The sequence below is a fragment of the Triticum aestivum genome, chromosome 2B, assembly GCF_018294505.1.
Source record: "Triticum aestivum cultivar Chinese Spring chromosome 2B, IWGSC CS RefSeq v2.1, whole genome shotgun sequence".
NCBI classification, from domain to species: Eukaryota; Viridiplantae; Streptophyta; class Magnoliopsida; order Poales; family Poaceae; genus Triticum; species Triticum aestivum.
The window spans coordinates 18,078,107-18,149,943 of NC_057798.1; the positions used below are offsets into that span (position 1 = coordinate 18,078,107).

The following is a 71,837-nucleotide window of genomic DNA, read 5'->3' on the forward strand; positions in this document are numbered from 1 at the left end:
TGGCGAGGTGGGCGACATGCGATAGCGCGGGCGTCGAAGGGCGACCTGCTATGGAAAGTGATCTGGGTGGCGCGGCTGTTAGCCATTATTTTCTCTGTACCGTGATGTTTCTTCCTTTGGCAGTTTTTCTACAGCATGCAAGCAATATAGCACCTGCATGAGCCCGTGATTTTCTCTGTGAGGGCCTCGCCGTGATTAGAGGATCAAATTGAACGTGGAGTTGATCGTCAAATGGCGCCGTGACTTTCGGATCAGATCCTTTTTCTCTCTTACTTTCTATTTTCTGTTCGACTGAAACGGCAGCACGGGATTGATGGCGCGTGATAATAGGAAGAGGGCCCTAGTATTAAATCTTGGGCCTTCCAAAACAATACTTTCCTGATTTATTGGATGTGAAAATCATGACCGAGTATTTCCCCCATGATTCGAAAATCACGAGAGAGTGTTTCTCCCACGATTCGACTGGGCTGAAACGGCTGCTATGGCACTTCGTCTGCACTGCAAAAAGGGTTGCCATGGCAGGAATTGCTGCCACGGTTGGGTCGACGACATGGTCGAGAACTTGAGATCGGCGGCAGTGCACGCATGGCAGCGATGGCGAGCGGCAGCAAAAGGCTACGTCGCAAGGGTACGAGAGGAAGGAAGAAGAGGGGAAGCTCATGGACATGGTGGTTCATCCAGGGGCTGCCGGTGGCCGCGATGGCGAGGAACGGTGACTGCGGTGATCGCGTTTTCTCGGTCCGCTCGGTCGGACCGGTTAAAGACCGGACCGGACCGAGATTTTTTCGGGCCGAATATGGCAGCCCGGACCGACCCTTTTCGCTAGCGGGCCAGGACTGAGCGGGCCAAGACCGAGCGGGCCACGAGCGGGCCAGAAAGACCGCTCGTTACGTCCACCCTGACCCGCATCCTTGACGTACATATAATCACGTCAGTTAGAGACTCGCTTCATTACCCCACGTGGCCACATATACCATTCATGTCTAGAAGAATCATGCCTCGTGCACTTTCAATGCATTTCGGAGAGTTCACCTTCTTTTGGTTAGTAGGAAAATTAATTGATATAGAGCAAATCAAGTGAATGTTGGCAAAAAAATATGCAGCTCTCAGTTGGACATCTTCATGAGCTCTTCCAAATGCCATTGTCAGAGAAGGCCTTTGCTGAGCTAGCTCATATGGAGTAGAGTATTTCCTTCTAACTTTGGCAGCCTATGACTAGAAGGAATCTTGCAAGTTTTATGGAAATTCTTCTCAGATCAGAGTGTCCCAGGCATATAAACTCCGCTCGTAGATTTTTTTTTTGCCGAATATGAGGGAACACCCCCGGCCTCTATATCGGTTGATGCACACAGACGTCTCCTGTTTGACAGTCAATTACATTTGCCCTGGTAAAGATGCCCTCTATATAAACTCCTCCTGTTTTACAGTAGTCCTCGAAGTTGACTGGGTAACAGTAAAAATGCCCTAAAATGTGTGTTATTCATGGCTCCTGGTTGGCGTCTCTTGGTCCAGATGACAGTTCGGTCTTGCTTTGGAATCTTGTACGTTCACTGTCCGGAGCCATTCTCCTCCACACACACGCGCGCAATAGCTGCAGGTAGCACATGATGCACGAGTGTCGCTGTTCCGGTCTATATCTAGTCTCAGTACTGCTTCCATGAGCGTGCGGAAGATCACTGTTGACGAGTTATTACACATGCATATTGCTCGCTAATTGACATCCACGCAAACATAGCTCGTGTGATACGTGAGTTCAGGGCAGAGAACCAGAATCCAATTACCCTTTCTCTTATAGTACTATCGATCATTCTGACGTCCACCTTCTAGAAGGAACATAGCTATAGTTCGTTTTCTATGGGAATTCTTTTTACTGCATTCCGCCTCTCCATCCACCGGTACACACATCTAGAAAAGGTTTGTTACCCTCAGAGATAGAGAAAAACAAATTTGGTTCAAACGAACAATTGCTTGCTTTGTATTTCAATCCACGTTGTTATCTATATATCACTTCTTCTTCGATGCAACCCCCTAAACACAACGACGGCTCAGATCACTCCGATCGCCCGTCCATGTGACTACCTCGTCAGCCCATGTCGCCCCGTCAACCCGTGTGGCGTCGGTTCCCGAGGCCCCCTATCGTCTCCCGAGGCCGCCGCCATTACTGAGAGAGTAACACCGGCCGGCCGGCCGCCTACCAGCACTGTCGCCTGGTGGGCTATAAAAGGCCCCGTCGTCCTCACCCCGCCGTCCACACCCAACGCTCTCCAAGCCCCCATCGTCCTCACCCCGCCACCCACACCCCGACGCTCTCCAAGCCCCTCTCCCGATGATGCGTTCTACGACGGCGGCGGCAGCTCCGGTGGCGGAGGGGACGGAGACAACCGCAGCTCCTGGTCGTCGAGCCTCGGCAAGACAGAGACGGAGGACCGGTTTGGCCTCCTCGTGCCGCCAGGGTGCCACCTCCCCCACAACCGGTTTGGCTCAAATCACTCCGGCTGCCCGTGCACGTACCTACCTCGTCAGCCCGCGTGGCGTCGGTTCCCGAGGCCCCCTGTCAGGCCGTCGCCATTACTACGGAGTAACACCGGCCGCCCGTCCGCCTACCTGCACTGTCGCCCGGTGGGCTCTAAAAGGCCCTGTCGTCCTCACCCCGCCGTCCACACCCAACGCTCTCCAAGCCCCTCTCCTGATGATGCGTTCTACGACGGCAGCAGCAGCTTCAGTGGGGGAGGCGACGGAGACAACCGCATCTCTTGATCGTCGAGCCACCGCAAGACAGAGACGGAGGAGCTCTATCGGTTTGGCCTCCTCGTGCCGCCATGGTGCCACCTCCCCCACAACTGCAGGATCGACAAGGACGGCTACCCGATGTTGGTCCCCGGCGCCACGACGGAGGAGCACCGCACCCACCCGGGCGGTCGGTGCAACATTATCGGCCATCAGTAGTTTCGGGACGACAAGAGCTACGAGGACGTCGTTGGCCAGTTACGAAGGGCGGCGGCCAACACCGCCCTCATGTCCAGCGGAGCGTAGCGCGCGGCGTGGAAGTGCCTGATGCACCAACGGCACCAGGGCCGCCTGCCCCGCATGCCCTGTCGAAGCTGATCCTCCCGCCGGAGCAGCTCGTCCGCCAAGAGGACGATGACCTTGAAGACACGTCGGGGTACCTTGTCGCTCTCCGGACATCGTAGGCAGCAGCGGCAGTGGAAGAGGAGGGCGCGGTATAGAGGCCTCCCATTGGTCCGCGGACGCGTCCGCTTCTGATTTATCATCCTCTCTCGGCCCGTCTCTGGTGACCGGTCATACAAGAACACGAAAATCATGGTACTTGGGGAAATCATACATTTCTAATCAACACGATGATGCTTCAAGCGTCGTCGGAGGGCGTGTAGATCGGCGTTTTGTCTTTCGGTGGATCCATCCGGTCTTCGTTCTATGTGTCTTTGATCTATGCTTGTCTTGATCGGCGACGGTTGCTTTTCTGGTGCGCTGGTCCTATGCGGCCTTAGCACGACGGCTGCTCCTCTTTTTCAAACCAAACGCACTCCTCCTCCCACGATTGATTCCCCAACCACCACCGCTCTCCCCCTCTGCCCCGCCGCCGCCCCAACCCCAACTCCGGCGGCCTCCTCTCCCTCCAGCGCCGCCGCTCCACCCTCACCTTCTCTCCTCTCCTCTCCTCTCCTCTCCTCTCCTCTCCTCTCCCAAGGGAGGGGAGGAGAGGGGATGGGATGGGATGGGAGGGGAGGGGAGGGGAGGGACGGCTCCAGATCGAGCGACGCGCAGATCCAAAGCGGCACCGGCGCGATGTCCTACACCCATGGATGTCCTCGAGGTCGGCCATGAAGGTCCGACCCGACCCATGGATGGATGGACGGATGGGGGCAGAACCCTAGCCCCACACCCACCCATGGATGGATGGGATGTGGTGGCCCTCGACGCCGGCGACGGGCTGCAGCACCTAGACGCCAGAGGTACGCCCTCCATCCTCCTCCCCTCTTCTTTTTCTTCTGGATTTTCTGCAGCCAGGCCATCACAATGGAAGGAGACCATCGCCATGGACGGCCCTTCCCTCTGTTCGACAAGGCAGGACAGCGGCCAGATCCAAGACCAAGCCCACCGGCCATGGCGGCGCGAGCGCCCAGATGCAGGACGGCTCCGAATCCTAACCGCAGCACCTCCGCCGGCCCACACCACCAAGGGGCTTCACCACAGGGACGCCTGCAGCAGCCTCCGCCCTTTCCTTGTGCTCTCTTTCTTGTCTTTCTTGGTGATGATGCAAATTCCTCTTCTTCTTCACCACTGCAACTCGAGTTGGCAGCAATCCTTCATTTACTCGTATGCAAGCATTAGAAACAGCCAAATTTGGCAGCCATTCCATTTGTTTTCTTCCAAGGTCAAACTTCAAAGCTTGTGGTCTGCTCACCTTCAACCGCAGCAGCATCCGCTTCTCCGGCTTCAACCTGTCTCTTCCGCTGCTACCACCGCTCCGCTCCATGCCTTTATCCTGCCAAGGAGCGCGGACGCCGCTCGGGGTGACGTGGCTGCTGTTGCGCCGAGCAGCAGAGGACGCTACTCTCCGTGCGCCCGGCAACATCCTCTTGCAGGCGGAAAGCACATCCTTGCTGCTAGCTAGTCATTGGATTATGCACTGTCGTCAATATGATGATGGATTCACCACCCACTATCATGTTTCCTTACCAACCGATGATACATGTGTGTGCGTGTGTAGAAAGAAAGAATAGTGCATGATTGCCTGACTTGGTGTAATGCCAGCCTTTATAATGTTCTATGCGATGGATTCGCCACCCACTATCATGTTTCGTTGGGTTTCTTCTTAGGAATTTCTTTTGTTGGCTCTGTACGAACGGGGTTCAGTCCTCAAGTTATCATGAATATGCCACGTGCCAGCCGACACAATGGAAGGTATCTCTCTTCTCTCACTTGTCCAATATTGCTTACTGCACGTGGCATACATGTAAACTTTATATTGAAATAATATGGCTCGTTTAGTTAACCAAATCATCGGTTTAACATAGTGTTAGACTTCTGAACCGCTGTTTTGTTCACTATAGTCAGCGGAGTAGAGCACGCTTGTGGACGGATAGGATAGGATTTCAGTGTGGTTGTGCGCATGCTATGTTTACGGGCGGGGCTCGTCTGCAGTGCCTTCACGCACGGCAGAACTGCCGTACGGGCCAAAATCAACCATTCATTCACTTTCCATCCCATCCAACGGACTTCTGCTGCTCACCAACAAACGAACAGGAGGGTCCAACGAACTTGCTTGTTTCTCTATACTCTGAATCTTCTCGCGCCAAAAATTGAGCTGCAGCAGTTTCGTCGCCGTCAAGCTGCCGCCGCCGTCATCACCGCCACGTTACGCCCAACGTTGCCGCCTCCGCGTCGTCACCGTCGAGCTGCAGCCGCTGCGTTACCGTTGAGCCACTGTCGCCGCCATGTCGGTTGATATGCCGCAATTGCATCGCATCCCATCCTCTATCTGGTCCTCTGAATTCTGAAGTGCCCCAAGTTTGCTAGTGGTCTTTAGGTACAGCCATGCAAGGAACCAAAATTTGCAGGTACAGCCGTGCCAAGCACAATCTGAATGTAGCAGTTTTCAGTTTTCTCAGGGAAACTGAAGTGCACTCTACTAACAGAGTACTGAAATTAGTGTACGCTGGGCATAAATAAATAACTTAAAAATAGAACTGTAGTATTTATACTGCATCTCACTCACGTATTCAGATTAGGGGATCGATGATGATTTTCGGTTTTTACCTATGGAGATCAAACGTGACTCCTTGTCTTAGATCGCAACGTGTACGTGTACGCGGCGGCGGCGGCTGCTCGACGGGCGAAGCGGCGGCCGCTGCTCGACGGGTGATGCAGCCGCCGCAGATCCGTTGAATTTGACGCGGCGGCAGCGGCAGGAGCTTAACACGAACTTGGTTCTACGCGGCGATGAGCAGCCCGCGTGGCGTCGGTTCCCGAGGCCCCCTATCGTCTCCCGAGGCCGCCGCCATTACTGAGGGAGTAACACCGGCTAGCCGGCCGCCTACCTGCATTGTCGCCCGGTGGGCTATAAAAGGCCCCGTCGTCCTCACCCCGCCGTCCACACTCGACGCTCTCCAAGCCCCCATCGCCCTCACCCCGGCACCCACACCCCGACGCTCTCCAACCCCCTCTCTCGATGATGCGTACTACGACGGCGGCAGTAGCTCCGGTGGCGGAGGGGGTGGAGACAACCAGAGCTCCTGGTCGTCAAGCCTCGGTAAGATAGAAACGGAGGACCGGTTTGGCCTCCTCGTGCGGCCAGGGTGCCACCTCCCCCACAACTACCACGGCGAAGGAGCACCGCACCCACCCGGGCGGCCGGTGCAGCATTATCGGCCATCAGTAGTTTTGGGACGGCAAGAGCTACGACGTCGTCAGCGACCAGTTTCGGAGGGCGGCAGCCGACACATCCCTCATGTCCAGTGGAGCGCAGCGGTGCGGAAGTGCCCGATGCATTTTCGGCAGGCGGCGACCGGCCGCACCAACGGCACCCGCGCCGCCCGCCCCGCATGCCCTGCCGAAGGTGATCCTCCCGCCGGAACAACTCGTCCTCCAAGAGGACGATGACCCTGAAGACACGTCGGGTTACCTCGTCGCTCTCCGGACATCGCAGGCGGCGGCGCGGCTGTGAGGGAGGCCGCAGAGGTAGCACCGACAGTGGAGGAGGAGGACGACGGGGTCGATTGACAACCTCGGCAACAGCAACGACGATGACGATGGAGCGGCAGGGGGCGGCGACGATGACGCTGCAGTGACCTCACGGCGAGTGAGCGACGAGGAGTAGTTTAGGATTTTTTTTTATGTTTAGTTTGCTGAAATATGTAAAATATCCTAATGTTTAAATTTTAGCGTTTATATTGAATGAAATTTCAATTATTTAAATTTATGTTTGAATGAAACTTCGGTCTTTCAGAATGGTTGAATTTTTTTAAGTGAAACAAAAAATCAAAGGAAAGAAACGGAAGAAAATAAAAAGGACATGAAATAAAGGGAATAAAATAAAAGAAAAATGAAAGAACGGAAAGTAATAGGAAATCCATAAAAAGGAAAAATAAAAATAAAATCAATAAAAGAAAAAAATGGACCGGCCTGCCGGTCGCTCGTCTGCAGTGCCTTCACGCACGGCAGAACTGCCGTACGGGCCAAAATCAACCATTCATTCACTTTCCATCCCATCCAACGGACTTCTGCTGCTCACCAACAAACGAACAGGAGGGTCCAACGAACTTGCTTGTTTCTCTATACTCTGAATCTTCTCGCGCCAAAAATTGAGCTGCAGCAGTTTCGTCGCCGTCAAGCTGCCGCCGCCGTCATCACCGCCACGTTACGCCCAACGTTGCCGCCTCCGCGTCGTCACCGTCGAGCTGCAGCCGCTGCGTTACCGTTGAGCCACTGTCGCCGCCATGTCGGTTGATATGCCGCAGTTGCATCGCATCCCATCCTCTATCTGGTCCTCTGAATTCTGAAGTGCCCCAAGTTTGCTAGTGGTCTCTAGGTACAGCCATGCAAGGAACCAAAATTTGCAGGTACAGCCGTGCCAAGCACAATCTGAATATAGCAGTTTTCAGTTTTCTCAGGGAAACTGAAGTACACTCTACTAACAGAGTACTGAAATTAGTGTACGCTGGGCATAAATAAATAACTTAAAAATAGAACTGTAGTATTTATACTGCATCTCACTCACGTATTCAGATTAGGGGATCGATGATGATTTTCGGTTTTTACCTATGGAGATCAAACGTGACTCCTTGTCTTAGATCGCAACGTGTACGTGTACGCGGCGGCGGCGGCTGCTCGACGAGCGAAGCGGCGGCCGCTGCTCGACGGGTGACGCCGCCGCCGCAGATCCGTTGAATTTGACGCGGCGGCAGCGGCAGGAGCTTAACACGAACTTGGTTCTACGCGGCGATGAGCAGCCCGCGTGGCGTCGGTTCCCGAGGCCCCCTATCGTCTCCCGAGGCCGCCGCCATTACTGAGGGAGTAACACCGGCTGGCCGGCCGCCTACCTGCATTGTCGCCTGGTGGGCTATAAAAGGCCCCGTCGTCCTCACCCCGCCGTCCACACTCGACGCTCTCCAAGCCCCCATCGTCCTCACCCCGCCACCCACACCCCGACGCTCTCCAAGCCCTCTCTCGATGATGCGTACTACGACGGCGGCAGTAGCTCCGGTGGCGGAGGGGGTGGAGACAACCAGAGCTCCTGGTCGTCAAGCCTCGGTAAGATAGAAACGGAGGAACGGTTTGGCCTCCTCGTGCCGCCAGGGTGCCACCTCCCCCACAACTGCCACGGCGAAGGAGCACCGCACCCACCCGGGCGGCCGATGCAGCATTATCGGCCATCAGTAGTTTTGGGACGGCAAGAGCTACGACGTCGTCAGCGACCAGTTTCGGAGGGCGGCAGCCGACACATCCCTCATGTCCAGTGGAGCGCAGCGGTGCGGAAGTGCCCGATGCATTTTCGGCAGGCGGCGACCGGCCGCACCAACGGCACCCGCGCCGCCCGCCCCGCATGCCCTGCTGAAGGTGATCCTCCCGCCGGAACAACTCGTCCTCCAAGAGGACGATGACCCTGAAGACACGTCGGGTTACCTCGTCGCTCTCCGGACATCGCAGGCGGCGGCGCGGCTGTGAGGGAGGCCGCAGAGGTAGCACCGACAGTGGAGGAGGAGGACGACGGGGTCGATTGACAACCTCGGCAACAGCAACGACGATGACGATGGAGCGGCAGGGGGCGGCGACGATGACGCTGCAGTGACCTCACGGCGAGTGAGCGACGAGGAGTAGTTTAGGATTTTTTTTTTATGTTTAGTTTGCTGAAATATGTAAAATATCCTAATGTTTAAATTTTAGCGTTTATATTGAATGAAATTTCAATTATTTAAATTTATGTTTGAATGAAACTTCGGTCTTTCAGAATGGTTGAATTTTTTTAAGTGAAACAAAAAATCAAAGGAAAGAAACGGAAGAAAATAAAAAGGACATGAAATAAAGGGAATAAAATAAAAGAAAAATGAAAGAACGGAAAGTAATAGGAAATCCATAAAAAGGAAAAATAAAAATAAAATCAATAAAAGAAAAAAATGGACCGGCCTGCCGTTTTGCCGACTGAGGCATCCGAGTGTGCGGGCGAGGGCCTGCTGTTGGGCCAGGCCAACACGCGCCCGATGACGCCGTAGTACTCAGCCAGTTGGGCCTACCCCATGTTTTTTTTGTCTTTATTTTTCAATTTATGAGCTATGCTTGTTTTTTCTAAACTGCAAAATTATAACTACTACTGTAGAAAACACTCTTGTTTTTTTAATTCTGAAATTTCAAACAAGATATCGTTTTTATATTTATGCTCACAATCTAATTAAATTCATCTTCGTAATAAATCGGATTTACTTTTATATTTATCTTTTGAATAGAAATGCTTTATATACTAAGCACATTTTAAATATGTTCAATTTTAAAAAATGCTTATAAATTTCTGAAAAAAGTTGATTTTTTGTATTTATATTTTTTGGATTTATGACTAATGTTTGTTTTCTTTAAGCAGAGTTATAACTATTAATTTAAAAAATGTTCTTGGTTTTTAAACAATATGAAATTTAAAATATGATATTGTTTTTTATAGTTGTGCTCACAATATAACTAAAGATCGTCTTGAATTGAAATTTGATTTTATTTTATATTTACCTTTGAAATAGAAATGCTATATATTCTATCCACATATTTAAATATGTTCAATATTGAAAAACGTTTATAATTATTGTAAATTTTGTTCTTTTTTATTTTTGTGCTCACATTTTAACTAAAGTTAGGGTTTAGGATAAATTTTAGCTATCCTCTTTAACAATATAGGTAATGCTCTGTCATTTGAGGACAGATCATGTCGTGCACCAGGTTATCCTCTTCCAAATTTATTAAAATTGTTGCCATGTTTTGAAACTCATGAATTTTTTTATCAGGAGCATTTTTTAATTGACATACTTTTTTTAATTCGTGAACATTTTTATATGTATGACATTTTTTGAATTAATAAAAAAAAATCTAATTCACAATCCTTCTCGTTTTTGGGAACATTTCTTGAATTTGCCAATATTTTGCCCAAATTCACAAACATTTTTTCAGTATATGAACATTTTTCTTAAAATCGTAAGCATTTTTTTATTCCACGAATATTTTGTGGGTTTTAGAACTATTTTTTAAATTCAAAACCTTCTGAAGTTTGGAATTTTGCAAAAATAGCAAAATATTTGAAAAAAAATGTAAAAACTAAAAAGTAAAAAAAAACATAATGGTAATAACAGGGCACATCCCACCCAGCATCGGATGGCCCAAAAGGGGCGCGCGCGGGAAGGGGGTGCGCCTTGCTTGATCATGAGCGCATAGCACGCAAAATAGATGTTCCGAAGAGAATAATAACAGGAAAAAAGACAATCACACGTCCGTTGCGTTTGTGACATTCTTCCTACACGACCCAAGCAGACGATTGTTTTTAACACAGTACAGACACAAGCGCTCATATACACGCGCATACACTCATTCTTATAAACGCACACACGCACACCCTACCCTTATTCGCACCTCCAAAAGACTGAGCTGGCATATTATCCTGAAATTTACGAAGTCACCGTGGGCACCTCGTCGTCAACGGGAATGTCTCCTCCCACTGAATGTGCATCGCCGGCAGTCCCTCTTACCATCCAACCACAAGTGGTTGGTTCGCAGCTGACGATTAATCAGAATATCAACTTCACACACAAAAAAAATAACTAAAATATTATATTTTGGGTTTAAGTCATAAAATACCTCGAAATCACACGTTAGAGTTACCCTTTGCAAAGATCACTCCCCACATTTTCAGACGCTGACAAGTGATGCACTATTTGTCATAACCTGAGAATTTTCCCTTTTCCCGTTAATTTGTTTATTCAAAATGTTTTATCTCTTGAACCGTGCATCCAAATCCCGAACAGTTTTCACTTTTGGATTTCTCGCATCGAGATCTTCAAAACTAAATCTCGTATTAATAGGTTTCAACAAACTTTTTTACACAAAAAACCCTTGAAAAAACAGATACTGGAAAAACTGGAAACCCATAAAAGCAAATACCAAAACAAAATAAAGAACTAAAAAACAAAAAAAGACTAAATACGAAAAAACGAAAGAAAAACCGAAGCTCCAGAGCGTGGTTGCGCTTTTTAACCTTTTCCTATTTTCCGTATTTCTTGTGGAAGAACAGTTTTTTCGAGATACACAGGTGTGCTTCTCGTGGAAGCACATTTTTTTTTCAAGGCAAGTATGTGCTTCTCGTGGAATCATATTTTTTCCCGTTTTGAAGAAGCACAACTATGCTTCGCAAAAAAATCTCAAAACCTAGGGAAACCGGGTGAAAATCAAAAGGCCGATAAAAACCAAAAAAACAACTAATTCCCAAAAATGTGTAAAAAAAACAGGGGAAAATAAATTCAGAGGGAGCACTCAACACACGACATGCGGCAGCGGGAGTGACCTTTGCGGAGCCCGCAAGGGTTAAGAAGGTTTACCGGTACAGAAATAGGATCATAAGGAGGACCAAGCGAGATGTGGCGTCCTATACCTATTCTTTTTTGTTTTTAATATAGTACACCATGGCAATTTTCGTAAGACTACACCACGGCACTCCCGCTGCACCTTGCATGAAATTTTTATTGAACTTAACATCCATGGTTGTTGGAGTGGAGAATTTTCATGGCTAGGTAGCATCTATGTTGTTTGCGGTGGAGTGGCGGATTCAATCACATAGGGTACAAAATGAATGTCAATAACTACAGATGTCAGGCTTGACAGGGATGTTGATATTGTTGGAGCCACAGCATTTTTTCACAAATAATTGCCATAATTACAAACACTTTAGTTTCTCGTGCATGAAATTTTTCAAAAACAATTTCCATGTTCTATTTTTAGTAGTTTCGTTTGTAGGTGTAATGGCACTTTTTATTTATAAGAGCATGTCAATTATTTTAAATAGATCGGGTAAGTCTTTTCTAACTAGTCTACGGTAGTTTAATCATTAAGAGCAAGTCATTTCTATTTTCTAAGAGCATGGCATTTTATTACAAATAGCATGTCACTTTTACTTTAAAGACCATGGCATTTTAATCTCTAAGGGCAAGCCATTTTTATTTTCTAAGAGCGTGGCATTTTTATTAGAAATAGCATGTCATTTTTATTTTAAGGAGCATGTTACTTTGTTTGTAGAGCATGACATTTTTATTATTAATAACATTGCATTTTATTTCAAAGAACATGACATTTTTCGGTAGAGCATGACATTTCCATTATAAATAGCCTGGCATTTTCTGTATAGAGCATGAAATTTTCAATTTTTAAAGAGCATGTCATTTTTTTACAACCATGCCACTTTTATTTTAATGAACATGGTATTTTTTATTATTATTAGCCTGTCATTTTTTATAGAGCATGGAATTATTTATTATTGTGTAGATCACGTTATTTTTGTTACTAAGAGCATTCCATTTTTATTATTAAGAAACATGCCTTTTATCTAGATCATGGACGGTTTATTAGAAAGAGCATGTCATTTTTTGTTGCCAAGAAGATGGTATTTCTATTTTTCATTTAGCATACATCTTTTTATTTGTTCTTCTATGTCATTTTAGGCACATATGTCATGGCCACCTTTTTGTGTGCACAAGATTTTTAAATTTATGTACTTGAAAATGTGTGTATAAACATACCCCACTATCTTGGTCATTTCTATTTATGGCATGTAAAATTTATTTTATTTTCAAGGCATTTTTGTTGCATATGATCTATTTTTCTAACATGATGGACTTTGTTATTGTTTATGTCATGATTTTTTTTTGTATTTTAGTACCTAATATAGGTCAGGTGCAAAAATACAGCTTTAGGCTATATTGTGCCTTTCTTTGTTCCAACAAAGAAGATTCGCGTTGGAGTTGTTCTGTCCAGCGAACGAAAAATGTCGCTACGATCGTTGAACCCTGGTGAACCAATCGTTCGCCAAGACTACCCACTAGCGTTCGATCATCAATTCTTGGAGTCCTTTCATGTTTCTCCTTCCAATACACATGGACGTCGATAACTGCCACACGTTCCGCCTAGGGAGGCACCAGATCGAAATTTCCTTCAATCAGGGGAATGGGGCGAACGAACGATTTCGTTTGTATGGTCTCCCCCTCCCCGAAAGACGTGCTCCCTGTCGCCTTCAATGGACCAGCCCAAAAACACCTTTGCCTCGACCACTTGAAAAATAATAATTACAACAATATAGGCCCAAAAAACTGCTCCAACCTCTCCCAACAAATAAAGAAAAACACACAGGCCTAAAAAATGCACTAGACCAAGAAACACTCCTGAAAACTAATTTAGAAAATTCATACTAAATGATAAAAGGTTGCCATGCTCTAATGAACAAAACTGCCATATATTTATAAAAAATGTTATAATACAGAAAAAATAATGAGTTGCCATGATGTTCAAACACACTTCATGACATTTGAGTGTAAAAACATTGCGTTGGTGTTATGAGTTGTCTACTGTTTCACTAAAACAAGACCACAAATAAAGAAACAAAAATGGCAAAAAGGAACAAATGATTCCCACGATACATAAAAAAGCAATTTTCCATGCCCCAACGGAGATCCCCCTTTGCATCAAAATGAAAATCCGTACAAATTGCCATGTGATTAGTCTGCTCATTTTTACTATAAAATACCATATTATATAGATGAAAATTTATGAAATTGCCATGGGCAAATAACATGTAAATTTTCCATGAAAATTAAGTTAAGATTTCCATGCCATATTAATATTAAATTTTCCATTAGTAATAAAAGTGAATTTGCCATGTATGTTAAAGTACATTTCACATGGCAGTTAAGTGAAATTTGCAATGCCAAAAATATAAGTAAATTTGCCATGTCCTAGAGAAAATAAAAACCCGTACAAATTGCCATGTGATTAGTCCATTCATTTTCACACAAAAATTACCATATTATGTAAATTTGCCATGTTCTAGAGAGAACGAAATTTCGTACAAATTGCCATGTGATTAGCCCATTCATTTTCACAAAAAAAATTACCATATTATGTAGATGAAATTTCATGAAAATGCCACGGCAAAATAAAATGTAAATTTTCCTTGGCAATTAAGTTAAATTTGCCATGGCAATTAAGTTAAATTTGCATATATCTGAATGTATGTTTGGCATGGCAATTAAGTTGAATTTGCCATGCTAAAAATTTAAATGTAAATTGGCCATGTCCTAGAGAAAACTAAAATTCGTTCAAATTGCCATGTGATTTGTCCATTCATCATGACAAAAAGAATTGTCATATTATGTAGATAAAATTTCATGAAAATTGCCATGGCAAAATAAAATGAAAATTTGCCATGGCAATTAACTTAAAGTTTCCATATATGTGAAAGTAAGTTTGCCATGGCAATTAACTTAAATGTTTGGTGCAAAAAATTAAAAGTAAATTTGCCATGTCCTAGAGAAAACGAAAATCGTCACAAATTGCCATGTGATTAGTCCATTCATTTCACAAATAATTTTCATAGTATATAAATAATTTCATGAAATTTCCATGGTAGAATAAAATGTAAATTTGCTATGGCCCGTAGTGTAAATTTTGCATGGCAAATGAAAAGGTAGATTTTCCATTAGTAATAAAATATTTTTTCATGTATGTGAAAGTAAGTTTTCCATGGCAATTAAGTCAAATTTGCCATGGCAAAAAGTGAAAGTAAATTTTCCATTAGTAAAAGAGAATTTGCCATGTGTGTGAAAGTAAGTTTGCCATGGCAATTAAGTTAAATTTCCGAAGGCAAAAACTAAAAGTAAATTTACCATCACAAAAATCAAATTGCCATGTGATTAGTCCATTTATTTGCAAAATAATTGCATATTATGTAGGTAAAATTTCATGAAAACCCCATGGCAAAAATTAAATTTAAAATTGCCATGCTATAATCTTTTCTGATTTTAGCTATAATAGTGGCATGATTGATGCATACACTAGTTTCTTAGATTGCCCATACTGCAAACGTATTGCACTAAAAGTTACTACTTGCCGTGCTCTACAAAAAACATTGTAGGTGGCAAGAAAAAAATGTTTGATGGAGAGTCAAGCAAATTGGTGGTTGCAAACAAACAGAAACCCAGGTATTGCAGTTTGTTTTCCTGTTGGACTGTAAGATAGAAAATGCTATGGCATTTATATTTTAAAAAATGTCATGGTATTTTATTGAAAATTTGCATGCTTTCAAATAAGAAATTTGCCATGTATGTAAAAAATAGCACTAGGGATGACAAAAAAATGCCATGGCAAATGTATGTTGAAATTTGTCATGGTATTTTAATTAGAATTATCATGCTTGTATAAGAAATTTGCCATCTACCATGTAGATGTACATTTTTTCCCTTATACAATTGTAGCAAAAAACACTTACATGTTTTTTCCCTTCTCCCATGCAAACTAAAAACTACTCCCCCACTATGGCACATTGCTATGCCTGCTCATAGTTTACAAAAGCAGAAGTTGTGCCAGTAAGGATACAACTTTGAAAAATTATGACATGGCGGAGACCCGTGCTGGTATGCACCTCCGCCTCCCATCCCTCTACTCGGGCAGTGCCTCCGCCTCCCATCCCTCTCTCCGACAACTCCTGTCGGCCGGAAAAACGGCATCACCATGCGTGCAGGTCCCTCTCAGCCGCCGTCGTCGACGTGGTCGCGACCTAGATCCGCCTTTGCACCCCACCATTTTCCACTCCGCGCCATGGCGCCACTGCTGGGAATGACCGTCACTACACAGTCGCCAGAGAAATGGAAGGGGAGGGGGAGGGGGGTCGAGAGAGGAATGGGGGGAGGAGTGGGGAAGAAGGGAGATAAGACAAAGAAGCGAGGGGATGGAGGATGTGTTCGCGGCGATGTTTCTTTACACCGAACGGAAAAAATTCTGTCGCGGCTGCTTTTTAAGATCCGAGATTGGAATCGATGGCACAGGAGTCGTTCAGGCTGAAATCCTAAATACCACACGTCAGGTGCTTATCATTTGGATACAAATTACACAAGCAAAACAACTATGCTAAGACATCGCTCTGTTCCCTTCACTTTTTTATCCCTAATGACGAGCTATAGAACTTGCCACTTCTAATGTTTTGGCACCATTTTCCAACAACAAAAAGATACATTAACATGAATATATACCTCGGGCGACACATCGTCGATCTGGGGGGACACATAATCAACCCGCACGTGAACTGATAATCAAAAGAAACGAAGAACCATGCAAACTTCACAACAACATATGCACTTGCCTCACTAAGGCTGGTTGTAATGGTAGATCATAACTAGTATCATGCATGCCAACTAGGCAATGTTGATAAGGTGTCATAGAATTAAATGATGAAAGAGAGAGTTGAGTATCATATCATGATACCGTATCATAATAAATGTTATACTACTATGTGTCATGTACTCCTGTGTGGAAGCCCAGCGACGGGCTCGGCGTGTTCGCCGGCTTCGGGTGCCGGGGCTTCTCCAGCTGGGTCAAGAACCGGTCGTTGGCGACGGCCGGCGTGACGAGAGCGATCGAGGTGGAGTGGGTCGTGCCGAGGGGCTCCGCGCTTGCTGCGTGCGCCGACGGCGCCAGGCTCGTCAACTCCACGACGGTGCACGGCGGCGTGCGGTGCGCGTGCGCGTCTGGACTCGTTGGCAACGGCTTCGCGCACGGCACCGGCTGCTCCAAGCGAGTGCGGCGATGGCCCCGACGCTGCTTGTTGCCAGGGAAGGTTCTGCTCCAAGAAGGCGGTGGCGCTCGCCAGGTTCTTCGTGTCGGTGAAAAAAACACGTTTTTTTCATTTCCGAGAGGCGCGACCGTGCCTCCTGCGGAAGGAAAAAAAGGAAATCATTTTTTCCGTTTCCTAAAAGCACAACCGTGCGTGCCGTGCAAGAAAAAAATGCGTTCTTTTTTTCGTTTCCAAGAGGAAGCAAAATGGTGCCTCTCATGGAAGAAAAAGAAGAAAAAACATTTTTAACGTTTCCGAGAGGCCATGCCTCTCGCGGAAGAAAATCCATGCCGCTCATGAAAGTAAAACCGTGTCTCTCACGAAAGAAAAAAATATTATTTTACGTTTCCGAGAGGCACGGCCGTGCCTGTCACGAAAGCAAAACTATCCCTCGTGGAAGTAAAATTGTGCTTCTCATGGAAGAGAAAAAAGTGTCTTTTTATGTTTCTGAGAGGCACGTCCGTGCCTCTCGCGGAAGCAAAAAAAACGTGTTTTTGCGCAAAAAAGAATTTCAATTTTTTTTCAAAAGCTAAAAAAGATTGGTGGAAATCAGAAAAACAGAAAACCATAGAAAAAAAGGTCTAAAAAGCCAAAAAGCGTGCGGAAAAATTAAAATTAAAAACAAAATCCGGAGGAAGCATCAAATGGCGTGCTCTCAGCGCACTTCAAGTAACCCTTAGAAGGCTCCCAAACTAGGGCTCCTCAACTTGAGTGTTCGCTCTACATCGTATCCCAGTGGACACAAAAAGAAGAAGGGAAGATTGGTTGGAGGGGAGGCTGGGAACTTCAAACACTGACGGAGCAAAGAAATAGTGGTGTCGATTGTGGAAGGCTTTTGTACCATCTGAACTGAAATTTTTTCCCCTGGAGATTGGTCCCTACTGAAGTTGTTCGTTGTGTGAGAAATATGAAAAATTCCAGTCAATGTGCGATTTGCAATTGCGTTGAGGATACATGGCTAAAGCATTATGATGCTTTGTTGATGAGGATTTGGTGGATCATCCGATAGCAGTGAATAAACCTAATGCCAGAACCTGGCTGATGGACTTGCAGGAATCAATGGGGCAAGATGATTTTGCAAAGGTACTAGCTACTTTATGGGCTATATGGTGGGCAAGAAGAAGAGCTCTACACAAGGGGGAATTTCAGTCACCGCTGTCCACTTACGCATTTATCACAAAGTTCTTGAGTGATCTGTCCCTGCTGCCTACCAAGCCCCAGAGGTTTCCTGCACCAACCGCTCGGAATTGTTAGGAATGAGCAACTAGTATTTCCTCAGGGCCAAAAGCCATTACATATACATGTGTGTGAAAGTGCAAAAAAGCCCCTTATACAATGGGGATGTACACAATGAACTATACACATCTAACACCCCCCTCAAACTCATGGTGGATCAACAACACTGAGTTTGGAGAGGAAAAACCCATGCTGCGCTCGAGTCCGTGCCTTCGTGAAGAAGTCAGCCAACTGTAACTCAGAGGGCACATAGTGAAGAGCGAGAGTCTGATCCTGCACAGCAGCACGCACAAAGTGGGCATCCACGCCGATGTGCTTGGTGAGCTCATGCTTCACCGGGTCACGCGCAATACTGATTGCACCGGTACTGTCGGACAGTAGAGGAGTTGAGGTAGTAGCAGACACACCAAAGTCCTCAAGTAACCACCGTAACCAGATCACCTCAGCCGTCAACATAGCCATGGCTCGCAACTCAGCCTCTGTACTCGAGCGAGAAACTGCAGTCTGCTTCTTTGTCTTCCAGGCAATAAGAGAGCCACCAAGAAAGACACAATAAGCAGACAGCGAGCGTCGATCCGAGGGATCACTAGCCCAGGTAGCATCAGAGTAGGCCTGGAGCTCAAGAGAGCTGGAGCGGGGAAATAAAAGGCGCTGAGAGATCATGCCACGAAGATATCGTAGAACACGGAGGAGATGACTATAGTGGACAGAGGTGGGGGCTGAAACAAACTGACTCAGGATGTGGACAGGATAGGAGATGTCAGGACGCGTAACAGCAAGATAGACAAGACTGCCAACAAGATGACGATAGCAAGTGGGATTAGGAAGAGGGTCACCATCGGTGGCACGAAGCTGAATGTTGAGCTCCATGGGAGTCACAACCGTACGCTCATCACCGAGAGCAGTGTTGGGGATACACATAACAGGTAGGCCCACGAAGGGTCAAAATATCATAAAGCATGGGGTCCACATAACACGTGGGTCTAGATACATTTTATACAGACATACTATCCACTCGGACAAGCAGCATACAATCCACTCGACCAAGCAGTATACCATCCACTCGGATGACAGTTCACCACTCGACCGCTCGACTCACTCGGATATACGAAGACCAGCAGGCAACAAAGCAGTCGGCATCATTCTCATGGTGAGGGCTTGGTAGTGGGCTGACATTATGGCATTCATGCCCCACTTTGTAACATAGGAGGTGAGGGGGTGGCGCACTCTATATAAGCCACCCCCCACCACTAGACTTGGGGGGTTCTTTTCTTCCACCTCTCTCTCTTTTCGCCATTAGTCTCAGGACTTAGCTCAGGCACGGGATCCGTTCCCTTCTTTTATACATTGTAATCTCCGGATACATATACAGATAAAACAAAGCCTCTCCAGAGCACGAGACGTAGGGTTGTTATCTCCATCGTGAGAGGCCCGAACTCGCTAAAACCACCGTGTCACCCATTTGCATCTCGATAGATCATGCTCCGTTATCCTACCCCTCTCTTATTGTCGGAATCGTTTCCACGACAGTTGGCGCCCACCTTGGGGCATGACGTCTATCGAGCCATGATGCAGATGGTTTCTTTTTCATTCGTCTATGTTTAATTTCATGTTCATCCTGATCGAATTGTTCATCTTTGCAGCAGGTAACTAAAGCATCTCAAAAGGAGAGGATAAGATACATCTTCACTTGATGTTGCAGGCGTACATGACCGTTCGCAGACGGATCAATCAAGAGATTTCTTTCTATGCTATCCTCTTATGATCTAACAATCATCGTAGCTCTAAACAAATCCGTTGTTTTCCTCCCTATACTAGCAGGCGCCCATCAGGATCAACAACAAAAACTTCCGATGGATAGATCAGACAAGAGACGAGGAAGAGAAAAGGGCATTGACGTGCTGCGCCAAGGGTCGTGGCCATCGCCCTCACACTGTCACACACGGCCGCCAGCTTGCTGGACTGTGCCTCCTGCTTCCTCTTCTCAGTCGACCTCAACTCACTCGTCATCCGGGTGCAGCGATCGCAAGCGCTCAGCAGTCCATCTGGCGACGCGGGCGCTCGGCCGTGGTCGTTGCGATGTGCGCGTAGGCCTCGTGCTGCAGCGGCCTCCCTGTGACGGCCCGACATGGCACGCTGCAGCGGCGTCCCTCGTCAACCGCGGCGCGGCGACCTCCGCGGTCGATGCACGAACCTGACGCGGCGTCGTGGTCGAGGCTGTCCACGTCCTTGGCCACAAAAAAAATGGGAGCCACCGGATCGACTAGCCGCCGCCTCAAGCTCCGTCTGCGCGCAGCCTCGCAGAAGAACATGGTCCGCACTCGGACTTGTCGCGGGCCGCCTCACCTTGCGCTGGATCCGTGTCAAAGCCGCCTCCGCCGCTGCCGTGGCCGACCAGGGAGCTCTGCGCCCCTCTACTCTCCTTTTAATCTTAATTCCATCCCATTTATGTCTTGCATGCAGGAGATAAATGGCCGTGTGAAACGTTCATTACATGCATGAATGGCTCTAACTCTCACTTAATTAGTGCTCTCTTGCATGCAGATTCCGCGTACACGTCCTGGACATGGGCAACTCCTTCAATGCGTAATTACCAAGGATTTATTGCTCCATGACTGTCTGGACTTTGTACCAAGTCGACCTCATCGTCTGCCCTCCGGCACCCAGCTCCGGCGCCGTCGCGCCTGGCTGCCTCCGCTGCATGGTGTCCATGGCCGCTAGCAGCCGCCCGCCTCCAGCGGAGGAAGCAGCGCTCGTTCGCTCATGGGCACTTCCACGCCAAACCTCGCCAACGCCTCCGAGCCCAACACTCCGAGTCGGCCTCCCGAACCAGCTCCACACCGTCCAGATCGCAACCTAGCTGAGTAGCTGTGGTTCACCTAGATGGGCAGGAACACTCAGATGAGGCCTCCACTCGAATGGCCCTCGTTTGCCGTGAAGCCCCTGGGTTCACTCGACAGCACATCAGCACTCCGCGGGACGCGTCTACTTCACTCGGGCGTCCTGCACCTCGTCACTCCGCGGCGAGCATCTTCATCACTCGGCCGCCCCGTGCGTTGCCACGCCGCGGGACACGTCTACTTCACTCGGACGCCCCGCTCATCATCACTCTGCGGGACGCGTCTACTTCACTCGGATGCTTCGTGTGTCGCCACTCTGCAGGACACGTCTAAATCATTCGGACGCTCCGCACATCGTCACTCCGCGGCAAGCATCTTCATCACTCGGCCGCCCCGTGCGTTGCCACGCCGCGGGATGCGTCTACTTCACTCGGCCGTCCCGCGCGTCGCCATTTGGTTGGTCACCTCATAACCACTCAGCCGCTCCGGGCCTCGTCAATCGGTTGGTAAACCTCATCACCACTCGGTCACACCGCGACACAGTTTTTACAATCTCATAAATGATTGTTATTCTTTTCTATATGCTCTAAATCCCCTAGTGGGTGACTTAGTTGCCAATCCGTCTCGCCTAAGTTTTAAAAAAATCCTGCCGAGTGGAGAGCAACCCTCCCACTCGGGGGCTTAGCTGCAGTCCAGTACTCGCCTAAGTTTTCAAAAAAAATCCTATCGAGTGGAGAGCAATCCTCCCACTCGGGGGCTTAGCTGCAGTCCAGTACTCGCCTAAGTTTCAAAAAATCCTACCGAGTGGAGAGCAACCCTCCCACTCGGGAGCTTAGCTGCAGTCCAGTACTCGCCTAAGTTTCAAAAAATCCTACCGAGTGGAGAGCAACCCTCCCACTCGGGGGCTTAGCTGCAGTCCAGTACTCGCCTAAGTTTCAAAAAATCCTACTGAGTGGAGAGCAATCCTCCCACTCGGGGGCTTAGCTGCAGTCCAGTACTCGCCTAAGTTTCAAAAAATCCTACCGAGTTGAGAGCAACCCTCCCACTCGGGGGCTTAGCTGCAGTCCAGTACTCGCCTAAGTTTCAAAAAATCCTACCGAGTGGAGAGCAACCCTCCCACTCGGGGGCTTAGCTGCAGTCCAGTACTCGCCTAAGTTTCAAAAAAATCTTGCCGAGTGGAGAACAACCCTCCCACTCGAGGGCTTAGATGCAGTCCAGTACTCGCCTAAGTTTAAAAACACTCGGCCGCCCCGCGTGTCGCCATCGGTTGGTCACCTCATCACCACTCGGCCGCCCCGCGCGTCGCCATCGGTTGGTCACCTCATCACCACTCGGCCGCCCCGGGGCGTCGCCATCGGTTGGTCACCTCATAACCACTCGGCCGCCCCGCGCGTCGCCATCGGTTGGTCACCTCATCACCACTCGGCCGCTCCCCGTGTCGCCATCGGTTGGTCACCTCATCACCACTCGGCCGCCCCGCGCGTCGCCATCGGTTGGTCACCTCATCACCACTCGGCCGCCCCGCGCGTCGCCATCGGTTGGTCACCTCATCACCACTCGGCCGCCCCGCGCGTCGCCATCGGTTGGTCACCTCATAACCACTCGACCGCCCCCCGCGTCGCCATCGGTTGGTCACCTTATCACCACTCGGCCGCCCCGCGCGTCGCCATTGGTTGGTCACCTCATCACCACTCGGCCGCCCCGCGCGTCGCCATCGGTTGGTCACCTCATCACCACTCGGCCGCCCCCCGCATCGCCATCGGTTGGTCACCTCATCACCACTCGGCCGCCCCGCGCGTCGCCATCGGTTGCTCACCTCATCACCACTCGGCCGCCCCGCGCGTCGCCGTCGGCTGGTCACCTCATCACCACTCGGCCGCCCCACGCGTCACCATCGGCTGGTCACCTCATCACCACTCGGCCGCCCCACGCGTCGTCATCGGTTGGTCACCTCATCACCACTCGGCCGCCCCGCGCGTCGCCATCGGTTGGTCACCTCATCACCACTCGGCCGCCCCGCGCGTCGCCATCGGTTGGTCACCTCATCACCACTCGGCCGCCCCACGCGTCGCCATCGATTGGTCACCTCATCACCACTCAGCCGCCCTACGCGTCACCATCGGTTGGTCACCTCATAACCACTCGGCTGCCCCGCGCGTCGCCATCGGTTGGTCGATTTTTTGTCCAAAAGGACCCCCTGCTGAACGCTATTGACAAAAAAGACTACCTACGGATAAAATTGTCAAAAAAGACCCCCTCACTAGTGGCGGCAGGCGCGGCAGGTGACACGTGTCACCTGCCGCCACACCAGGAGGCGGCGGGCCCGGCCGCCACGACAGGAGGCGGCCGCGCGCGGTATAACAGATTCGGCACAGTGCAACAGTCGCGACGTAACGGGTGAGGCCAGGTGGGCCACGCCGCCACTGGCTGAGGCGGCCACTGCTGCCCATGCCGGCCCAGGCCAACAGCAGCATCTTCACGGGAAGCGAGGCGCGGGCCCGGCCGCCACCGGGTGAGGCGGCAGCGCGCATGCGGCCCGACAGCCCCTGACGGCGCTGATTTCTACGGCGCTGATTTCTATGACAACGACCTGACGGCGCTAATTTGGACGGCCTGCTGCAGCGCGTGATTTCCGCAGATGCTTTGTAAATTGGAATCTGATTCCCGCAGCCTGCGTGATTTCCGCTTCTTGCCGACACCCGAGAGCGGTGTAGTTGCTGCGTGTGATGAGACACCGCAATGCTGGAATCCGAGGCTGCGGTAGCTGAGTGTACCTCGTTCTGCCGACAATACAGTGCTCCTCCTCTTTATATACGCACAACCGCGGCTGCGCATACACTCTCTCGAATATCTCTCCTTGCCTTCACTGCCTCTCTACTCTGTCTAAGTCTACAAGAATACACAGAAGGAAATACTTGGTAGCTACTTTCACTCGTGATTTTGGCCGATTTAGAGTTGGTTTTCGAAGATGGTGAAGTTGAAGAAAAGATAGATTAAGGTAAGATCTATCCATTTTTGTTGGTTTTGTTTGCATGCATGATGTTTTTGTTCTGTTTGATTAGTTCCTAAGTGTGTACTCTATGTTGTTTTAGGCATTATTTCAGCACTTGGAGGAGTCATTTGGAGTTTCTGGAGTAGGATTTGCCGTGCTAAGTGAAGTACGAAGGGGGAGATCAAGGTATGAGCTTTGCAATACATGGATTTTTTTGTGATGCACGGTGGTAATTAGTTAGTCATTTAGCTCGTCATTAGCTATGTGATGTTAGTGCTTAGAGGTTCGGAAAAAATTCAAACGACGGATACAACATTTAAACTATTTTTTTGATAAGAGTAGGTTGAAGATGTTGTATCAATGTTAGTTGCATACATTTGTATTGACATGCGAGAAGCTCTTAATACGGTAATTAAGAAAAAATTACACTGTAATTGTTCATTGCATGTGGTATGATATTTCATGTGGTATGTTTATTAATAAGTCTATGGTTAGGAAATCGTAGGTCTACTTTGTTATGTCACAATAATCTAAATTTTATATGTTAAGATTAGGTGGTAATGTACTTAATGATATATGTAATTAGGTAAAATAATTCATCTTAGTAGCAAACAAGGAGGAGATGACGTGATTGAAGAAATTGTGTTACCATCTTCGCTATCCCTTTTGAGATGATGACCACATACATGCAAGTGCTATTTTCATACTTTTGATAGCAGAAAGAAAAATCCGTGTGTAATATTGATGTTCATGTGATAATAGGTTGACTCTGTTCATATATTACTGGTGACGGATATTTATTCGAACTATTTGGACGCTTAATTGCATTTGCAAGCACGTCCATATTGGACCTAAGGTATAAAATGACGCCGTAATTTTGTTAATATTTTTTATATTGATGTACTGTCATGCCGCTGCAAATATTATTATTTGTAAATAAATGAATTTTATCGTATGATATGAAAAACATTATATCATGCCGGAAGAAATTAGATATTTTACTCATATGATATTTAAATGTTATTATCGTAATATTATGTTTAGTGGTTGTTTGGATAGCGAGTACTTACCTTCAGTTTTGTCATAACCTGTTGTAAGGAAATTATGTAGAAAACCATATTTTACTAATAGTCGTTTTTCCAGAAGCTAAGTTTTTGCATGTTACGAGAACTATTTTAGGATATTTTTGGGGTAGTTAGAGAAAAGCAAACAGAGTTTTAGTTTGTTACGCTCGTAGACAAGTTTGAGAAAAATAGATCTTTAAATACCCGTTAACCAAACAACCCCTTAAAGTCTAAGCAAATGATTCTAAAAACAAACCGAATATTTATAACGAAAATACGGTTATTATTTTAGTTATAAGATATGTAAATGTTGTCATCGTTACTAAATGTTCAGTTACTAATTATTTGAAATGTAAACATGTATGTTGGTTAGGTACTATGGAAAATTTAGTAGTGTACTATGGGAACGTCTTACGCGACGGTCCATGCGGGGTGGATGTGTCCTTCTGCGAGTCGACTACAGTAGTGGTGAGAGACATGGTCAACGTGGGTTACGCAGCTGTTAGAAGGTGCATCCGGGCGGTGTTTGGCCCAGTGATGCAGGAAAAAAAATGACAATGGAGGCCTTCGTCGTTGACGGAGGAAATGATGGGACAGTTGCCCGTTGGGGTTTGCGGCCTGTCACAGGTGATCGGTCGTGGGGGTCGTACATGAGGTTTGCAAGCAATCCCAATAACTCAATGTATGGTCAGCCGATGGTGTATGTGGAGTTCATTTCAGTCACTGATGTTGCCGGATGCAGTAGCAGGGGTGGTGAGGTCGAGTTGGCCATCACATCAGCCCCTAGCATCGGCCCATCGGAACCGACGGGCGGCCAGCCTGTGTATGACACAGGATATTGGTCGGCGGCCGTTGACATGAGCGAACACGTGGAGGGATTGCCGGAGGCGCTAGATGATGATGATCATTCTTCTGCGTCTTCGGAGTCAAGCGGAGAAGAAGATGTTCCTCCTCAGAGGGCGGTCGCGGCGGCACTGCAACCTGGGTTTTTACAGGATATGAGCATCACCAACGAATTTCACTCTGCTTCTGGCCTAGGAGCGGGAAGCCTGGAGGTTGGGCAAGTTTTCCCAGATAAGAAGTCTGCTTACCAGGCAATGGGTAGCTATGCAATCGGCATCCACCGCCAGCATAGAGTGAAGCAGTCTGATAAAAAAGAGTTGAAGGTCATATGCATCCACACCGCGAAAGGTTGCCGCGGAAGAGTTCTCGCTAGACTGAAGCCTGGGGTATGTCAGTCATGGCATATCACAAAAATAGTGGAGCATACCTGTGAGCAAACTGGGACTCTTTCAGATCACTGCAATGTGACAGCAAAATTTGTGGCACAGACGATGGAAACAATTGTGCAGGGAAGTCTCAACATTAGTGTTAGGGCTCTGCAAAAAGATGCAGAGGATCTAATTGGATTCCCTGTTAGCTACAGCAAGGCTAGGCGTGCGAAGGAAAATATATTCAAGAACTTGTATGGTACCTATGAGGAGGCATATTCTTATGCCCCTAGAATGCTTCATCAAATAGCAAGTGCTAATAGGGGGACTCAAGTTTGGCGGAGAGAACGTCCAAACCCAATGAACCCGGGTGAGCTAATCCTGGACCGCTTATTCTGGGCATTCGCCCAGACTATACAAGCCTTCAGGCACTGTCGCCCGGTATTATCTGTTGATGGTACCTTTCTCACTGGAAAGTACAAGGGCACACTATTGGTGGCGATTGCAGCGGATGCAAATAATCAGCTTCTTCCTATTGCATATGCATTGGTCGAGAGCGAGAACAAAGATAGCTGGTTGTGGTTCCTGAGCTGCGTGAAGATTGGTGTCGTGAAAGAGCGTAAAGGTGTTTGCATCATTTCTGATCGCAACACTGGATTATTAAGCGCTCTTGAAATAATTAAGGCGTCGGAAGAAGAGTGGGGCTGGCCCGATCTAGAGGGAAGGTGGTGCATGAGGCATTTGGCAGCAAACTTTTACTCCAAATTCAAAAACAAGGATTGGTTCAAGTTATTCAAGAGGATGTGCATGCAAAAAACTAAAGCCAAAATGAATGCGATATGGGCAGGTATCAATGGTGAGATCGACCGCGCGGCCTTGCCGCAGAGAGAAGACCGGAGGGGTCGTAGGACGGCCATAAATTTGAGCCAGTGGATCACCGAGAATTGCCCTCATTTGGAGAAGTGGGCGCAGGCTCACGACACCAGGGCTCGGTATGGAATAATGACCAGCAACATGTCAGAGGTGTACAATGGTGTTCTTAAAGGGGTGCGAGCACTGCCTATCACAGCCCTAATTGAAGAAACTTGGAACCGGACCCTGTCATACTTTGCAGACAGGGTCACCGTCGCCAAAGCACAAGTTGAATTGAACAAGCCATGGTCCGAGAAGATGCAAAGACATCTGGACGAGAAAGCAAAGAAGTCCCAAAGTCATGGCTGCAGGAAAGTGGACGCACTTAGGAATAAGTGGGAGGTCAATGTGCGAGCCAAGTACGTTAAGGGTCACCACAGAGGATCAAAAAAGCAAGCTGTCACCCTTGGCTCAACCTCCTGTGAGTGCACTTGTAACAAGCCCAAGCTTGAGGGCTACCCTTGCAGTCATGTGCTCCGGGCGGCTGCTGTTCAAAAAATCAGCGTCGAGCCATACATATCGCCGTACTTCAACATGTACAATCTGTACAACACTTGGAACGGTGAGTTCTGGGCTTGGGGCATTGATATGAACTACAAAATGTTGTGGCCAGATGGGCCGAAATGGGTTCCGAACACCGACTTGATGAGAACCGCAAAGGGACGACGTCAGTCTAGGCGTCATCGCAATGACATGGACCATAGCCAGATGGGAGAACCAAGGCGATGCCGCGTTTGCAGGTGTCCTGGACATTCACGCAAAGACTGCCCGTATCGAGCCAACAACAACGCATGATGTTGATATATATGTACTCGCCATGTCTATTTATATTTCTACTCGTTATGTGTACTTATATTGAATTTAAATTGATTCTCTTTGTATTATTGTACTCCTGATGTTAACTTCAGATAATTAATGTAAATCGTATCTCTTTGTATTTTTTAAGTTAATTTTGATTTGCATTTGTATTTCTGTCTTCCTCGTAATTTATATTTGTATGTTTGTGTGCAGGTTATGGGTGAAGTGCCAGTGCTTTTGCAGGGGCCCCATGACGCCGGGCACCGTTGCCACCTATTTTTGAAACCAAATACTAAGCATGATTATCGGCCTTTCAGACTTCGAACCATAAAGAAAACATGGCCAATACACAATCATTTCCTTGCTCACCTTGACGCTTATGGACTACAAGGTTTTGCTAGGCTCACATCATGCGACGACCAAGTACGTTCGGACCCATCCCTTTTGACATCCCTCGTTGACCGGTGGAGACCTGAAACCCACACCTTTCACTTTCGTTTTGGGGAGCTTGCACCTACACTGAAAGATGTTTCTATGATCACTGCTCTACCAATTAGAGGTGAGCCGGTAGTCTCTCCACGAGTGTCTCCATCTTGGGCATTAGATATAGCAGCCCGTCTTGGGATGGAAATGCCAGAATCACAACGTTCTGGTAACCCTCGGGGCATCCCACTCGTCTGGCTTCGTGATAACTTTCTTAATTTATCTAGCTTCGCCAATGAGGAGACGAGAAAAAGACATCTGTTTGCATATTTGTTGTGGCTCCTCGGGAATCTATTTCCAAATTCACATGGGGACGTTGTTGTCCCTGGTCTCATCTACATTGCAGAGAATATGGTAGATGAACCTTTACCCGAGCAGCCAAAATACAGCTTCGGTTCTGCCATGCTATCTCATACATACAGAGGCTTGTGTGATGCCACGCAAAAAACCTCTTTCGCACAAAAAGCTCCATTACTTTGTGTCGCCTATGAGTTTCTACAGTTGTGGTCCTGGGAATACCTCCCTGTAGGACGACCTCGTATAGTACAACCCATATACCCATATGACTTTGGCGAGGGTGCTAGCGCAACTATGGCCACCAGGTGGACAAAGGCACGGAAACGTTGGTCTCCAGATATTGCGAAAAATTGTTACCCTATGTACCACCAGCAGTTTGAGATACTTGATGAGGCAGAAGTCACATGGAACCCGTGGACTCAGGACCAGCTAAAAATGGTCTTTGATGCTCGACACTTCACACCAGGCATGTTGACCGATAGTGCATTCTGGCTGACTCGCTGCAACTTATTGTTCCTGTGGTGTGTTGAACCTTACAACCCAGAGCGTGTAATGAGACAGTTCGGTCTCTATCAAGAAATTCCACCACCTTTTCCCAGACGTATCGACGAGGAAACACATAAGTAAGATGTGACATCCCTAAATAGTTAGTGTCATTTTTAATTTACTAAACTCACACTTTGTTACATAATTTGCAGGCTAACCAATATGGGCAGGGGTTGGAGTTTATACGATTGGAGGGAAGAGAACAGTGAATGGGTACACAAGTGGACAAATGAAGCGCTAGCAGATATAGTGCGTCAACTTAGGTATATTTTATGTACATTATTTTTTTACGATGATCATACGATGCGTGACGATGCTTTGCTTTCATCACAACGGTTTATGTAATTATTTAATTTTGCAGGCCGTACGATGGAAGTACAGATCAAGCGTACAAGCAGTGGTACTGCATGAACACACGTGCTAGCCTGGCCAGTCAGCCAGCTACTATACCAACACATCTCACACAAGAGGAGCAGGCGCGGAGACATGTTGAGCTGCATGCAGCTTACTATCGTGACCACCTGGTAATCACTTGTAACTTTTTTAGGTCCATCATTTCATAATCATTTGAACTAAATAACATCCAAATATTGTTCAGCTTGAAAATGTCAACGAAGTAGGGCAGATGGCTACGGATAGCATGCCGGCCCAGGGCCCATATCGCAAGACATTCCAGAAACTTTTGCAACAATTCGTGGCAAAGAAGTTCAGATGCGGTAGAGGCGACGACGTTGCCACTGGAGCATACATGCCGGTAGCGAGGTCAGCCAGACCGAGTGCGGCACCGTCGTCCAGACCGAGCGAGGCGCGTACGAGCCATGAGCAATGGGGGGAGGGTCCGAGTACTAGAACGACATTGCCACGACATGACTCATCTCTGCCACTGCATCGCTCTTCTTCGATGCAGCTTCGTCAGGGGCAGACATCTCAGGACCATGGCACGGGCTTGGATTCGATGCCCGAGCAGTTTCTTTCCCCTAACCCATATGCGTACACAGGATATGATGCATACACCCAAGGTGAGGGATCTCAGCCGTTTCTCTCCACGCGAGGGATCCCCATGCCCGAGGAGACTCGTGTACCAGATTTAAACCAGCACCAAGTACAATGGCCAGACAGTATAGGAGAGGGATATGCTCAGGTAGTCATGTTTACATTTCAATGCATTTACAATGATATCATATATTATCCTCTAACAGTTTGTTTAAAATGTTTCTATGTGCAGGACACACCTGATGTTAATTGGGGCGATGAGAACACCCAACGCGGCGTCAACACAGGCCTCCGGGGAGCATCACATGATCATGGCGTCAACACAGGCCTCCGGGGAGCATCACATGATCTTGGCGACACGGTTACATCATTAGTTACAGAGTTCTTCGGAGGGGATGTTATTGGCCCATCTTTTATCCCCCCGGAGTCACAACCATACGCCTACAATTACGCTTCAGGTTCGCAACAAGGATTCGCGACTCCACCACCTACGCAGGACTCGCAGACACATGAAGCCGAATTGGAGTACGGCCGCGGTCTTCGTGTGACCCGGCCACCTAATCGCTTGTCTCCTTCCGGTCGTAAGGAAAGGCCAGGTGGTCGTCGTAAAGTAGGGTGATTCATCTATGCACGTGTGCGACCCATTGTATCTATATATGTGTGTATCAGACTTTTCGATTTGAACATCTATGTTTGCTGAAATAAAAATGCACCAGTCAGGAACAATTTTTCCCGCCTATATCTCCCGCCATACTATCCCGCTCCACTCTTTTGCTTATGTTAGGCCGAAATGAATTTTTTTAATATTTTGGCTGATGAATACCGTGCAACCGTTGCCCGTCTTAGACATTGAAAAAATATATTTTCAGGCAACGCTTTCCCCTCAATATTTTCCCGCCAATGCTTTCCCTCCATATGTTCCGCCACCCGTTTCCCGCCAACCCCTTCCCGCCATATCTTCCCGCCACTCGTTTCCCGCCATATGTTCCCGCCAACCCTTTCCCGCCATACTGCACTCGTTCTTTCCCGCCATTTTCTCCTCTCTACCTATAAAACCCCCTTCAGACGGAGGTGGATAAGCATTCGAGTGTAGTGTAGTCGAGATGTCCCATTATCCTTTCGATCGTAGTTTTCACCCTGGGATGAGCAGGACTCTTCTGAGGCTAGCTACCGATTTCAGGATGGACAATAGGATAGTTCCATGGGACGAACTCACCGGTAGTGACACCATAATGAATGAGTTGGCTCACCAATTACGTAGGTCTGGGTGGCCTGAAAGGACCTATGAGGAGGTACGTAAAGAACTTCTTAGGTTGCGTGCAAGGTGGAAGAATGTAGTGGAGCCGAAGAGTGAAACTTTCAGAAGGACTGCAGAAAAGCATCCATTTTTATGGACTAAGGAGAGCGAGGATGAAGATGATATCTTCATGCCGCCGCTTCCGGGTGCTGCATCATCAAAGGGCAAGAGTTCTGCATCGATGGAGGATGACGATGATGCCTTCATGTAGTTTTATTCCAGTTCTACCGTTTAATTCGGATGTACTTGCATTATTAGTTTGTACTCTGTTATTGTAGGGCATTATGTTCTATCTTAATTTTATTTTGTAGTTGTTGCACGATGTTCGATATTAGTGGAGGGAAAGAAAATGCCACTACTTTATTCTTAAACTATATTTTTTTCCATTACGATACGGCACAACTGAAAATAAGATACATTGTAGGAATATACCTACATTTAACTCCTGAAATAAAGCTACATTAAAGTGCAGAAATAAAGATACAAATGATTGCGGAATTTTAAATACTACCACAGGAATCTACTGAGTCCAGCATGGATATTTTCCTTTTCCATAGCCAGCTTCTTCTGCTGCCTTGGCCTGACGAGCCCTTTCTTTCTTTCTCTGCCTCTCTGCCTCACGAGCCTCCTTTGGCTGTCGTTCCTGCTCCTCCATGCGACGAGCCTCTTCCCTGTTTTTCTTTCCCATTTCCTCAAAAAACGGTGTTGCTCCGCATAGTATTCTTTTAACTCTCTCTCTTGCTCTGCTTTCTCCTCAGCTTCCGCCTTCTCGCGTCGCTCTTCTGCAAATAAACTATTCCACGCACGGCGACTTCTTTCACGAATCTCAGTCACTGCCCAAGCCGGCTTCTCCGTGTCAATCCAATGATAGTACATGCATAGAGGCGGAGGAGACTACAACAAGAAACAAGAATGTTACTAAAGAATCAATGAAAATACCAACAATATCTATTCGTGATGGTTAAAGCATACCGGAGGCTTGTCGTACTCTGAAATAGCTACGGCAGGATCTTCCTCATAATTGGCGCACATGAAAAACTTCATGCCCAACCAATCTGAAAAATCCGTCACCTCCTTCACCTTGCAAAGATCGCCACACCAACACCGCAGGACTGCCACCCCAGGAGGCAAACTTGCATTCTTCATTTTCCTCGGCCTAATGCTTTGATCCGAGCAAGGCAAACTCATACCGACTGAAAAAATGTGTTACACACTTTGCGCACTGGCGATTTCTAGGAGGGCTGGACGAGAGCCTCGGTGCCTCCTTTTATAAGCTCAAACGATAAATGATGGCGAGAAAATTAAGCGAGGATATTTACGATCCCTGTAGTGTCGGCACAACAGTTTCGCGTAGCCTCGGATTCCCAGTGCCATCGCATCCGCTGAGGCAAAAGAAGCAAAGGCAGGATTCCCGGGCGAAAGAACCAAAAGCGGCCATATTCCCGCGCGTCGGAGTCACAGCCATCAAGCTCGCGCCTCGAAATCAGCGCCGTCTGCGCACTGTCGCGCGTGCAGCAGCACAGGACGTGCCGCCTCAGCTAGTGGCGGCGTGGCCCACCCGCTGGGCCCGCGCGCAGCAGGCCTTGTCGGCCGAGTAGCGACAGCAGCGGCGGCGGCCGCCTCACCCGGTGGCGGCCGGGCCCGCCTTGCGCGGCCCGTTCCGTCGCGGCACGCTGGCCTGTGCACGCACCGTTATACACCGGGCTGCCGCCTCCTGTTGTGGCGGCCGGGCCCGCCGCCTCACGGCGTGGCGGCAGGTGACACGTGTCACTTGCCGCGCCTGCCGCCACTAGTGAGGGGGTCTCTTTTGTCAATTTCGTCCGCAAGGGGTCTTTTTTGTCAATTCCAGTGGACAGAGGGTCTCTTTCGACAAAAAATCCGGTTGGTCACCTCATCACCACTCGGCCGCTCCGCGCGTCGCCACGCCGCGTGATGCGCCTACTTCACTCGGCCGCCCCGCGCGCCTTCAGACAGCTAAGTCATTTTACATTCTGTTATTTTCGTCTTCCCGAGTGTTCCGTAAGTCACACATCACGTTCACTCGGAGGCCACGCCACCAAGTGTACCTCTATGCTCGCTTGCTTATTTTCACATACTTGCTTAGTACTGCTTATGTGACTCCCAAGTCCAACTTCCATTTTTTCGCATACATCATTCACGAACACCAGGTGTCGTTCTTCATTTCGAGTTTGCATCGGTCCTCCAGGGCTGCAACTCAGTCGAAACACTACACTTCCATTTTATTTGAGCTAGTATTCCAATGAGTTCAGTCGGATCCGTCGCTTCGACAAGTTCGAACGGATCCTTCGGTCTTTCAGACTCTTGCTGGTTAACCAGCAAGCCCCTTGCACTCCCAGCGGGTGTCTATGGGTGTTATTCACACAAATCATTTAGCACACATCAAATTTCCTCGAGAAATTATTTTGTTGGCTTGTGCCCTTTTTTACACAAGTTACGCGGTCACTCCACGGCCCTTTGCGCCAACTTCATTGCTGCTCGGACTCGGTCACCATACCGGTCCCAGCGCACCGCAACACTGACCTTGTCGCTCTGTTGGCTTCAAACACATCCGGCCAACCCCTCTATGGAATCCTCTTCATCGATAATATAGACCCCGTCAGGCATGAGACAGATAAATCCCTTTTATAATTAAACTTCACACATCACTCTTTTTGCGAGTTTGCCTCTTTCGAGCTTCACTCGGAAATTTCTCCTCATCCTTACCCGAGTCCGACTCGATGGATTGCAAATTATTCATTCAACACTATATTTCCCGTATTCCGACATGTCCATTGTTGAAGCCTGTAGTACGCTCGGGAGCTACGCCGCACTCGGGGGCTGCAACTCATTTGGAATGACACTCTCCTGAGTGGTCGAGTGCTTCATCACCAGTTAGATCCTTCACTTCAACAAGTGCATTCGGCCCACCACTTTGAGAAGTTTTATAATCACCCAGACGCTCTGCGCGCCATCTTCATTCCTACTCAGACTCAGTTGTCACGCTGGTCTTGTTGCGTCGCAACCACACTACATCAACCTCGTCACTACATTAACTTCGAAAGCATCTGGCTAAATCCTTCCAAGACAATTTCATCCACTTGGCTGGACACGTAGTCCTTCACTCGACCACCTCACGTATCTTCACTCGGCCGTCCCGCACGTCGCCACTCGGTTGCGCACATCTTCACCGCTTGGTCGCTCCGCGTGTCGCCTCTCGGTTGTGCACGTCTTCATCACTTGGCCGCTCCACGCGTCGCCTCTTGGTTGTACATGCCTTCGCCACTCGGCCGCCCCGCATATTGCCACTCGGTTGTGCATGTCTTCACCACTCGACCGCCCCGCGCGTCGTCACTCGGTTGTACACATCATCGCCCCTTAACCACCTCGCGCGTCACCATCAGTTGGACATGTCTTTACCTCTACTCCCCCAACATGGGAACGACTAAGTTACTCATATGATCAAACCTCATATCACATTCTGTAGCAAGCTTGCCTCTTTCGAGCATCACTCGGGGGCTACGCACAGCCGTCGGCCATGCCGCCCTCAGGGGTTACGCCCATTCAATCGACCCATTGATCACATCAGGAATAACTTTCTGACCATACTTGCCCGGTCTGCCAAAAATCTATAAGGGTAGTATTGTCCACTCGGACGATCGCCCAAATCATTACCTAAAGACATCATCAAAAACTGCAAAAAGGGTGAAAACAACACTCCTCTACGGATAACTTGGCCCTATCCTAGGTTCCAAGGCGTCAGTTTCACAAACTTGGACTCAGAGATGGCATGTGCTGGTGTTCCCCCGGGATAATGAGTAGCTTCTCCCCGGAGAGTCAGCCTACACACTAGCCCCGTCACTCGGGTTTCATGGCGCGTCCATGTCAGACCACTAGTCTATCTCCTCCGGGAGACATACAAGTGCCACTAAGTCTTTCCTTGCAAGTCAACATACCTCGATCAGTCGGAAGCACGTCTACTCGGACAAATACCCCTTTCATGCAAAAGGGTGAAAATGAAGCTCCTCTGCGGATACAATGTACTCTTACAAATACCCCTTTCATGCAAAATCTAACGGTAGAAGTACTAATGGAAAGATTACTCCCTGGAGTGTCCAACTTTTTTCTACAGTCGGCAGTTTCAAAGCCGAATTCATTCTCCGTGCCGAGAGCATGAAGATTCACCTGCTTGACCGAGTTCCAAGCTGAATTTATTCCGTGTCGGGTGCATGAAGATCATTCCGACCGACTCAGCTCCAGGCTGACCTTATTTACCATGTCAAGCACCTGAAGATGCATCCGATTGACTCAATTTCAGACTAAAAGATATTTACCATGTCGACTGCGTGGAGGTTTACCAGGAGACTTAAACCCTCTGCCCGACTCATCTAGTCCGACAGAGGCTCGGGGACTACACCCAGCGGGTGCACTCAGCGTGCCCCCACTGGAAGAGAACTCAGAAAGAAACATTTTGCTCGATGAAAAACCAGCTCCAGAATTACTCGACCTCCGAGTTAGAGAAGAACAAGTTCGATCAGTACCATCTAAGAAGAGTTTTAGTTCTCTCAGACCCCCGCCGATTGCCCGCAGTCAACGGTGGTCTCGGGGACTACACCCAGTGGGTGCACTCAGCATGCCCTCACTGGAGTAATCTCCACTCGGTACGGTCTGACCAGTCCGAGTGATGAACACAACAACAAAAAAGACAAGCTCTAAGACTCCCGCCGTGGGTGCACTCAGCGTGCCCCCACTGGAATGGTATCCACTCGGAACGGTCCGCCGGTCCGAGTGACGGCCAAACAACAAAAAAAGACACGTTCCAGGCGTGAAGAAATTTCGAGTAATCAGTTACTCGATGCAGGACCAGCTCCAAATCACTCCCAAAAAAATTGCTTTAAGGTGAGTTTAAGGCTCCTCCGTGGACCTGTTTTGAGCCTTCTTCCAGGACTCAAAGCGTGAAACTCATAAGTTTGGATCTAGAGCCGACTAGTATTGACGTTCCTCCGGGATAAGAATGGCATCTCACCGAGAGAGCTGTCCATGCGTCGATCTTGTTGCCTGGATTTAGTGACACATCCATACTCTGATCACGAGTTTCCGAGAGATGATCGAATGTCACCAAGTTGCTCCTCGTGGGCACTTACCCCAGATCAGTCGGAAGCGCAGTGCCGGAATCCATTGAGATTTTGTTCAAACCTTGGTTGTCTGAAAGTACGATGACAGCTACCGAGTAATCACCCGGGCCAAGTTGTGTCTTTCACAATCTCGTTCTGCAAAATCGCAATCGATTCGGGGGCTAATGTTGGGGATACACATAACAGGTAGGCCCACGAAGGGTCGAAATATCATAAAGCATGGGGTCCACATAACACGTGGGTCTAGATAAATTTCATACAGATATACTATCCACTCGGACAAGCAGCATATGATCCACTCGACCAAGCAGTATACCATCCACTCGGATGACAGTTCACCACTCGACCGCTCAACTCACTCGGATATACGAAGACCAGCAGGCAACAAAGCAGTCGACATCATTCTCATGGTGAGGGCTTGGTAGTGGGCTGACATTATGGCATTCATGCCCCACTTTGTAACATAGAAGGTGAGGGGGTTGCGCACTCTATATAAGCCACCCCCCACCACTAGACTTGGGGGATTCTTTTCTTCCATCTCTCTCTCTTTTCGCCATTAGTCTCAAGACTTAGCTCAGGCACGGGATCCGGCCCGGCGCGAGAGGAGGATCGAGCGGGGGAAGGAGCTGGCGCGAGGGAAGGAGCCGCACGGCCTGGAACCTGGCCGAGCCAAGGGCGAGGAAGGCAGCTGCGGGCGGCGGCTCTGGAGCAGAGGAGCTGGCAGAAATCAAGTCGGGGCGGCCGGAATCGAGCAGGAACGACCGGAGACGAGGCAGGCTAGGGAAGGGGAGCACGGAGTTGCGAGCGTGCGGGAGCGAGAGAGGAACCTAAGCATCTGATACGATGTTAGGAATGAGCAACTAGTATTTCCTGAGGGTCAAAGGTCATTACATATACATGTGTGTGAAAGTGCAGAAAAGCTCCTTATACAATAGGGATGTATACAATGAACTATACACATCTAACAGGAATGACCAGGCTCAATGGATTGCTCCAGCGCAAGGCTTCCATAAAATAAATATAGATGCAGCTATCTCACGTCACAAAGACCGAGGTGCAATTGCGGCTATCTGTCGGACTGCTGTGGGACTTATCTGGGATCCTCGGTCAGAGTCATAAGGGATCAGGTTGATCCAGAGGCAATGGCCTGCGGGAAGGACTCTCTTTGGCTAGCGATTTAATACTGCACAAGATTCAGGTGTCAACTGATTGCATAACAACGGTCAAGCATCTCCATGAAGCTTACTTGGGATGTAACAGTCTGATTATAGATGGCATCAGGGAGAAGAAGAAGGAGTTCCAGGCGGCAGAGATACTCCACGAGGGAAGAGATCGTAATACTGAAGGTACACAACCTGGCAAGGGCAGCTTTGTCTTTAGATTTTGGTCGTCATATGTGGCTACTTGTTAAGCCAGATTTCTTGTTTATCCCCGACGTTGCTCCTTAGTTAATATAGTGTGCACTTCTCAAAAAAAAAAAAGCGCCCCTCAACTGGTTGCTCGGGCTGGACTAACGAGCTACTCGGCTCGTTAAGACTCGGCTCGTTAAGGCTTAGATTGTTAAGCTCATTAAGGATAATGAGCTAAATATAAAGATTGGCTCGGTTCGTTATATGTTCGCGAGCGCTCGCGATCAGCTCATTAGGAAAACTAGATGATACCCCGCACGTTGCTGCGGGAATTTGTAGTGAGGGGATTTCATGGAGTTGGAAATAGTAGGACCTATGAAAAGAAATATAAATGTATTGTCCACTTTGAATGTTTAAATGATAACTTCCATCTCTAAACCAGAAACAGTTAAGCGCCCTTGATTGTCCTTGCACTTGTACATCCCGGGGAAGCATGTGCATGAGAACTGCATTCTCCACTGCAATAGCACATGAATGCAAACTCAAGGAGCAGCCAGGCCGAGAATTCAGCTGAAGAAACACTGGCACCATAAAGCATATGTAAATTGCAATGTATAAAAACAAATTTAGGGAACAAAAACAGACCTTTAAAATCAGGAAGTACATTATTTGATCATGGACTATACTATCATATATCTGAAATTATGGATGTTCCGCTGTAAATTTATCCAAGGTGTTATGTTTCAACGAAATATTTATTAGCAAGCATAGTAGTGCAATATAGGCACCGTATACCTCGAATTTCAGAGAAATGCAAGCATGTTCGTAATAGTCGTCGCTTTATATTTCCTTTTATTTATGTAGGTATCTGATTGTTGTGGCAACAGTAGAACACTACAGTGGGGGAAGAACAACAATGTCAACCCCATAAAATTCACAATGGAATACTACTCCCGTGGAAAAAATCACCTGAAAATGAACCCGAATATGCCATATGTTGTGATTCTACAAAATAATCAGAGGGGAGCAATAAAAATAGTACATCCGACATCCATACTAAACTAACCCGTGTGAGAGGAGAGGAGACACATAGATGCACGATTGAAGTTGGGCACTTAAGTGGTAGCTTCATCACTTTCTTCTTTCAGGATCTCTAATGAAACAAAACGAAGAAAAATACTGACCATCTAGCGCTTCCAATAAAAAACCAACTGGATTCGAGAAACAATAATAATCCATCACATCTAGACACATGTGTCAGCGGTAGTTGAGTTAGAGGAGTTTTGGGGAGAGAGACTGACCAGACTTGTTACCACGGACTTCACTGTGGACGCTTAGATGGAATAGAGCATCGTACTAAGAAAAACTTCCTACCACACATAAATCAGAGTGTCAAATGAAGCTAACTCAAAAAATAAAAAAAACATTCATAGGTTCAAAGGATGGATAGCCCCCACCTCTGGCACAGTTGATGCTGCAGGAGGATAGCAGCGGCGAAACGTGCAACTCGTCGAGTTGATGCCTGGGCGTAGGGCTTGAGCAATCATAGCCCACAACGGCGGGGATCAAGGAGCTCCGAGAGATGTAGAGATAGAGGAAGGATCATGAGGCTCCGATGCGGCAGCAATGTGTGGATCTTAGATTTTGCCGACTCAGATATTTCTATCTTTCTTATTACGAAGATAGACAATTAGAGCTTTTTTTGCTTGCCGAAACAGACAGAAACCACAATCAAAAAAGGTATAATGAGGTATGTTTGTAACATCAATCGCATGATCCACGAAGCTACTCTAATTAATACTATATGATTATCATGACAACATGCAGCTCGCACTTTAGACTTACAATAACTGAAACACATATTTTTTTCACTTACGTGGATTGTGATTGGCTGTCCCAAAAGAAATTGAACAATACACTTGGAGGAATGAAACAGTAGAAGAACAGACTCTTCATGTTACTCAGAATATCGGGTTGCAAGGTTTTGTGGCGAACCCAAGGCTGCAACGTGATATAGGAAATCGGATAGCATATTTTGACAATAGTTCAGAAAGACCAAAACAATAGGCATGCATAGATGAGATGGCCTATATAATATAATACAAACATTAACTCTTCTGGTAACGAACATCCTGTTGAAATGGCAAAATAGTGGAGGAGGGTTAGGAATGGATCCATGGAGGAATCACGAAGAACCTAAGACAGTGCGAGGATCGAAGCAGGCCGAAGCAAAATGTCAGCATGTAACTTCTGCAAGAGCGGAAAAAGATTAAGGAAGAAGAAAAAAATAACAGCACATCAAGGTTAATTAGGGGATTTAATCGGGGATTAACATAAAAGGGATCAGTTAACCTCTCATGAATGAAATTCTCTGCACCTTTGAGGCAAGGCAGGAGTAGTGAATATAGTATAGACTATAAACACGTGTGTCTGGGTACCTGAAAACTAAATAAAACCAAGAAAGGAAACACAAAAGTGAGTAAAATATACTCAGCAAAGTACTCGGCAGATATGAAACATCAACGAACATAATACCCATTATTAGAGAGTTTAGTTTGCATATTGTGATAAAATCTCACAAAAACTTCTGGTGGCGCTAGTGATGTTGGGAGAGCAGACCAGACATGGGTAAGAAAGTAAGTTTGGCAGAGGGGAGCAGATCCCTGGTGCAAATAGCCCCTCTTCTTCATCTCCAAAAGCATGTTGTTCCAATCGGCTGGTCGCACTCCAGACCGGAGCGAAGGGAGTACAGGCTGATGGCTGTACGACGGGCGGCGGCAAGGTTGCTGGTGGCGCCACGCCGTCTCCGGGTGGGGTATGACGGGCAGCCGCCGGCGGGTGAAGCCAATCCAGACGGCGGACGGCTGACGGCGGACATCGACGGCCGATCGAACCCGATGTGGGGCGCCCCGGGTGCGCCCCGGGCGTGCGATGTTTCCGTCGAAGCGCACCGCGGTGGAGGAGCATCGAGCCTGATCTGCCTGACTATGAGGTCGCGCGTGGTTTTGGTGGCTGCAGCTCCGTGAGATAATGTGGGGAGCGGGGAGATAAAAGAAGCGAAACTGAAGATCCATCTGGGATGCGATCGTCTGTTATTACAGAAGCCGAAGAGGAAACGATGGGTCATGAGACGTTTGGGTGACCAGATTATCTTGCTGCGTTACTACAGCTTTGGTGGTTCAGTTGACCCTGAGGAGGCGGTCTGGTCTTGCGTCAGGTGGGTCAAGTATGGCTGACGTGGCTAAATTGCTGATGTGGACATGTTGCATGTTAAGATAAATAAGTTGGTGGGGGTGAACTTCTTAGGTATATAGGATGCATTAGTAAACAAGATACGTCACATGCATATAATCACAACATACATAGGTCCAACCAGTAGGATACAATAAATCGAGAATATGAGAAGACGAGAAAGATGTGAATGTGGCAAATAGCCCGTCCATAGACTTAGGAGTGATCGAAGTCACCGAAAATTCTCTATAATGAACAAAATCACGCTACTACCGAGCTTAACGAGTAGCTCACGAAACTCGCAATCTCGATTGTTTAACTCGTTAGTGTTAACGAGCAAAAATTGCTGTTCGGCTCGGTTCATTAAGAAAACGAGCCGAGCTCAAACGAGTCGAGCAGCCGCGTTCATTAGACTTACCGAGCTTCGAGCTTTTTGTCTGTCCCTACTGGTTGCTCTCGGGAGAGGGCGATTTTGTTTTTCAGTTCTCACCAAGAAACCCACGGTCAGTCAAGAAAATTATATATCCAATTAATTGGGCCGCATCTTCTGGGCTGTGTTCCTGTGTGTGCGTTGCACTTCCCCGGTTAATAGAGTGATGACGTAGTCTAATTTGTTTTTGATTGATGACGTATAACCCTGAAGAAAAAAAAGATTAATTGATGACTTTCTTAGAATATAAAGGTGCCACTAGTCGAGTCCTAGTCGAAGTGGTCAGCAGTTACTACATGGAAAATTAACTTTGGTGCGCTTGGAAGCTGGACGGACGTGGTGGGGTGGGGGTGTACGCCGGACTCGGGAGTCGAACTGGCGCCGTTCAGAATACCGCCGGACGCGCGCTTGGGCTCTCGCGCGTATATATTCGTGCGTGGTCGTGCCCCCGGCCGCATCGCGCACGGCGCACACCCAGCTACAATCATGGCGGACGCAGCCCGTGACGGGCAGACAGCCCTGGCGCTCCGCCTCGCCAAGCTCCTCGCACCGGTGGGCGACGTCGACGCAACCGCGATCGAGCGCAACGTCGCGTTCTCTCCGCTCTCCGTCCACGCCGCGCTGGCCCTGATGGCCGCGGGCGCGCGGGGCACCACACAGGCCCAGCTGCTCAGCTTCCTCGGGGCGCCGTCGGCGAGTGAGCTCGCCGCCTTCGGGCGCGGCATCGCCGACAGCCTCCTGGACGACGACCGCGCCGACACCGGCGGGCCGCGCGTGCTCTTCGGCGGCGGCGTCTGGGTTGGCGACCACTGCGGCGCGCTCGACAAGGCGTTCCGGGACGTGGCCGCCCATTCCTACAAGTCCGAGGCGCGCACCGTGAGCTTCGCCAGCAAGGTATTTAACTATTTATAGTCGGTAGAAAATTTTATGTCGACCAAGTTATTCTTCCATTTTTCATTTTCCTCTCCAAGCTCACCGGCCGTGTTATATAATGCTCCTGTGATGTGCAGCCGGAGGAAGCTGTTGAGACGATCAACGGACGTGTGAAGAAAGCCACCAACAACCTCATCAGCTCTATCATCTCACCTACGGATGTCGACGCTGAGACCGATCTGGTGCTCGCCAACGCCGTCTACTTCAAGAGAGCGTGGCTCAAGCAGTTCGGCTCTTACACGAGCCCGGGCACGTTCCACCGGCTCGACGGCAGTCCTGTAGAGGCGCAGTTCATGCCCATGTACTTCGGCCATTATGCCTCCTGCATGGACGGGTTCAAGGTCCTCAGGCTCCCCTACAGGCCTAACCTTCCTGCCGACGTCTGGGAGAACAAGTTAGAGTTCAAACGGAAGTTTCCGACGATGCCTCTGAGTTTCCACTTTCCAAGGATACGCGTCGGACAGGCCGCTGTATCTTCCTGCGAATGTTCAAGACACTGGCATCAATAAGGTGATCAAAACTTTTCTTCTGGTCATTCCTTTGTTATTTTCATTTTTAATAAGAGTCAATTACATTAGTGGTGTCACAACTTGCCATGAATGTGTATTTTGGTGCTACAACTTGTCATTCCTTGTTATTTTTAGTTTTAATAATGTCTTTTACGCAATCAATCTTCTGTTGCCTGTGCAGGCTTAAGACGCCGATGCCATGCAGTTCTCCATGTTCATCTTCCTCCCGGACGAGCGCCACGGGTTTGCCGCCATGGTGGACATGATCACCGCAGCCCCAGGTTACCTCTACAGCATCCTGCCCAGGACGACGCCTGATCTCGTCATCCTCAAGATGCCCAAGTTTGAGATAAGCTTCGACTGGGACCTCGAAAGCGACCTCCGCCGGCTGGGCCTATCGCTGCCCTTTTCGCTGGAGGCGGCCGACTTGCGTGGCATGTTCGATAAGAACGACGGCAGGGGCACGGCGTTCCTGACCAAGGTTGTCCACAGGGGCACGGCAGGGGCAAGGCACGGAGGCAGGCGCGAGCACAGCTAGCATGCGTGGTGGCGGCCTGCCGCCCAAGGTTGTGGAGTTCGTCGCCGATCATCCGTTCACCTTCCTCATCATGGAGGAACGGTCCGGTGTCATCGTCTTCGCTGGCCACGTCCTTGATCCCACCAAGTGATTGGCAATTTGGCATCAATAAACTGAAAGTAGTAACTCGAACGATTCGTCTTCTCCTTTTGCAAGCATCTCCTTGGGACGCCCCGAACTATCTAAGCCCTCTATTTCTTACTACTTTCGTGTTCTCTGTTTGCAACATGAACCCTGAGATGTAGCTACTACGTACTATCTTTGAACTGCAAAAATGTCTTATATAATGTATAGAGAGAGTTTTTGAGATAATAACACCAATGATGCTTCAACTTGCCAACAGATGTTCATTCTAGTGCCTGAATAGAACATCTATGTAAGTGGCATTCGTTTTGTTCATTATTTACGGATTTTTTAAAAAAATTGTGAATATTTTCTAAAATTTCATGGACATTTTTTTCGATTTCTCAATATGTTTGAATACTGGATCATTTTACAAGAGTCATGAACATTTTTCATTTCATGAAAATGTATGTGAAATCAAGAATTCTTTATAACATGCAAACATTTTTTTCTAATCATGAACATTTTATGATTTCCCATTTTTTTAATTCACAAACATTTTATAATTTTTCAATATATTTTTTCTAAAACTCATAACTTTTTAAATTTGGATCTTTTGAAAATCAAGAATTAATTTAAAGAAGGAAAAACAAAAACAGAAAAAAAAAGTAAAAAAGCAAAAAAGAAATAGAAAACAGGGGGCACCACGAGCCGCACATAGGCCAACCCGTTAACAATTTTCGGGGAGGAAGAGGCGCCTTGGTATAAGAGAGAAAATGGTACACAAATCCTCTAATAGAACCCCTATGTAAGTGGCGTTCGTTTTGTTCATTATTTACGGATTTTTAAAAAAATTGTGAATATTTTCTAAAATTTCATGGACATTTCTTTCGATTTCTCAAATATGTTTGAATACTGGATCATTTTATAAGAGTTATGAACATTTTTCGTTTCATGAAAATGTATGTGAAATCAAGAATTTTTTATAACATGCAATTTTTTTTTCAAATCATGAACATTTTATGATTTCCCATTTTTTTTAATTTACAAACATTTTATAATTTCTCAATATATTTTTTCTAAAACTCTTAACCTTTTAAATTTGGATCTATTGGAAATCACGAATTAATTTAAAGAAGGAGAAAAAACAGAAATAAGAAAGTAAAAAGCAAAAAAGAAATAGAAAACAGGGGGCACCACGAGCCGCACATGGGCCAACCCATTATCACGTTCAGGGAGGAAGAGGCGCCTTGGTATAAGAGAGAAAAGGGGAGAAACTGGGGCCTTAGCCATTACGCACCTTGTGTGCTTGTGTTATATGAGTGTATCAACATATAACAACAAAACCCTGCGGCAATTTTGAAATAAAAATGAATCATTTTTTCTTCACTTATGGGTGGCATAATGGATAATTTATGACAACTTCGAGGGTAATTTTGGGACGAACGGACAGAAGCACTAATGACTTTATTATTAGGTATAGATTGTAGTAGCGACATGGTCACGAACTTAACAAAAAAATCATTTATATATATTTTTTGTTAAAAAATACACATGAATTTAGAAAATATTCATGAATTTTTTAAAAGAAAACACATAAAAGGGAACGCACCAGTTGGACGCTGACTGCAACGGCTGCAATTGCCCATGGTGTGTCGTCTGCAACTCATGAACGGTTGTTACATGGCTTGCAATCGCATGTCTAGGGATGGACATGCAACTGGCCCAACAAACTCCCTCATGCCCTAGTTGTAGTCGTTTTCTGTCGTGCAGTTGCAACCGAATTACAAACGCTTGCAATTGCATGTCTAATGTTGTACATGCAATTGGCCCCGGCAACATTACACCCGACCTAGTTGTAGTGATTTTATGTCTATGAATTAAATTTCGGTTACAGATGCTTATAGTTACGTGTCTAGTGGTGGATATGCAACTAGTCCAACAACTCCCTCTCGCCACGGGTTGCAGTCTCATTTGTCGTCCCATGCAGTTGCATTTGGGTTACAACACTTGCAATTCCATGCCTAGTGATGGACATGCAACTAGCCCTGACAACCCTACTCCTGACCAAGTTGCGGTCGCTTTTGTATTCGTGCAGTTGCAGTAGGGTTACAATACTTGCATTTGCCTTTCTAGTGGTGAACATGCAACTGGCGTCGACATCACCTCCTCGCCCCCCAAGTTGCAGTCACTTTGTGTTCATGCAATTGCAATCGGGTTACAACGCTTGCAGTTACACGTCTAGTGGTGGGCATGCAATGGGCCTCGACAACACCTACTCAACCTCTAGCTGCAGTCGCTTTGTGCTCGTGCAATTGCAGTCGGGTTATTATGCTTGCAATTACATGTCTAGTGGAGGACATGCAATTGGCCCCGACAACACTTTCTCAACCCCCAGCTGCAGTCGCATTGTGCATGTCCAGTTGCAACCGATTACAACGCCTGCAATTGATTGGCTATAATATTTTTTCCACCTTATCTCCTTTTATTTTCTACTTATTTATTATGCTTGCTTTGAAGCACATATAGAGGCGAGCCCTTGCATGAGAGCCTATTTAATCATCTTCTATATCTAAAGAGCTAGCCCCAACTAACTCTTTTCTCCCAACATACAAAAATGCCGCCTCAACATGCAACATGCATGGAAATAGGCACACCTCAACATGCGACTATAAATAGTAAAATTCCACTTCAACATGCAAACATGCATGTGAATTGCCATTCTGTTATGCTATTTACATTTGATAAATATTTAAAAATATAAAAGAATAATCAAGCACAAAATCTTAAGTTTTAGTTCTCATATTGTTGCACCAAACAATCATGTTCCATAAAACCACATCCCTTGAAATATATTGCAAAACATTCCCACTACAACGCGCATGGTACAATCTAGCTTTTCCGTTTCTCTGTTTACCACATTCCATGTACGTACTTGGTGTTACGAATACCTCGAGTTATTCCGAGTTATCGAACCTGTCGCAAGTTCCCTGGATGAGCTTTAGATTAACTGGTCCCTATGTTCTGAATACTTGTGCATGGTTGTCCCCCGCCTTTTGCCTTGATGAATATTGCTAGTGCGTGTACTTGTTGTTTGCAGTTGTTGCAACAGCTGCCTTCTCCAAGAAATGCATTGCTCTACTCTATGAGCATCATTAGGGTCTCGCTTGTCAATTCCAAGGGACGTTATTGGGATTCACATAATTATATCATGTTAAAACTGCATCTCAAGACATCTCCCAAGGCAAGTAGGCATCACGGATTCAATAGTGCACCTCTGTAATTGTATATAGCAGGTTGCCGATTTTATGAACAGTCCAGGGATCTGCATCACAAAACCACATATGGCCATTAGGGCATCTCCAACAACTGTTAGATATGTGTTGATAAATTTGCCACCTAGGACATAGTGATGATGTGGCATGTAATAAATGTGAAGAGAGAGCAAAGTTGTAACACTACTGAAATCGACATATACGCCGAGTGCCACGGACACTCGGAGGTGAAATAGAGAGCTCCAAAGTGAAATAGACATCAATCACATTTATTTTATCATCATTTATTGGATAGCTTAGATACAACCTAATGGAGTAGTTGTATGATAGCTTGTTGGTTGATCACATGAACATTTTACGAACAAGACTAACATACAATCTATTGAAGATGCACCAACAAGACTAACATACAATCTATTGGAGATGCCCTTAGTTGTGGGGCAAAAAAAAGGAATATCTTGAGAATATTTGTTCTTTGGATAACATTATTTACCCATTTGACACAAAAAGAACAAAATACAAGGGAAAGTGGAGATTTTTTTTTTGAGCCGAACATTGTATGAACACAGAAATTACATCAACTCAATAATTTTTATGTGTGAGAATGAGACGAGAAAATTCAGTGACGTAATAATAACGACTGCAACATTATTATTACGTCATCTCCGCCGCCTCCTCGATATTATGAAGCCATCCAAGCGTCGTCTCCACCGCCTAGACTGGGAGATGGTGAGGTACGGCGAGGAATGATCCCTCACCGAGATCGCCGCCGCCACCAATGACAATGCCTCACACGACCGCCGCCCTCTCCCCCAGCCCACGTACTCGGTGGCGGCGGTCGCACTGTGCACGACGCAGGAAGAGGCGGAGAGGATCATCCGCAAGCGTCGGGCGGCCTCCGGGAAGCCCTGCAGTCGGGAGGCCTCCGGGAAGCCCTGCAGCGACACCGCCGCCTACCACCGCTCCAAGCCCGACTCTGACGGCTGGTCGGGCAACGCTGACGTAGGAGGAGCCACCGGCTAGCCCGGCGTGACTTAGGAGGTCACCGTGGAGTATAGGATAGTTTACGAATTTAGGTTTAGGTTTTTAGTTCACTAAAAGAAATATCGTCCGGTTTTATGTACAAATTATCCTACTTTCAATGAAATCGGCCATGTTTATATCAAAATTCATCAGGTTTGATCGAATTCGGTCCAGTTGTTCGAGTTGTTGTGAAAATGTATGCGGCTACGGTTGGATGGCGTCCTTCTGCTTCCGTGTCCATGGACTGGTCCCTCTCTGATCGCGGACGGATGCGAGAGGAAATTTATGGGTTGCCTCCGTAGACGCCCTTACTATCATGACAATAAGGGAACAAACTTTTTTTTTATTTGAGATGTTTACGGCGAAATTCTTGTGAGCACTCTGCTCCCAAGTCCCAACCTGACTAAGAACAGGTGCGCACCAAATTCAGCCGGGAATATACAGACGGGCGGGCTTCACTCTACACTGAATATTAGCAAGCCCATTTGCATACGGATGATCATCGTCGTCGTCTATGCATCACGGGAGGTGGCGGTGTAGGGTGTCGGGCGACATGGAGATCATCTGGAGGAGGCTGGAGCTGGAGAAGGTCTCCTCCAGGGAGATCTCGATCTTGCTGCTGCCCCCCATGCTGTCCCTGACGAGGTGCATCAGCTCCCGCGTCACCGCCACCATCCCGACCCCGTTCTCCGCGCTCAGCAGGCACCGCACCGCCAGCTCCAGCACCTTGCGCACCTCCTCCGCCGCCGCCGGCAGCTGCCCCTGGCTCTTCTTCCCCGACGACGACGCCAGCAGCAGCGTGGGGTCGATGACCTCGTGGAGCCTTCCCTCTCTGACCTTGGGCGCCACCGAGTCGAACGGGTTCTGGTGCCGCAGTCCCGTGAGCAGCTCGATCAGAAGCAGCCCGAAGTTGCACACCACGTCCTGCTCGTTCGCCCCGGCTGTTGACGACGACGACGAGCCGTAGTAGTGGTGGTGGTAGCTGGCGGCCGCCGGGGTGGAGGAGGAGGAGGCGAGCTTGTGGCCGGCGATCTTGGCGCTGAGGTCGGCGTCGAGGAAGACGTCGCTGGAGCGGAGGTCGTGGAGGAAGGTCGGCGCCGTGTCGTGCGCCTGCAGGTACGCCAGCGCGCTGGCCAGCTCGATGGCGATGCTGACGCGGTGGTGCCAGCCGAGGGTGGCGCGGCTGCCGCCGACCGTCCGCCGCAGGTGGTCCTCCAGCGTGCCGCCGGTGAAGTGCTCGTGCACCAGCAGCAGCGCGCGCGCGCCGGGGTCCTCCGGCAGGCAGAAGCCGACGACGCGGGCGATGTTCGGGTGCGAGACCTCCGGGAGGAGCGACACCGCGTCAAGGGCCGCCCGCAGCTTGTCCTGCGTCTCGTACCCGATCCTCTGCACCGCCACCACGGTGCCGTCGTCGAGCACGCCGGCGTGGACCAAGCCCTCGGCGTCGACGGGCTTCTCGCCGCCGTCCTCGAACCGCCTCGTCGCCGCGTCCAGCTGCTCGTACGTGAACTGCCTCGCGTTGCACACGCCCCCGATGATCTTGGGGATGCACGCCGGGTCCAGGTCGTCCCACCGCTGGCTCACGTCGCCGGAAGGCTGCCGGAGGAACAGCCAGAACGAGACCGCCGCAGCGAGGAAGAACACCGACACGAAGAACCCGGCGAGCGCCACCGCCTTCTTGGAGCAGAACCTTCCCTGGCAACAAGCAGCGCCGTCGCCATCGCCGCACTCGAGCCGCTTGGAGCAGCCGGTGCCGTGCACAAAGCCATCACCAACGAGCCCGGGCGCGCACGCGCACCGCACGCCGCCGCGCACCGTCGTGGAGTTGACGAGCCTGGCGCCGTCGGCGCACGCAGCGAGCGCGGAGCCCCTCGGCAGGGCCCACTCCACCTCGATCGCTCTCATCACGCCCGCCGTCGCCGACGACGAGCGGTTCTTGACCCAGCTGGAGAAGCCCCGGCACCCGAATCCGGCGAACACGCCGAGCCCGTCCCCGGGCTTCCACACGCTGCCGTCGGAGAGCGGGTAGCAGCACCCGGCAGCCGCGGGCTTCTTCCCGGCGCAGGCCGGCGCGGCCACGTCGTCACAGCCGGCGCGGCAGAGCGAGGAGTCCTCGCAGGCGTAGAGGCGGAGCACGTTGGCCGGCGCGACGGCGAGGAAGGACGCGGCGGCGTCGAGCGCGGCCGCCGGGGAGGACGGGCGCGAGAACGCGGCGTACCCCGGGTCGCACGGCGGGGCCGCGGGCGCGGCGTAGTCGAGGAGGAGGGAGGCGCCCGTGGGGAGGAACTCCAGGACGCGGAAGGCCGCGGCGCCGAGCGTGAGGGTGAGCGTCGCATTGTGGCCACCGCCGCCGTCGCAGGAGAGGTGGAAGAGGGACGAGGAGTTACCATCGGCGTCGGCGCAGGCGGCGGAGGAGTTGAGGTGGAAGGGGAACGGGAGCGCGATGTCGCCGCAGCTTTCGGCCCCGCCACCGCAGCTGCCGCCGGCTGGCTCAGCGCCGGAGACGATGAGGAGGAGCGGGAGGAGGAGGTAGAGGAAGGGTGGCGGCGGAGGAGACATGGGCGGTGGCATGCGGCAGCGGTGGACATGGATGGCGCTACGGTGGTGAATTGCTTCGCTACTAGTAGTGGTGGCATCGGTGATGACGGGAGAAGATTGGGGTTGGGAATGGTGAGCTAGTAGATGGTACGAGTACGTGGGTTGGCGCGCGAAGTTGAGCAGTTTAGTGAGGCAAGTGCATCTGTTGGTGCGACGTTTGCATGGTTCTTCGTTTCTTTTGGTTATCAGCTCACGTGCGGGTTGATTATGTGTCCCCCAGATCCACGATGCATCGTATATAGGCAAATTTTCGTGTTTTGACCTTTTTGGTAAGAAATTCAGGATCTGATCCCGTTTGAATTTTTTTTTCGAGATTTGACCTTTTTTCCTACCGCCAGAGCTCCTGACGGTAGGGTTACACAGCCTACCGCCAGGGACCCTGGCGGTAGGAAACTTATCCACGTCAGCGCGCGGAGACGGCGCCGTCCCCCCTTCGTTGCACCCTACCGCCAGGGGCCCGGGCGGTAGACTGTGTAACCCTACCGCCGGAGCCCCTGGCGGTAGGGTCCGGGAAGTTATTTCGCCCGAGACCCCCGCGCCCCTTCCCTTCTCCCCACCCCTCCCCTCCCCCAAGTCGGCAGTTCATCCATTTTCTCCCCCAAGTCGCGCCCCTCTCTCCCTCTCTCATCTCCTCCACTCTCCCCCTCCAATCTTCACCGTTTCTTCACCGTTTTGGCGGATCGAGATGGCCCCGAAGAGAGAAACGTAAGCTCCTCCGATCCCTTCAATTAGTTTTTGCAAACTTGCTTCCGATTCGACGCATTATTTGCTTAAAATCCCTCATGTTTTTTAACTTAGGTTGGATTTTTTTCACCTAAGATTGATTGTAATTGTAGTTCTTAGTTCTTTAGTAACTAGTGGTATTGGATATGAACTCTAATCAATAGTTCATATATTAGTGTGAAGATGAACCCTAGTTCATAATTTATTTTGTTAAAAAAATTATGATGTAATGTTGATATGAGGATGAACCCTAGTTTGATGATGCATGTTGATATGATGATATGATCTAGTGTGAAGCTGAACCCTAGTTTGATGATTCATATTGATATGATGATATGAAGATGTTGTTTGGAAAAAAATATTTAAAAATATGATGATATGATGTATGTTGGAGGATCTTTTTTTGATATGATGCATGTTGATATGATTTGATCCATCATGTGTAGTAGATGTTGTTGGAGAAATATGCTTAAAATTTTATTTTGATATGATGCATGTCGATATGATTTGAGTTCATCTTTTGCTTATGTATGCTTCATGCTTATGGTGCTTTTGTTTATGAAATTTTATTAAGGCGGCCACCTCTTGCGGACGACATCGGCCCACGGTACTGCATGCTGGACTGGGCATTCGACAAGGGTCATCGTGACCGTTTCATAGAGAACGGAGAGGTAAGTTATATGAATGAAATTTTGATCCAAGTTTTCGGATTGACGAAAATAATTTCCTAACTTTTGGCGTTCAATTTTTGACAGATGCTCCAGCCACTGCGCATGAGGGGTCACGGGGTTCATGGGCATATGGACTACGACGAGCGCTACGCGCCATTCTTCAAGAGAGCCCGGCTGTTGGGTTTCGTGTTGCAGTTCAAGCGTCAGCTGCCGATGCTTGTCCACGCAGCTCTGACAGCGTTGATTGACCGGTGGCGACCGGAGACCCATTCTTTTCATCTGCCATGCGGGGAGATGACGGTGACCCTCGAGGACTGGGAGATGATTACTGCCATGCCGATCAAGGGTCATGCACTCACCGGTCGAGTGGAGAGGACCAACTGGCAGGAGAGGGTCACCACCCTCATCGGCGACTGCCCCGGTGCCAAGAGTAACCGTACATCCGGTGTGCCGTTGATCTGGCTCTCGGAGCACCGGAAGACATGCCCCGAAGGCGTAGACGAGGCGACTGTGGAGTGGTACGCGCGGGCCTACTTGTGGTATCTTCTCACGGAGGTCGTGTTTCCAGACAGCTCTGGAAACTCTGCCAACTGGTCGTATCTGTTCTTCCTAGTCGACTGGGATGCAGGGTACAGTTGGGGGACGGCATCTCTCGCCTACCTATACCGTTCGGTAAGAGAGTGTCTAATTGCGTACCTACCTACGAAAGTGTGTCCATGACATTTTCTTATATCTGATCCTCATTTGATGTTTTGCAGCTTGACGACGCAACGCAGAGGACGGGAGACAAGTCCAATATGGGTGGCTTTGTATGGGCCTTCTCCATTTGGATGTGGGAGCGGCTGCCGGTGGGGCGTCCGGAGAAGTTGCGAAGACGCCCATGGGAAGACTATGGCGAAGAAGGCGACGAGACTCAAAACCCCACCGTAGCTTACGAGTGGGACGTTGTCAAATTCTACACGGGTCTAAACAAGACTTCGTACAAGACCTACACCAACGAGTTGGACGCTTTGACGCATACGCAGGTATATGAACTCGCCCAACACCTTTCTCTTTGATTCCACTATTGACCGAGAGTGCGAACTTACCAAGGTATATGTAATAGGTAATCTGGTACCCGTATCGACAAGAACGAGAGTGGGACTTTGATTTGAACGTGATGTGCGATGCGGACCGTGGTCTCTGGCGGTGCATCGTGCCCATGATCTGTGTGTATGCCGTCGAGTGGCATTTGCCACAACGCGTGGCCACGCAGTTTGGTATTTATCAGCATACCCCACCGGGCCACCCCACCGATACCGGCGGCCACGTGCTCCACCTGTGAGCTCTTTGTTCTCCGTGAGATTATCATGTTTCTTGTTGCTTATGATGATCTCATTGCGCTTATGATGATTCTTGTTGCTTATGCCTTGCAGGATGAGCCGGCAGAAGAATCAGTCGATCACAGACTGGGGAGAGGAGCATAAGACTCATGTGACGGAGTGGAACCGACGGAGGTACCGTAAAGACGTGGAGAGGAGAGTGACTAACTGGGATGATTACCTGGGCCGACACATGAGGTGGTACGATGATGGCCAGAAGCACCGTCTTCGTCTCAGGCCTCGATGGATGGCGGAAGACATCGCAGAGCTGGAGTGGGCTGACCCCGATGAACAGGCATACCAGACCGGCATCAGAGACATGCACAGTGGATTTAGAGATTTTGCACCCCTCATCAACAGAGTGGTAAGTTTGAACCGACGGTCGTATTTAAAATATTTTATTCGTCATCGTGACTGACTTATGCCGTTGCAGTCCGGTGAGCTGAACAGATGCATCTTTGAAGCCTCAGATGCACTAGGTGATCTTCCCGGGAGCGTACAATCGGAGACCAGAGTCAGGGGGACGATGAAGGTACAATTTCAGCCTCCTCGGAATAGATGCATCTTGTTCACTTGCAGTCAGTCGATCTGATACTTATTATGACCTTGCTTCATTGTGAGTGCAGAAGTTCGTGCAGCGTTGTCGCAAGCTCGTAGGGCTGCTTGGGTGTGCTGGAGCTGGGTCACTTGAAGCTTATCAGCCTGTAGCCACACAGGGTCTCATCGCCTCATCGAGCCATGCTCCCTCGTCGTCCAGGTTGGTTGGGAAGGAGGAGGAGGAAGAGGATGAGGATGAGGAGGCCACACATGAAGAAGAGGAGGAGGAGGAGGAGGATGAGAGCAACGTGGAGGAGGAGTGCGATGAAGATTATGGACCTCCACCAACTCAAACATCTCAGGCATCTCAGCTGCCGAAGAGAAATCCGAAGAAGAAGGATTTGCTGAGTCCGGACCCTTTCCAGAGACCGGTTCCTCACCGGCCCAAGAAGAAGACCGAAGAGACTTGTTCAAATAGTAACGAGGACCATACCTCCAAGAGGGGAAGGAGCAAGTGATTATGCTCTTCGATACTTGGCTCTTTTAGTTTGGTTGAACTTGTCTAGTGGTTGCGAAACTATATGGAACTATGTGTTTGCTATTTGTGGATCTATGTGTTTGAAATGTTCTATGCACTTCAAGTTATCTTAATATGGATCTATGTGATGCCCAAATTTAATTGTTTAAAATCTATGATATTGTTGTCATATTTGTGAAACTTGCTGTGATATTGAATTTGAAAACAAGCGACCAAATGAACTTGGAAAAACAAAACAGAGGACCCTACCGCCAGGAGCCCTGGCGGTAGGTTCAGACAGCCTACCGCCATGTGTCCTGGCGGTAGGGTGGACCTACCGCCAGGGCAGTAGCATATTTCGTTACAGAATGCCTGGTTGGCAATAACCCTGCCACACCTTACCGCCAGGGTCGCTGGCGGTAGGGTTAGACAGCCTACCGCCATGTTTCCTGGCGGTATGGTACTTATCCATGTCAGCGCGCGGTGACGGCCGCCGTCCCCCTCCGTCACACCCTACCGCCAGATACTCTGACGGTAGGCTGTCTAACCCTACCGCCAGGAACGCTGGTGGTAGCGAAAGGGTCAAATCCCGAAAATATTTCAAAGTGGGGTCAGATCCTGAATTTGTTTGGAAAAAGGGTCAAAACACGAAATTTAGCCTCGTATATATACCGGGCCACACAGCATCAAATCGGCCGCCTCCCCACCGTCGGATCCTATTTGAGTGTGAGATCAGCACCGTCCAGTCATTGCAACGCCAAAGTTCAGTGTACAATATTTTTCATACTATTCATCACCCAATATTTTTCGTACAATAAATCCTATTCATCACCCAATGCAACAAAGAGAGATGCTACACCTACGTAATGTTTCTTACGTACCTCACTATGGTCTGATTTGGCAGATTTTTATTGGGCTGTAGTTGACCACACAGGCCCATCCTTGAAATCGGGGGGGGGGGGGGGGGGGGGGGGGGGGGATAGGTTAAGTAGAAGCAATACGTAGGTGTAGCATTTTCGGTGCAACAAATCTCCAGGAAAAGGCATGACCGGCAGTTCTTTGGGTCAGGCCCATTTTGCTTCTTTTTTTTCATGTTGACAGAAAGAGAAATAACTATTAAATGGATAATAAGACAGCGCAAGCACAATGAAGATTAACCAAAATGGAAAGTGGCAGTCTGCAAAGTGATCTCAAACGTCTTATATTTGTCTACAGAGGGAGTAAATATAATCCATGAGTGAATATTCATATATCAGCTTTACATTTTAAATTATGAATAAATTTGAAGTACAACATACTACTTACGCTTTATAAAAATGTGCGTATAATTACTCCAATGTTTGAATGATGAAAATAATATTTATTAAATGTTATTTAAGAGATATTTGTATTATTTTATATTATACATACATTTTTTATCATTCAAATATATTACTTCACTTTTATGAATGCTTTTAAAATTATATTTTTTAATGTTATTTATTTTAGTATTCCCTCCATTCCTAAATATAAGTCTTTGTAGAGATTTCACTATGGACTACATAGAAGCAAAATGAGTGAATCTACACTCTAAAATGCATCTACATACATTCGTATGTGGTTCATAGTGGAATCTCTCCAAAGACTTATATTTAGGAACAGAGAGGGAATATTATACAGACTTTTGTTACTCCCTCTGTCTAGGTAAATAAGTTATCTTAGGTTGTGCACCGCGACCAAGGTGGAAAGCAGAACGAGAGAACTTAATGTTTATTTGCTAATTAATACAATTGCATGCAACGAACTGACCACTGCATGTCATGTTTGATAGTCTCAAGTCATTAAAAGCATACACGCTCCACATCTCTTATTGTTTGATTGCTTTTTTTATGTCAAAAAACAAGAAACAATGTGAGAGTTAATGCATCACACCTACTCCCTCCGTCCTTTGAAGAGTGTACTTCCAACTTTGTTGGAAAGTCAAACATTTTTATGTTTGACCGCAATTATACAATAATGCACCAACATATATGTCATTAAATTAGTAGCATTAGATTCGTGATAAAATATATTTTCTTCACATACCTATTTGGTTTCACGAACATTGATGTATTTTTGCATAAACTCGGTCAAACATTAAGATAGTTTGACCCTCCAACAAAGTTGGAAGTACACTCTTTAAAGGACGGAGGGAGTATGTGTTTTGGGACTATTTGATTTTCGTAAGGTGACTTATACACCTAGATGGAGGGACTAGGGTTTTCTTAAAAAATTAACATGTGTTAAATGAGCCACGCTGATTGCAACAGATTTAAGTACTGCAAGCTTTTTACCTTAAAGTACTTAGAGCAAGTATAATATATCCTAATCAGCTGGCTATAAGATGTTACACATCAGCATAATCTTAACTGGAGAAAAGAGAAAATAAGAAAGAGAAGGGAGCCGGCGCTTCATCAAGCGCCCCGCGATAGCACAAGCTTCGATGAAATGAAGCTGCGTGCAGCCCGCGCAAGGACTAAAGCAGGTGCCAGCCAATCACTATGCCCTTCGTTGCATCCCTCTCCATGGAAGCATTAAAGTACTCCCTCCTTTCTGGTTTATAAGGCTTATTTTAAAATTTTAGTTTTTCTATTTTATAAGGCTTAATTTGGTTGTTTTTCATCACATGTTCAGATTCCAAGGTGCATTAAATCATTGCATGCAAGTATTAAGAGAAAATTGACCAATGCATTTACTTTATGCATGCATGCATTGCAATTAATGCATTGTTAAACATACTTTTTGAGGAAAATAAAAGCATTAATTGGGTGCTTTTGCAAACTACAAAAAATATTCCACCACTCACCATCTACCTTGGTTGGTGAGATTTGTGAATTGAGCCTTATAAACCGAAAAGGAGGGAGTATATAGCTAATATACAACTAGTTTATTATATGAGCAGGCTATATAGCTCGCGTAACACTAGTATCTATTAGCTTTGCTCTTAAGAGCATCTCTAACAGCCGCATCAAAAGACGCGCGCGTGGTAAACTAGTTTTTTAGCGCGTGCGGCCCGTTTTCGTGCGCTCCATCGGTGGCGGCAAACTAGCGCACGCGGGAAGCGCTTGCACGCGCGGGGAAAAAGCTGCAGCTGGCGCGGTAGATTTGGCGCGCCGCTTCGCGCGCATCTATAAAATACGGCGCTCGCCACGCGCTCCACCACACTGCTCGCGCCCTTTCCCTTGCCACCTCGCCGATTTCAGCGCCCCGCCACCACCGCGCCACCGGGGATCTTCGGGCTACCGCGGCGTCCGCGAGCGCCCCAACGGCTGATACTCCGCCGAGATCCGGTCCGGCGACGTCCGGCTCGGCCTCGGCTTGTTCCGAACCGCGCACGAGGCGGCCTGCGCGTACGACTCGACAGCGTGCCGCTTGGAGAGGCCCCCGTCGCAGATGAACTTTCGGGACGTCTACACGCGCGAGCAGGCGCAACGCGTCGCCCCTCCTCGTCTGATCACGGACCAGGACCGTGCGGACCACGTTCGGCTGCAGCGCCGCCTCCTCGTCGCCGAGGAGGACGAGCGAGCCATGGCTGAGTGGCGCCGGCGCCACCCGGAAGACGACAAGGCGCCGCGCGGAGCGTGCCGACAGGCGTCGGTGCAAGGCACTGGCCTTATCGATGTGCGATATCGTTGAGGCAGGCGGGAAGTCGATATTCTCCCCCAACGATGAACGTTGGGATGACATGTGGCTCGATACCTCGGACAACACCACCGAGGATGATGATGATGATGGTGATGATGATGACGGCTAGGAGTAGGTATTTTAGTTGCACCGTAGTTTTTCTTTCTAGTTGCATCGTAGTTCTATCTATCTATGCTTCTGGGAACTATGTAAAATATCTTTGTATCCTTTTTTATCTATGCTATGAACTATGTATCTTTTTTATTATCGAACAAAGTTATCGAAAAAAATGTTTGTGCGAGAGCGTGCGCGCTGCATTTTAGCGCGCATGCTGGAGCTACGCGTGCGCGCTGCATTTTAGCGCGCATGCTGGAGCTACGCGCGCGCTGCAGTTTAGCGCGCCTGCTGGAGCTACGCGCGCGCTGCTGCTGAAGCCAGCGCTGCGTGCCGCGCCAAACCTGGAGATGGGCGCACCGTAAACCAGATTTTAGCGCGCCGCGCGTTCTTCGCCTGTTGGAGATGCTCTAAGAAGACTTAATGTACATTAGGACTAAGGGGCAGTAGTTGTACTTAGACTAATCAGGTAGCAGGTTCGATCCTTGTTGGGCAGCATTTTCTCGTTCCAATTTTCCTTATGCAGGACCCATTAGTCAAAGAGACATATATTGAACTAAAACCTGTCTACAAGTGGACCCCCATGCCATGTCAGCCAAATACTGTGCACGCCAGCATACTTTACGTCTATAAATGGGATTAGAATCTTATTTGCAGGTTCATGTCAAGTTGTAGAATCAATTCTGCCTATTTTCCAAGTCCAGACACTAGAATGAACATCTGTTGGCAAGTTGAAGCATCATTGGTGTTATTATCTCAAAAACTCTCTCTATACATTATATAAGACATTTTTGCAGTTCAAAGATAGTACGTAGTAGCTACATCTCAGGGTTCATGTTGCAAACAGAGAACACGAAAGTAGTAAGAAATAGAGGGCTTAGATAGTTCGGGGCGTCCCAAGGAGATGCTTGCAAAAGGAGAAGACGAATCGTTCGAGTTACTACTTTCAGTTTATTGATGCCAAATTGCCAATCACTTGGTGGGATCAAGGACGTGGCCAGCGAAGACGATGACACCGGACCGTTCCTCCATGATGAGGAAGGTGAACGGATGATCGGCGACGAACTCCACAACCTTGGGCGGCAGGCCGCCACCACGCATGCTAGCTGTGCTCGCGCCTGCCTCCGTGCCTTGCCCCTGCCGTGCCCCTGTGGACAACCTTGGTCAGGAACGCCGTGCCCCTGCCGTCGTTCTTATCGAACATGCCACGCAAGTCGGCCGCCTCCAGCGAAAAGGGCAGCGATAGGCCCAGCCGGCGGAGGTCGCTTTCGAGGTCCCAGTCGAAGCTTATCTCAAACTTGGGCATCTTGAGGATGACGAGATCAGGCGTCGTCCTGGGCAGGATGCTGTAGAGGTAACCTGGGGCTGCGGTGATCATGTCCACCATGGCGGCAAACCCGTGGCGCTCGTCCGGGAGGAAGATGAACATGGAGAACTGCATGGCATCGGCGTCTTAAGCCTGCACAGGCAACAGAAGATTGATTGCGTAAAAGACATTATTAAAACTAAAAATAACAAGGAATGACAAGTTGTAGCACCAAAATACACATTCATGGCAAGTTGTGACACCACTAATGTAATTGACTCTTATTAAAAATGAAAATAACAAAGGAATGACCAGAAGAAAAGTTTTGATCACCTTATTGATGCCAGTGTCTTGAACATTCGCAGGAAGATACAGCGGCCTGTCCGACGCGTATCCTTGGAAAGTGGAAACTCAGAGGCATCGTCGGAAACTTCCGTTTGAACTCTAACTTGTTCTCCCAGACGTCGGCAGGAAGGTTAGGCCTGTAGGGGAGCCTGAGGACCTTGAACCCGTCCATGCAGGAGGCATAATGGCCGAAGTACATGGGCATGAACTGCGCCTCTACAGGACTGCCGTCGAGCCGGTGGAACGTGCCCGGGCTCGTGTAAGAGCCGAACTGCTTGAGCCACGCTCTCTTGAAGTAGACGGCGTTGGCGAGCACCAGATCGGTCTCAGCGTCGACATCCGTAGGTGAGATGATAGAGCTGATGAGGTTGTTGGTGGCTTTCTTCACACGTCCGTTGATCGTCTCAACAGCTTCCTCCGGCTGCACATCACAGGAGCATTATATAACACGGCCGGTGAGCTTGGAGAGGAAAATGAAAAATGGAAGAATAACTTGGTCGACATAAAATTTTCTACCGACTATAAATAGTTAAATACCTTGCTGGCGAAGCTCACGGTGCGCGCCTCGGACTTGTAGGAATGGGCGGCCACGTCCCGGAACGCCTTGTCGAGCGCGCCGCAGTGGTCGCCAACCCAGACGCCGCCGCCGAAGAGCACGCGCGGCCCGCCGGTGTCGGCGCGGTCGTCGTCCAGGAGGCTGTCGGCGATGCCGCGCCCGAAGGCGGCGAGCTCACTCGCCGACGGCGCCCCGAGGAAGCTGAGCAGCTGGGCCTGTGTGGTGCCCCGCGCGCCCGCGGCCATCAGGGCCAGCGCGGCGTGGACGGAGAGCGGAGAGAACGCGACGTTGCGCTCGATCGCGGTTGCGTCGACGTCGCCCACCGGTGCGAGGAGCTTGGCGAGGCGGAGCGCCAGGGCTGTCTGCCCGTCACGGGCTGCGTCCGCCATGATTGTAGCTGGGTGTGCGCCGTGCGCGATGCGGCCGGGGGCACGACCACGCACGAATATATACGCGCGAGAGCCCAAGCGCGCGTCCGGCGGTATTCTGAACGGCGCCAGTTCGACTCCCGAGTCCGGCGTACAACCCCACCCCACCACGTCCGTCCAGCTTCCAGGCGCACGAACGTTAACTTTCCATGTAGTAACTGTTGACCACTTCGACTAGTGGCACCTTTTATTCTAAGACTAGTCATAATGGGGAGTAATTTAGTGGGAGTAATATATGCATCACATCATTAATTAGGTTATATACTTGTCGGGGGTTGGGTACGACATATGTCAACGGATGGCTTATCATGGTGGGGGCGAGTAAAACGTCGTCGGTGCCTGGAAGCGGGATAAGACGTAGACACATACGCCGGCGAACTTTACCCAAATTGAGGGCTCTCCGTGGAGATAATACCCCTACTCCTACTCTGCGGGGTCTCTGCATGATCACTAAGGCACTAGTGCTACAAGTTGCTCCTTGAGCTGTGTCTAGAGGTAGGAGAAGGCAAGGCTAGCTCTTCCCTGCTATAGATAACTGGCTAGTTCTATCAGGGTTGGAACCCTTTGCATGGGTGGCGTGAGGGGCTTATATAGGCCTACCCCCCAGGGGTACAATGGTAATCCGTCCGGGTGCTGGGCCCGACTGTCAGTGTCTCCAGCCTCCGGCTTCTCCGCCGACCGTTGGGGCCCGCCGCCTGGTGGGCCCTGCCGGCTGGTTGGTGGCTGCTTACTGTAGCCGTGTCGTTGATGACGGGGCTTGGTCATCTTAGTGTGGCTACAGTCCCGTCGCCTGGTGGGAGGCCACTGTAGCCACACCTGGTCTTGTCAGCTTAATGGCATGCTTGCCTCGGGGCAATGGACGGCCGCCTGCTGGAGGCCGGCCTCTTCTGAATCCGCCTGGTTGAGCTTCCCCCGCCTTCTACGGGGTCATTGCCCGATAGGGCCCGCCACCTGCAGGCCGTACCGACAGGCCGTCGTGGGGAACAGGACTCCGCCTGCTCGGAGCGACGTCAGGGGAGACATGGCACAGTGCCCCGTCGTGCGGAGATCTCCGCCTGTACGGAGCACTGTAGCCATGCTTGTCCCGAGCATCGGAGGGGATGGGCTTCACTGTAGCCACGCTCTATCTTGTACTCTCGATGGGGGGCTCGGCCGCACCGGAGTCGTGAGGCGGCCGCCTGCCTGACGCCGCCCTCTCTAGAGGCCGGCCAGCAGGAGTCGGTCACTCGGATCGCCGTAGGCTTGGGTCAGCCGCCCTCTAGAAGCCGGCCGCTGAGCCAGCCGACTTCCTGAGGGCGGAGCTTCAGCCTGGGGTCCAGCTAGGCAGAGCTGGCGCAAAGTCTTGATAAATCCAGGGACTCGGGTGAGCCTACCCGTGGCCCGTTACTCCCACAGTAGTCCCCGAAGCCGATGAGGCGTTGCGGTCGAGGGGCGGCGAAGTCTTAGCGGCTTCCCCTCCTCACCGGGCTCCGAGAAGACACCGGTCCGCCACGCAGCCAGCCGACTGCCGAGGCGGGCCCGGTCCGGGCGGAGCTCGTGTGATTGGGTTTTGAACTTCGAGGCGGGAAACAAGTAGCGTGCCTGCTAAGCTTCCCGGGCCGCCGCCCGCTACAGACGCGCCACGCGGCGCACGCCAGCCTGGTCGGCCTGCCACCCCACGCCCTTGACGGGACGTGACACTGGGCCGGGCCCGCCACTACCGGGCCTCGGCAATCGGGCGGATCCGCTGCGCTGAAGGGGACGTTTGCCATTCCCACGACCATTTATGGCGCGGTGAATGCGTGCGGTAAATGGGGGTCGTGGGGTCGTGGGCGCAGTTAATCCCATGACCCGCGTCCCGCCCCCTCGGCTTCGTAGCCCGAGGGCTATAAGTAGGGAGATGGGAGAGGTGCGGCAAAGCTCTCGCGCCCTCTCCCACCCTTCTTCCTCTTCTGCTTGCTCCTCCATCGCAGCTGCCGCTGTTCTGCGCTGCTGCAGTGCTGCCGCCGTCGTCTGCCGCCGACGCTCTTCTCCTCCCCACGCAGCCAGCCGGAAGCCATGGCGTGCGAGAGAGGCGGCGACTGGGACGGATCGACCATGATCGAAGATCACATCTCCTTCCTCCGCGACACGCACCGGATGCCCAGCGCGGCCTTCGTCAAGGTGCGGGTGCCGCTGGAAACAGAGATCTCGCCTGCGCCGCGGGGAGACGAGCGGGTCGTCTTCCGCTCGCATTTCCTCCGCGGCTTCGGCCTCCCGGTGAGCGGTTTCTTCCGCTCCTTCCTCGACTTCTACCATCTTCAGCCTCACCACCTCACGCCCAACGCGGTGACTCTACTCTCCGCCTTTGTCACGGCGTGCGAGGGCTACATCGGCATCCTCCCCACAATCGAGCTGTGGGGAGCGTTCTTTTATGGGAAGCTCGGCACCTCTGCAAGGGAGACGGCGGCCAAGTGCGGGGGCTTTGTCACCGTGCGCCGTCCGGCGAAGCGGAACGCCTTCCCCGTCATCAACCTGGCGCAGTCGGTGAAGATGTGGCAGCAGTCCTACTTCTACGTTGAGAACGTAGACCCTGCCGCCGACTTCCTCAACCTGCCGGCCTATGAGGCCGGCCCCCTCACTGGGGCTCGGCCCACCTGGGGGTACAAACCGAAGCCGGTGTTGGCGGACGCGGCGGCCGCCATTGGCCGACTCCGAGTGCTCCAGGAGTCGGAGGGCCTCGTGGCCTCCGACCTCCTCGTTGCCTTCGTCGAGCACCGAGTCCTCCCGCTCCAGATCCGCCCTCATCCGATATTCCGGATGGGCGGACACCGCGATCCGTGCCGGTTGTGCACGAAAGGGATGCCGCCTGCCGAAGTCGCACGGATGGTAAACGAGATCTCCGACCTCAAGGTGTTAGAGGAAGAGTGGCGGTACGGGAAGCGACCGTACTCCCGCCACAATCCGCCGCCCGCTGTAAGTTTCTTCATTTTGTCCTGTGATCTGTTTTCTTCAGCTTCGTTTCTTGTCATGATGCAGCTCCTTCTTGGTTGCAGATTTACATGTCTGCGGCAACGGCCGCCCTCCTGGGGCCGGGTGACAACCTCCAGCCGGACAGGGCGGTGAGTGACTTGGACGACCCCGACTTGGGGGCGGCCTCCCTGGCGGATGACGCGACAGGCGGCAGCGGTGGAGCAGGCGGCTCCGAGGAAGGCGGCGGCGTGGGGACTTGGCCCGATGACGACGAAGATGAAGACGAACCGTGCCCCGTCCGGAGCTCTGCCACTACCAGCGTCGGCCCTTCCTCCGGGCCGCCCGCTCGCGGCAGCAAGCGCAAGCGGAAGTAGGGCACTGCCCTGTTTGGCAGCGCCCCGAAGAAGCCCAAGAACCCAGCCGCGGCCATGGTGGCCCAGTATCAGAGGCAGCCGAAGGTGCCCATTATGGTGTCGGCGTAAGTGTCTTTTCCTTACTTCTTGGTTTCTCGTCAATCTGGCGCGAGAGCCCTTCTAACTTGTCTTCTTATTTCAGGGCCCCGCTAACCCTTGAGAGGCCGGGCGCCGCCTCGGTCCTTAGGTCGGAAGCGACCTCCTCGACCAACCGGTGGATCGACCCGGCCGTCGACCTCCATGAGGCGACAGAGCGGAATGCGCGGGAGGCGCGTGAGGAAGAGGCCGACCGCCTGGCCAAGGAGCAGGCGGACAAGGCCGTCGCGTCCGCCGAGAGAGCGCTAGCGCAGGCTGAAGCCCAAGCCGCGGAGAAGGAGCGGCTTGCGGAGGCTATGCGCCGCCAAGAGGTGTTGCTCGTGGTGCCCCTGAACACCGCGCCGCCTCCTCCTGAATTCGAGGCGACGACCCCCTGATCCGGGAGCGGGAGGACGACGATGTAGCCATGTCGGACGTCTTCGTGCCGCCGCCCCCGCCTCCGCCGCCTCCGCCAGCCAGCGAGCCGCGAGACAAGCAGCCGGTTGCGCCGCCGGTGCCATCAGTCGAGAACACGGTGGTGACGGACCTGATTCCTACGGTCCGCACACCTACGCATCGTCGTCTGGAGAAGGCGGCCTCAGCACCGCGGCCGCAGGAGGTCGGCACCGCAAGTTCATCGGTCCCCGACACCGAGGCGACCAGTGCCGAACACGTGGGTTGGATACACGGGGGCGGGACGGGCGCCCTGAACCAGGCGTCTTTTGACGTCCAGGCGAAGCTCCGGGCAGAGGCGAAGGCCCTCAAGCGCTGCAACGAGGCCTTCTTGGAGTCGCGAACCGCCATACGCGTAAGTTGTCTTTGGCTTTCTCTTCGGATGATCCTCTTGATTCTCTTGTGAGGGCGCGCAAGCGCACCCACTGGGTGTAGTCCCCAAGTTCCGGGCCGGCTGCTGAGCAGGCGGGTCGGAACTTTATCTTGCAATTGTCGACTGCTGATTTCGCCTGATGTCTCTTCTGCAGGACTATCACAATCTCCGCGCGACCGCCTACAACTCCAGGGTTCGGGAGCTGGAGACGCAGACTGCCCATCTGACACTGAGCCGGGGTAAGTTTCTATCTTCCTTTCTTAGCGGGGGCGCGCTGGCGCACCCGCAGGTTGTAGTCCTCGAGGTTCGGGCCGACTGCTAAGCAGTCGGGCCGAACCTCCTCAGTTGTTTCTTTTATTTGTCCTGTCCGCTTGACAGATGCATTTTTCTTTTCTTTCTTTCTTCAGAGGCCAATGCCACCCTGCAACAGCAGCTGGGCGAAGCCAACAACGCCCTGCGTGGCAAGGAGGCAGAGTGTAGCAAGCTGAGCGAGGAGCGGGATCGCCTGGTCGCCCAGCTTGCCGAGCAGGCAGAAGCCCTCAAGGCGGCCCAGCTGAAAGTGAAGACGACGGAGACCAACCTCCTCGCCGAGTTTGAGATCGAGCGCTCGGCCTGGGCCGACAAGGAAGCCCAGATGACGGCGTGCTTTGGCAGCATTGAAGACTTGGTCGATGGCAAGTCTCATTCTCTTGATTTTCTTGTTTTAAACTGTCAGCCGTTGCTTATAGCCTTGGCCTTTTTCTTCATCCGCCTGGACAGACTTCTTCCCGGGCCATTCTGTAGCCGCAATCCAGATGATCAAGGCCCAGCGTGAGGAGCGAAGGGCGGAGGGTACGCAAATCGCCGCTGATGCTCCCCGGACTCTTGGCGAACAGGTCCTCAGCATTCAGGCCCGGCTTCGGCCTGCCCATCGCACACTATGCCGCCTCCAGCGCATCGGAGCCCAGGCGGTCTCCGCCCTCTGGCCGGGCTTGCCGGCTCCGCGCACTCCAAGTCGGACTGCCGACTGGCTGGGGATGGCGTCCGGCCGCCTGGAAGCCTGGAAAGGCTCAGCAGCCTGGGCAGGGGCGCGCCGGGCCTTGGAATTGATCAAGGCGTGGTACCCTGGGGTAGATCTAGCCCAGTTGACCATGTTCCGGCTGGAAGCGCAGGAGGAGCTGGCGGCGGTGGAAGCTGAGCTCATCAACAGGGCGGCTGCGATCGCCGACTTCACCGACACCAGCGTCTTTGTCCCAGAAGTGGTCGAGGAACGCGGCGAAGCTCCGCAAGAGTGGCTCGGGTTGAACCCGGATGACAGCGAAGATTCAGCTGAAGTCATCGACTCCAGCGACGAAGGGGAAGACGGGGAGGAGGAAGAGGAGGAGGAGGAGGAGGAAGAAGATGAGGAGAGCGACGTCGATCTGCTGGAGGTCGGGGCGGACAGTCAACCCCAACCTGACCGAGCCTCAAGCAACGAGCCGCGCACCGAGGTGCTGGCTGCTACTGAAGGCGTCCAGGTGGGGGCCGACCAGCCACCCGTTCCTCCGACGGATGCCACCAACTCCGTCCTCCAGCCCTCCGCCATCCCGTCTGCAGCTGGTGATTCCTCGGCCCAGATGGAGTCGCCTGCCACACCAGGTGGTGCGGCCGACTCCAGCATCCAGCCAGAGTCTTCTGCCACACCGTCCAACGCTGCCCGGCCGGATCCTTCTGCTGCACCAACCGGCGCCGCCCAGCCGGAGTCTTCTGCCGCTCCTTAGGATTTTATCAGCTTTCTGCTTGCTGCACTGAACATTTTGTTAAATTCGCACAATTCCACGCGCGGGCTGTAGCCTGCGGGATGTATATCAAAACTTTGTTTGAATGCCGGCCGGAGGCCTTTATCTATGTAAATATTCTATCATTGCTTATGCTTTCTGTGCGACCTCCAGCCTTTCTTTCCTTTTTCTCCTTGGTTTTTTTCTTTGCCGCCCTCCCTTGGGTATGCTCTTGCCAGCCGAGCAGCTGCTCCGCGGACTGTGGCTGGGTTGAGTACTTTAGCTGTTTGTGGGAGGGCTAGTACTTAGCCATTCGGTGTGTTTGGTAATGAAAGCGGAGGTCGGCCTTTCGGCTGGCGAGCAGCCGGACGCTAGGTGCGATGCCGCCCTCTACTATATGCATTTTCTTCCTTAGTCGTTGATACGTCCATTTTGCATCATGCTTTTATGACAATATTTTTATGACAATATTTATTGCATTATGAGCTGTTATTTCACGTTATGTCACAATACTTATGGCTATACTCTCTTATTTTACAAGGTTTATATGAAGAGGGAGAATGCCGGCAGCTAGAATTCTAGGCTGGAAAAGGGGCAAATATTGGAGGCCTATTCTACGCAACTCCAAAAGTCCTGAAACTCCACGGAATACCTTAAAATAAATAAAGAAAAATCATCGCCAAAGATGAAGGCCAGGGGGCCCACACCCTGCTCACGAGCGTGGGGGGCGCGCCCCCCTGGGCGGGCCCCCCTACCTCGTGGGCCCCCTGGTGGCTCTCCGACGCCCATCTTCTCCTATATGATGTCTTTCGATGAGAAAAAAATAGAAGCCAACCTTTCGGGACGAGACTCCGCCGCCACGAGGCGGAACCTTGGCAGAACCAATCTAGGGCTCTGGCAGAGCTGTTCTGCCGCGGACAATTCCCTCCGGGAGGGGGAAATCATCACTATCGTCATCACCAACGCTCCTCTCATCGGGAGAGGGCAATCTCCATCAACATCTTCACCAGCACCATCTCATCTCCAAACCCTAGTTCATCTCTTGTATCCAATTCTTGTCCCCAAGTCCGGGATTGGTGCTAGTAGTTTGCTAGTAGTGTTGATTACTCCTTGTAGTTGATGCTAGTTGGTTTATTTAGTGGATGATCATATGTTCAGATCCTTTATGCACTTTATTACCCCTCTGATTATGAACATGAATATGCTTTGTGAGTAATTACGTTTGTTCCTGAGGACAAGGGAGAAGTCTTGCTATTAGTAGTCATGTGAATTTGGTATTCGTTCGATATTTTGATGAGATGTATGTTGTCTAGCCTCTAGTGTTGTTATGTGAACGTCGACTACATAACACTTCACCATTATTTGGGCCTAGAGGAAGGCATTGGGAAGTAATAAGTAGATGATGGGTTGCTAGAGTGACAGAAGCTTGAACCCTAGTTTATGCGTTGCTTCGTAAGGGGCTGATTTGGATCCATATGTTTCATGCTATGGTTAGGTTTACCTTAATACTTTTGTTGTAGTTGCGGATGCTTGCAATAGAGGTTAATCATAAGTGGGATGCTTGTCCAAGTAAGGGCAGTACCCAAGCACCGGTCCACCCACATATCAAATTATCAAAGTACCGAACGCGAATCATATGAGCGTGATGAAAACTAGCTTGACGATATTCCCATGTGTCCTCGGGAGCACTTTTCATATTATAAGAGTTTTTCCAGGCTTGTCCTTTGCTACAAAAAGGATTGGGCCACCTTGCTGCACTTTATTTACTTTTGTTACTTGTTGCTCGTTACAATTTATCTTATCACAAAACTATCTGTTACCACTTATTTCAGTACTTACAGAGAATACCTTGCTGAAAACCGCTTATCATTTCCTTCTGCTCCTCGCTGGGTTCGACACTCTTACTTATCAAAAGTACTACGATAGATCCCCTATACTTGTGGGTCATCAAGACTCTTTTATAGCGCCGTTGCCGGGGAGTGAAGAGCCTTTGGTAGGTGGAATTTGGTAAGGAAAAATTTATTTAGTGTGCTGAAATTTTCTGTCACTTGTTACTATGGAAAGTAATTGTCTGAGGGGCTTGTTCGGGGTATCTTCACCCCGTACAGTAGAGCAAAGAGTTGCTCCTCAACCTACTCAGCCTACTGAACCTATTGAAAATGAAACTCTTTTTGAGATTCCTTCGGGTATGATGGAAAAACTGCTAGCTAACACTTTTACAGGAGATGGAACAAAACATCTTGATGAACATCTACGCTATGTGGATGACTTTTGCAGACTATTTAAGCTTGCAGGTATGCCCGATAATGTTGTTAAGAAGAAGGCCTTCCATTTATCTTTGAAGGGAGACGCATTGATATGGTACAGGCTATGTGATGATATGAGATCATGGAACTATAAAAGATTGAAATTGGAATTTCATCAAAAGTATTACCCCATGCATCTTGTTCATCGTGATCGCAATTATATATATATAATTTTTGGCCTCGCGAAGGAGAAAGCATCGTTCAAGCTTGGGGGAGGCTTAAATCAATGTTATATTCATGCCCCAATCATGAGCTCGCAAGAGAAGTGATTATGCAAAGTTTTTATGCTCGGCTTTCTGATAACAATCGCACCATGCTCGATACTTCTTGTGCTGGCTCTTTTATGATGAAGACTATTGAATTCAAATGGAATTGATTGGATAGAATTAAACGCAACTCTGAAGATTGGGACCTCGACGAAGGTAAGGAGTTAGGTATGACACCTAAGTTTGATTGTGCTAAATCTTTTATGGATACCGATATTTTCCGTAAGTTTAGCACTAAATATGGACTTGACTCTGAAATAGTAGCTTCTTTCTGTGAATCTTTTGCTACTTATGTTGATCTACCTAAGGAGAAGTGGTTTAAATATCATCCTCCCATTGAAGTAAAAGTAGCTACACCTATTAAAGTTGAAGAAAAAACTGTCAATTACAATGATCCTATTGTTCCCACTTCTTATGTTGAGAAACCACCTTTCCCTATTAGAATGAAGGATCATGCTAAAGCTTCAACTGTTGTTCGTAAAAGCAATATTAGAAGTTATACACCTTCTGAGCAAGTCAAAGTAGAACCTAATATTGCTATTGTTAAAGATCTCTTGTCTGATAATATTGATGGGCATGTTATTCAATTCTGTGGTGAAACTGCCAGAATTGCTAAACCTTGTGTTAGAGATAAACATAGGCCTGTTGTAGGCGTTGTCGTGGTAACGATTCCGACAATAAGAGCGGGGTAGGATAAAGGAGCATGATCTATCGAGATGCATATGGGTGACACGGTGGTTTTAGCGAGTTCGGGCCTCTCACGGTGGAGATAACAACCCTACGTCTCGTGCTCCGGAGAGGCTTTGTTTTATCTGAGTATGTATCCGGAGATTACAATGTGTGTTTGAGAGAGAGGGGAGAGCGGATCTCCATGCCTAAGCTATGTCCTTAGACTAATGGTTAGAAAGAGAGAGAGGTGGAAGAACCCCCCCCCTCCCCCCCATAGTCTAGTGGTGGGGGTGGCTTATATAGAGTGCGCCACCCCCTCACCTCCTATGTTACAAAGTGGGGTATGAATGCTATAATGACAGCCCACTATTAAGCCTTCACTATTAGAAAGATGCCGACTGCTTTGCTGCCTGCTGGTCTTCGTATATCCGAGTGGGTCGTACGGTCGAGTGGTGAACTGTCATCCGAGTGGATGGTATGTTGCTTGGTCGAGTGGATAGTATGCTACTTGTCCGAGTGGACAGTGTGTCTGTATGAAATTGACCTGGACCCACATGTTGTGTGGACCCCATGCTTCATGATATTTCGACCCTTCGTGGGCCTACCTGTTATGTATATCCCCAACATTAGCCCCCGAATCGATTGCGATTTTGCAGAACGAGTTGGTGTAAGACACAGTTTGGTCCGAGTGATTACAAATATACTCGGTACATGTCGTCGTGCTTTCAGACAACCAAGGTTTGAACAAAATCTCAATGGATTCCGGTACCATGCTTCCCGACTGATCGAGGTATGTGTCTGTGAGGAGCAACTTGGTGACATTCGTTCATCTCTCGGGAGAGGTTTAACTCGTGATCTGAGTATGGGTGTGTTATTAAATCTGTGCGACCAGATTGACACATGGACTGTTCTCTTAGAGAGATGCCATTCTTATCCCGGAGGAACGTCAATACGAGTCGGTTTTAGATCCACACTTGTGAGTTTCACACTTTGAGTCCTAGAAGAAGGCTCAAAACAGGTCCACGGAGGAGCGTTAAACTCGCCTTATAGAATATTTTTTGGAGTGATCTGGAGCTGAGCCTGCATCGAGTAACTGATTACTCGGAATTTCTTCACGCCTGGAACGTGTCTTTTTTGTTGTTTGACCGTCACTCGGGTTGGGCGGACCGTTCCGAGTGGATACCATTCCAGTGGGGGCACGCTGAGTGCACCCACTGGGTGTAGTCCCCGAGACTGCTGTCGACTGCGGGCAGTCGGCGGGAGTCTTAGAGCCTGTCTTTTTGTTGTTGTTTGGCCGTCACTCGGGTTGGGCGGACCGTTTCGAGTGGATACCATTCCAGTGGGGGCACGCTGAGTGCACCCACTTGGTGTAGTCCCCGAGACTGCTGTCGACTACGGGCAGTCGGCGGGAGTCTTAGAGCCTGTCTTTTTGTTGTTGTTTGGCCGTCACTCGGGTTGGGCGGACCGTTCCGAGTGGATACCATTCCAGTGGGGGCACGCTGAGTGCACCCACTGGGTGTAGTCCCCGAGACTGCTGTCGACTGCGGGCAGTCGGCGGGAGTCTTAGAGCCTGTCTTTTTGTTGTTGTTTGGCCGTCACTCGGGTTGGGCGGACCGTCCCGAGTGGATACCATTCCAGTGGGGGCACGCTGAGTGCACCCACTGGGTGTAGTCCCCGAGACTGCTGTCGACTGCGGGCAGTCGGCGGGAGTATGAGAGAACTAAAACTCTTCTTAGCTGGTACTGATCGAACTTGTTCTTCT

At 49.5% G+C, this 71,837-nt stretch overlaps 2 protein-coding genes and 2 pseudogenes across 2 annotated transcripts; 3 read left to right on the forward strand and 1 right to left on the reverse strand.

Annotated features, from left to right (window-relative positions):
* The first annotated feature begins 23,612 nt into the window (after positions 1-23,612).
* Positions 23,613-30,855, forward strand: LOC123038777 (serine/threonine-protein phosphatase 7 long form homolog). The gene is made up of 8 exons (XM_044462249.1): positions 23,613-23,938; positions 24,033-24,118; positions 24,695-24,788; positions 28,131-29,320; positions 29,396-29,506; positions 29,605-29,767; positions 29,842-30,384; positions 30,469-30,855. The coding sequence occupies exons 4-8, from the start codon at positions 28,134-28,136 to the stop codon at positions 30,853-30,855; spliced, it is 2,391 nt and encodes a 796-aa protein (XP_044318184.1). The 5' UTR covers positions 23,613-23,938; positions 24,033-24,118; positions 24,695-24,788; positions 28,131-28,133.
* An 11,212-nt stretch (positions 30,856-42,067) lies between these two features.
* LOC123038778 (serpin-ZXA-like) lies at positions 42,068-43,785 on the forward strand (annotated as a pseudogene).
* Positions 43,786-48,459: 4,674 nt separating this feature from the next.
* On the reverse strand, positions 48,460-50,681 carry LOC123040016 (probably inactive receptor-like protein kinase At2g46850). The gene has a single exon (XM_044462974.1). It carries the CDS (start codon positions 50,624-50,626, stop codon positions 48,575-48,577), a length of 2,052 nt encoding a protein of 683 aa, XP_044318909.1. The 5' UTR covers positions 50,627-50,681; the 3' UTR covers positions 48,460-48,574.
* Positions 50,682-51,338: 657 nt separating this feature from the next.
* LOC123038779 (serine/threonine-protein phosphatase 7 long form homolog) lies at positions 51,339-58,893 on the forward strand (annotated as a pseudogene).
* The last annotated feature ends 12,944 nt before the right edge of the window (positions 58,894-71,837 follow it).

Bases quoted from the DNA above. Each gene is read 5' to 3' on its own strand.
- LOC123038777 (XM_044462249.1), top strand. From the start codon at position 28,134: ATGGGTGAAGTGCCAGTGCTTTTGCAGGGGCCCCATGACGCCGGGCAC. The intron at 29,768-29,841 runs GTAATCACTTGT...AATATTGTTCAG, and splicing joins CTTACTATCGTGACCACCTG to CTTGAAAATGTCAACGAAGT. The intron at 30,385-30,468 runs GTAGTCATGTTT...TTCTATGTGCAG, and splicing joins TAGGAGAGGGATATGCTCAG to GACACACCTGATGTTAATTG.
- LOC123040016 (XM_044462974.1), bottom strand. From the start codon at position 50,626: ATGCCACCGCCCATGTCTCCTCCGCCGCCACCCTTCCTCTACCTCCTC.